This window comes from Mus caroli, unplaced genomic scaffold (genome assembly GCF_978045245.1).
Source record: "Mus caroli unplaced genomic scaffold, Mus_caroli_1 scaffold_15, whole genome shotgun sequence".
Taxonomy (NCBI): domain Eukaryota; kingdom Metazoa; phylum Chordata; class Mammalia; order Rodentia; family Muridae; genus Mus; species Mus caroli.
Genome location: NW_028227270.1, coordinates 1730580 through 1797184, shown reverse-complemented (window position 1 = coordinate 1797184; position 66605 = coordinate 1730580). Strand labels below are relative to the sequence as shown.

Sequence of the window (66605 nt, the reverse complement as noted above, 5' to 3'; positions counted from 1 at the left end):
GAGAGATAGCTCAGCAGATAAAAGCACTGACTACTCTTCTCTTCCAGAGGTCCTGAGTTCAATTCCCAGCAACCACATGGTAGCTCACAACCATTTGTAATGGAATCCGAAGCTCTCTTCTGGTGTGTCTGAAGACTGCAACGGTGTAACCATATACATAAAATAAATAAATCTTAAAAAAGAGGTGGGGTGGGGGGACACATAGCAGTAACTAACCCAGCTCTAAGGTAGAGTGATTCAGTTGTTAAAAAAAAAAAAGTTAAGGCAAAAGTTCCTTTATTGGTGTAGGGAAATTTAAGACATTAATTAGTAATTGTCCTGGGCTCACAGGCTCCTTTGAACAAAATCTATGAGCAGGAAAAAGCACAGCCACACAATTTGCATTCAATGGTAGAGAGTCCACAGACACTCTGAAACCTATCTCTGTATGTCTGGCTAAGTGAAGATCAAGTGACACTAGTGGCCATCAGATTTGCAAAACGGAGCTCAGGAGAGACAGGAGTAATGTTAACCATAATTCTGAAAGACACTTTAGCTTAGCCTGTGCAAAAGACATCTAGCTGGGGTGTGGTGAGTCACTTACAGTGCAGCACTGTGAAGAGCCTCGGCTGTGCCCTCCTGAGCTGCCTCCTCACCACGCTGCCCTTGACCAGGGCCTATTTTACCAGAGCTAAATAAATAAATGGGGTGTGCTTTGTTCCGTCTGTACCCCAGGGTTCTTTACAGTGCCTGGCACTCATCTGATAAGTTTGCTGAAGAAGAAATCAACTAAACACCAAGTTATCCAATGTTAGACTTTGGTATGACTAAGCAGAGGTAAATAACTTTTTCATTTATGCACTAATAACACTAGCCCAACATTCGCTTTTAATTGGGCTATGCTCTACCACCTGTTAGGACTCTTGACCCCACTCTCTGGTGTAGATCTTAGCTGCAATTCCATCACTCAGTCGGGAAGTGTTGCAGGACTCCTGACAAAGGAGTCTCCTTTGTTCGTTCCAAGAGCTCCACTCTACCCAAGCCCTCGGGACTCCAGGCCCTTGCTCCCCTTGGCTCCTACACAGTTGCTGGCCACACCATTGCTCATTCTCTGCTTTCCTGGTTCCCCAAGGCTCTCAAATTGAGCTCCACTCAGGCCCTAAAATTACAACAGTGTTTTAACGTCACTAACCTAATTAACTTTTGGTGCCTCCTAGGAACAGCATTCCACATGGAGGAGAGGTCAGATATGATTGCTGATGGAAGTCAAGATGTATAGTGGTTTACAAGTTGTATACCCTCAAGTTAGATTTCTTGTGATGTGGTCTTAAATAAATTCTCTTAACAGCCAGGGAAACAGTTGCTCTTCTGTTTAAATTAGATAAAGAAGCTTTTACAATTTTACAAGAGTGAGGTTTGTATTGAAGGTGAATTGAAACTTGTTGATAATGCTAATAATCCAATTGAGGGAAATGAACCTTTTGCTATTTCAAAATAAATCACGTAACTAAATATAAAAAAAAAGCATAAAACACAGGGTGCATACCTCAATGGTTAGGTTGAAGGTTGCAGAGCCAAAATCATGGGAACTACTTGAGTGAGAAAGAGGGCAAGAACCAAACCTTTGTTTCTGCAAAACTAGGCTGGAATGTCCTCAGCCCTCCTACCTCCTGAGTTCAGGAAGAACCCTGGGCGCAGAGAACAGTAGGTAAAGGTGGTTTATGCAATCCTGTTCCTTCATCTTCCTGCACTTGCAGTTTCTGGAAAGGAGGGGACCAACCATTTACACCTCCAGGCAGGGGATTTTCTTTGGTTGAACTAGCTCAGGAGAGAAGAACCTCCCAAAACCTACATTTGGAGATTGTGCAATGTGCAAGAAGCTCTCTGACTGTCTACTGCACAATTCTTGAATGCCAGTCCCACAGAAAGAGAGAGAGAGAGAGAGAGAGAGAGAGAGAGAGAGAGAGAGAGAGAGAGAGTTATGAGTGAGGAGAAACTCCACACACTCACACTCTACATGAATGAAAATCTGAATTAAAGAATGAATAGGAATGGTAAATCTGCGTAGCTGTATATGTTCACGGGTGAATACATATTCATTTTGCAAAGTTCTGTTTCCTTCCACCCCCCACTCCTATCCCCACCCCTGTCACCACCAACTGGAGACTTACATTGGGTCTCTGTCAATAGAAATCCCACTTACAGTTTAAAGAACTGCTACCAACAGTAATATCCTAACTGCTTTTTACTAGTCTCCCCAGACATCAAGCTAGATCATGTTGAAAATTAGACAGAATAATGGACTTAAGACATGATTAATTTCGGGCAAAGTCTCCCATTTTTCAGATGCAGGTAGTTTCCGCTGTTGTTCTTGCCCTTTGCCCCTTTGATTTTGGCCAGTTTTTATGGACGCTAATAAGAGCTTAGAAACTCAACCAGACAAATATATGGAGTCAGTCATCGTACATCAAAGTATCCGAGGAGGAGGCAGAATGCCACTTAATTATTAGCTTGCTGCTGCCGCACAGTGATGCGTTAAATAAGATGAAAGAAACCAGAACTTCCTTGGTAATTTATTTTCTTGACTTGCAACACGCTGTGAAGATAATATCAAAGGAAGCCATCTTGCCTTTGTTCTCTTTGTCTCCATTTCAAAACTTCTGGGCAAAGCTTTCAGACAATTCCTTTGTTGGCTGGCAGGGCCAGGCTTGCTTAGGAGAAAAGCTGGGTGATTTATTTATTTATTTATTTATTTATTTATTTATTTATTTATATGTGTGGCAAGGAGATTGGGTGATAATCAGACTGTGGTTGTAAGCCTTCTCAGACATGTCACACCCTCACAGAGATCGTTAACAAATACAGTCTATTTGGAAGTTTATTTTAGCATTTAGAAATCATTTGAACCATATTACTTTTGGCCTTAGCTCCTATTTCCCAACATATATGCACTGAGATTCCCCATAGGGGAGCAGTGAGGAGGTTCTGAAGCAGATACAAAAGCAGTGTAAACTGTTTCTGTGAGGGCAGCGCTACTACACTGTAACACTTGATAGCACAGGATGCTTCCACCCACACTCACAACCCATGGCCAGCCTGCTTACTCTGCTGGGCCTACATCAGCTCTCTTCAGTATTGAGTTCTACCACAGTGGAGAGTCCCGTGACTATCAAGATCACAGACTGAAATGTCTGTGAGGGTGGCGCAGGAAGGACTTCTATACGGATGACCCTTCTAGGTACTCATGCCCAGCATGCCAAGGCAGCCCTTGCTTCCCTCCAGTTGGGAAGCTATGCTCAAATGCTAATGTATGTTTGCCAAGTTTTGTAATTCCCCAAAGAAACTGGCAATTGAGAGATTGTTTTTGTTTTTAAATAAACTCTCTAAGTCTTTAAATGGTGGATTAAATATTTTTAAAACATGAGTAGACAAAATTGAAAATTTGGACCAGAGGTGTGTGTGTGTGTGTGTGTGTGTGTGTGTGTGTGTGTATGCATGTGGAGGTCATTCAACAGGGCATTGTCTGGTGTAAAATGTCTAGCACTTTTTAGTCAACAGTTATTCTATTCTTTGACAGAGCAAACTTTAGTGACTACTTAAAAATCATACTGTGTTGAGATGGGGGAGATGAGTCACTGGGTAAAGTGCTTCGTATTCAAGCACGAGGACATGAATTTGGACTACCAGCCTCTGTGCAAAAGATGGATGCCGTCGTGAGTATCTATGCCCCTAGCACTGCGGATGCAGAGAAAGAGAGACCCTAGGGGCCCACTGGCCAGCCAGCTAACTAAAACAGGGAGCTCCAAGTTTAGTGAGAGACACTGTCTTGGAAAAACACGAGAGAGCTGGAGGAAGTCCCCTCACCTCAGCTTCTAATCCCTCACCTCAGCCTCTCACCCCTCATCTCAGCCTCTGACATATCCCCCAGGAATGGAAACCCTGACAACACTGTAAAGTGAGCACTCTTCAGTCCCCTTCCATGGATTAAATAAATAAAATCTAAAGGCAACTAAAGTTAACAAAATCGCCTTTGAGTTTCCAACTGTTGGCTTCCTGGGGGGTGAGAAATGAGTGTCTAGGTCACCTCTCAACCATGCATTTCAAACAGAATGGAAAAGGCCAAGATCCAAAAGAAGTATTTCAGGCTCCTGGGTGCTGAATATGCGTTTTAATTCCATTTCCAAACATAAGCCCTCCTAGCACCTTTTTGAGACAGTGCTTGCCTTCAGACAAGCGGGGGTGGGGTGGGGTGGGGTGGGGGGTGACATGGAGACGTGTCATGAACCTGAACCTGCCATGCACTGAACCACAAACAGGTAGCCCTGAGCAGAAAAAATAAACACATTCTCTGTGTCCCCAGAAAAGGCTAATTTAGGAAGCAGTATGGGAACACTTGTACTTATTTGCAACTCACAGTTTATTTTTAGGGGATTAAAATGTTTGCACATCAAAGCCCAAACTGCTCTCTTTTACTGTTCTGTAACTTCACTTGGCCCTAGTGGAATATATTCTGGAAGACAGGGAGAGTAACAGGGGTAACGGGATTAGGTAATTTAGTTCTATTTGAACCAAACTAAGGCAAGTCTATTGTTCACAAATAGTAGGGTTACTGCTCTGGGTGAGGAAAGACTACTGCAGAGCAAACACTTCTATTATCAGAAAGTCCAGGTGCACTTGAAACTTGGATGAGTCTCCCCATCTGTCATTGACTCCTGCACACAGAACAGGCACCGCACTTGAGGTCAGTGCTGGAGATCAAATCCAGGGCCTCGTGCAGGCTAGGAAAGTTGTTCCTCCAGTCTTTGTTTTTCAGGGTTTCTTAGTGATTCAATGTACAGCCAGTTTTGAAAACCACTGTCTTGGAACAGAGACACTTTGGGTGGGCACGCTTCTATACGGCTGAAGGCTGCTCTTTCCAATTTCCGCTGTAGCTGGGTTTGGCTGTGTGTCTGAGTTTTAGTCTGGACTCTGAACAGATGTAATAAATGCAGTTGTTAGGCTACTGCCTTAAAGAGAGCAAGGCACACCCCATCCTCTCACATTTTTCTATCTTCAGGTTGGCTGGAATGTGGACACAAACAGTGTAATAGAAATGACCATTTAGACCAAGATGGAAGCCAAACCCTGAGACTGACAGAGCTACAGAGAGAAATTCAAACACCATCATGATGTACTGTGAGGTGCCACAGGCCCAAACCAACATGGGCAAGCGATCGTCAATTGAAACTCCCGAAACTGTGAACCAAAATAATGTTTTCTCTATTAATTTACTTACCACAAGTATTTTATCACAGCAAGGGAAAGCAGAGAGGTGGGGCTTGGTGGTGCATGCCTACAATTCTGGCACCCAAGAGGTTGAGGCAGAGGCATTGAAAGTTTGTCAGCTGTAACAAGTTTGTCTGGTATACATAACAAGCTGCTATCTCAAAAAACATGCACATATCCCTGCTCCCAAAAGGCGGGAGGGGAGCAGGAAGCTGTCTGGCTCCGACTCTGTATTCTTTAAGCAACCTGAGGGTTACAACAAGGGGATGTCTTGATTTATTTTTTTAACTTCAGATTCCATATTGTATGATCATTTTACAACACGCATAACTACTTCTATAATTGAAAATTTGTATCTGTCTACATGTATGTATCTGTTTATACAGAGATAGATACAGAGACTGGATAAAGACAGACAATAAAGGATAGGCCAAGGACTTCAGAATTCAATTACCTGGGCCTGCAGAATAATTCAAATATGTATTCCTTTGTGTAATCAAACCCCACAAATCTTAACTATATCTAATTCTGTGGAAGAAAGAATGGTGATCCAAAAAAAAAAAAAAAAAGAATGCCATTATAAGCTAGTCTCAGCAAAACAGTATCATCAATTTATTTATTTATTTAAATGTTTTTGTTACAATTTTATTTATCACAGAATATGTATGTGTGGACATGTGTGGATTCAGATCTCTCCTACATGAGTTATGGGGGGTTGAATTCAGGTCACAGAGAGTGTTGTTACCCACTGAGCCATCTTGCCAAGCTAGTCATCTTATTTTTCCTATAAGACTCTAAGTTTTATAACAGTGTAAACCTCATTGGCTTTAAATTTTGCCCGTATTTGGTCAGTGTGTCTTTGCTTTATAGTATACAAGCTTTAGGGAAAAGGAATTTAAAGCTTTCCATTTTCTCTCTCTCTTTTCAGTATCTTTAGTGCAAAATTACTGTTTCTACTCACTTATAAAAAATACTGTAGTTTTTTTGTTGTTGTTGTTTTGTTTTTTTTTATACAGTTTCTCTGTATAGCCCTGGCTGTCCTGGAACTCACTTTGTAGACCAGGCTGGCCTCGAACTCAGAAATCTGCCTGCCACTGCCTCCCTAAGTGCTGGGATTAAAGGCATGTGCCAACCACACCCAGCTTAATACTGTAGATCTTAAAGAGAGAATTGTAAATGTGTCCTTTGATTCAACGTTGTCAGCAGATGACACAAGCCGAGGAACTCTACTTTGAAGGCAGTTCTTTCAAGTCAAACCATCGGAGAGGAACATGTGATGTTGGTTTGGGTCAGAATCAGGGTAGGCCTCAGCCTCTGTTCCCAACCAGGTCTTTTCTCTCTCTGGGTTTTTACTGGCGAGTGAGAAGACTGGACTCATGACCTCTCTGGCTCAGTCAGCTCCAGACCTTCTGGGATTCTGGATTTAGTAATGCTAGAATCCAAACCATCAGTGAAACATAAAAGGCCCAAAGTCCTAATGTCACATTGCCCCCTTCTGGACCTTTGAAGCATCCGCATGGATCGTTAGTAAAAGCAGAGACTACTATATAGCCCAGTCCTCTTATTTTCTGCCATAAACAATCAGAAGGCAGGCTTGAAAGCATTCTGATCGAGGTGTTAGAAGGCGATCCAGGGAAGGCTCTCAAGCTGTGGGAGACAGGACTTCTCACTTCATAATGAGAGTGTGAAGACTTCAGAGTATGGACAGTAAAACCTTTGCTGTCTAACCTTGCAAAATCCAGTGTCAGCCTAGAGAAAAAAGGCAAGCAAGGGAACACAACGTAGCTCTCCCGCCGATTTGGTACACAGCATTAGTTTTTACACTCCCAGTGGCATTTCTGCCCTCTGAATTCCTCACTGGCTGGGTTCTTCTGTCCTGTCTTCTAAGTTCCCATCCTATTGATTCAGGATTTGAAGTCTTTCCTAATGTGTATCCTGGGATTTGAGATTCCTTCCTTTCCTGGTTCATGGGTCACATAGCAGATTGCCTGTAACTTTTCAGCCCTAGGCTGACCTGAGAGGGTCTAGATATGTTGAGAGCTAGGGAAAGACAGGGGCCCAGAGCCTCCTGCCTAACTGTGATTGTCTAATGTGCTCTAAAGGCACCTCGCACTACAAATAAACCACAATGGCTTATTTCTTACGCATGGAGCTGGAGAGGGCTTATGTTGGGCTGGCGAGGTGGCTCTACCAATAACGGCACTTGCCCCCAAACCTGATGACCCAAGTGTCATCCCTAAGACCCACTTGGTAGAAGGAGAGAACCAACTTCCACCATTTCTCCTCTAACCTCCACACCTGCGCCACGGCATGCAAGTACTTGCTCCAACACACAATCAGTCAATAAAAGTGTAATTAAAACAATTTTACAGAAGTAGGTATTAACAGAGAAGGCGAAGCCAGGCTATGGAGAGTTTACCATTTTCCCTCCATGTGTTTTACCAAAATAAGTAAGGTTATTGGCCGGCTTTTAGCTAATACGTGGCACGTGCTAGGAACGCTAACTACACCTGACACACACACACACACACACACACACACACACACACACCACACACCCGCTTCCTGGCACAGTCTCTCCTCTCTTACTTCTTCCTTTGTCTTTCCTCTTTTTTTTTTTTTAAAGATTTATTTATTTATTATATGTAAGTACACTGTAGCTGTCTTCAGACGCACCAGAAGAGGGAGTCAGATCTCATTACAGATGGTTGTGAGCCACCATGTGGTTGCTGGGATTTGAACTCTGGACCTTCGGAAGAGCAGTCAGGTGCTCTTACCCACTGAGCCATCTCACCAGCCCTGTCTTTCCTTTTTACATCATCTCAGCACGTCTTCTGCCAGATGTGGAAGACCTGCGACCTCAGTGGCTCATTCTGCCCTCCCTGAGTCTCCCTGCTGCGGTGTGACGGCTCATTTTCTCCACTCCAGCCCATCCTCACAGTTCCCTCTGCTACTACTTGATGGCACCTGAGATCTGTGTGCCAACATCTACTCTTTGCCTCTATATTTTTCCAGTCGTTCGAATGGGTCAAGCCCCCTCCCAAGTTGTCCTTGAAAGCAGACCTATGCATTCACTGGGTGACAGCCCATCCATCCCCACAGTGCTTTTGGCACCATCGTGAGAACATCTTACTGACAACTGGGATAACATGTCCACCTTAATTCACACCATACACTAGGTCTTCCTTAGGAGAGCTTGCCTGGACATCAGGGAGTAAGATCTATATTTGGGTTAGAGTAGGGGAATGAAACTTCTGGGTGTTTGTTTGTTTGTTTGTTTCTTCAGGCTTGTTCTTCTCCTGGCTCTCCCCATTTGGTGAATGGCAGCACAGAGCCATTAGACACCAACTTTCCTGTTTCCTCACATTTCATATCTAGTCTGCTGGCTGACCCTGTTGGCCTTCTGTCAGAGAACATCCAGAAAACAAGCTACTTGCCACCAAGGCCAAGCTACCACCAGCCTCTGGTTGATTCTTTTACTCACTGGTGAGATGACTCAGTGGCTAAAGACACTTGTCACCAAACTTGACAGCTCCCACACACATAACACACACACACACACCCATAAAACAAATAAATTTAAATGTAGAAATTGTACAGAAACATAGGTCTCTTTCTGTCCCAGCATGTTCATGACCCTCTAGAAATGTCAAAGTATCCAGAAAGATCCTTCTAGAAGACATCAAATCAGGTCGCTTCTTTAAATGCTTCCGTAGCTTTCCTTCTTTTTCACGGTAAAAGCTTAAAATGTCCTCCAGGACGCTTCCCCATGTGTCCCCTCTGAGGTCACCTCCTCTAATACCCCTTCACTCACCTGCACCCGAACCATGCTTTCCACGCTCTTAAACACACTGAGCACGCTGTCACGCACCTCCGCCAGCATCCGCCCGCTCTGTGGGTCTGATTTCCGGGTTACCGCATGCTTTCGGGAGTTTTCCCACTCCTCACAAACCAAAAGTTCTCACCTGACTCCGGGAGTATGGTTTCCTTCACGGCTTGGAAAGTTATGACTCACCACGTCAGGCTGTCTCTCCAATCAGACCGCACACTTCTTAAGAGTTGCGACCATGTTTCCCTTATTTAGACTTCCGGCCCAAGAACTACTGTAATTTCAATAGTGTGTCTTAGTTGGGTTTTAATTGCTGTAATAAAACATCAGGACCAAAAGGAACTTAGGGAGGAGAGGGCTTATTTGATCTTATAGCTTAGAGTCCATTATCCTGGGGAAGTCAGAGCAGGAAGTCAAGGGAGGGTCCTGGAGGCAGGAACTGTAGCAGAGGCAATGGCAGAGTGGCACTTCCTGGTCTGCTCCTTCAGCCTGCTTTTTTTTTTTTTTAATGCCACCCAGGGGTAACATCTCCCCTTGTAGGATGGACCCACCCACATCAATCAATAATCCAAAAAAAAAAAAAAAATACCCATAGGCCGATCTGGTGGAGGCGTTTTAAAAGTTGAGGTTCCCGTTTCTCTAATGCCTCTAGCCTGTCCTGGTGACTTAAGAACTAACCAGCACACAGTTTTAAGGACAGACAAGTGGATAAATAGATTAATATAGAAGGCAGAAATTGACTCACACATTGTCTTTTCTACCAAGGTTCCAAAACAATTTGATGACGAAAGATAAGCCTTTAAATATTCTTTATGAGCTGGGTAGTGGTGGTGCAGGCCTTTAATTTTCAGCATGCAGGAGGTGGAGGTGGGTGGATCACTGTGAGTTCAAGGCTAGCTTGGCCTATAGAGTGAGTTCAGGAAAAGCCAGAGCTATACAGTGAAACCATGTCTCAGAAAAAAAAACAAAACAACCAAACCAACCAAACAAACAATAAAACTATGAAGCAGAGTTGGGGTTTTTTTGCTTGTTTTTGTTTTGTGATTTTTTGTTGTTGTTGTTTGGTGTGGTAGATAGCTCTCTCTCTCTCTCTCTCTCTCTCTCTCTCTCTCTATCTCTATCTCTCTCTCTCTCTCTTTGAGGCAGGGTTTCTCTGAATAGCCCTGGCTGTCCTAGAACTCACTCTGTAGACCAGGCTGGCCTCAAACTCAGAAATTTGCCTGCCTCTGCCTCCCAAGTGCTGGGATTAAAGGCGTGTGCCTTTAACCACGCCCGGCAGCTCTTTATTTTTTAACTATTAATTTTTAGGATTTTTAAAAATGTTGCTCAGGAGTTTAAAACTTAACTTACCAGCAGTTGCTTTAAATTTCTGTTAACTCTGGTGATACCTATAAATTCTCCCTTCTTTGTTGCTCCATTTTCTCCATCTATTTGTTTCTGTTATTATATGTGTTATGTTTAGGTTCAAATATAATAACTCATTGTTTCAGTTATTTTTTTCTAAGTTTGTGACTTGGTTATTAATACACGGGGTCTCATGTATCCATGCAGGCCTTGCCAAGTGGCTGAGAACAACCTTAAAACTCTGATCCTTTCACCTGTACCTCAGAGTGCTGATGGAACAGGGGAGCGCTGCCTTGCTCGGTCTGTGGTGCTGGGTACTGTGCCAGGGCCTCTCATATGTGAGGGTGATAGTCTACCAGCTGAGCTACATCCCCGGCAATTTTGTGTCTTTTAAAGAGGCTGAAATTAGGTTTATTTGTACAGGCCTATATCCCCAGCAACTCAGGGGGCTGACACAGGATGGACAGAAGCTCAGGGCCTGACTAGGCAACTTCGTAAGGCTTTATCAAAAGGAAAGAGAAGAAGGGAGGGGAGGGGAGGGGAGGGGAGGGGAGGGGAGGGGAGGGGAGGGGAGGGGAGGGGAGGGGAGGGGAGGGGAGGGGAGGGGAGGGGAGATAATAAAAGTCCTGTGGTTGGTACAGATCTTGGAAGATGAAGCAAGAGATTTTCAGTCTTATAAATCCCTGGGCCCCCCACACAGAGTCTCCTTCTGCCTGTTCTTGGTGTGCATAGCTCAGTTCCCTCTTAGAAAAGGCCATGAACAGGAAGGGAGCCCTCTCCCATTTCCATACAGGACATTCTCTCAATTCATCTCACAGAAAAATATTCCTGATGTCTGCAGAAAAACAAAACAAACAAAAACCCAAACCAAACCAAATCAACCAACCAACCAAACAACAACAACAACAAAAACCCCAAAGCTGTTTTGCTTCTATAAACCAAAGAATCTATAGTTTTAAAACGCTGCTCCATGGTGGAAATGAAAAAAGAATATTCACTTTTCATCATTCACCTTATACCTGTGAGTGTTCCGAAAAACCAAGGATACACGACCCAGAAGTCACAAAGGTATAGGTAGTCACGCTGAACACAAAGAGGAAGTACATCAAACCCAAACTGCCCTTACAACTTCAAGAAGGCAGTAAATGATGCAAAGCCATTGAAGAACACAAATCGTGGCATCCAGGAGCATATGTGATCCTCCTACCTATACCTCCCAAGTGCTACCGTGCCTAACTGATGTGTCAGTGCCGGGGATTGAACCCCGGGTTTCATGCAATGTTAGGCAGACACTCTACCTACTGAGCTACATCCCTAGCCCAGACAGACTTCACTGGCAAAGAGCAAAAGAAACTGCTCTTTGAAAGGATTCTGAAGGGGCTAGAGAGAGGGTTCAGTGGTTAAGAGTCCTTTGCTACTCTTGCAGAGGGCTGGAGTTCAGATCCTAGGACCCCGTGTCAGGTAGTTCAGGACCATCTGTAACTCCAGAGGATCTGATATCATCAGATGGCTTCCTAGGGCACACACAGACACACACAGATACACACAGACACAGGGGGAGGGGAGAGAGAGAGAGAGAGGAGGGAAGAGAGAAGGGGAGGAGAGGAGGACAGGGAGGGGACGAGGGGGAGAGGGGGAGGAGGGAGAAAGAAGGACATGGAGAGGGGGAGGGGGAGGGAGAGAAGGAAGGGGAGGAAAGGAAGAGGGAGAGGGGGAAGAAGGAGAGGGGGAGAGGGAAGAAGGGCCGGGGGAAGGAGAAGGAGAGTGGGGAGGAGAGAGGAGAGAAGGGGAGGTAAAGGAGGGAGGGAGAGAGAGATTTAAAAAAATAAAATAAATCATTTAAAAGGGAATAGACCTAGCCCTTGAAGGCTGAGGCACAAAGTTCCAGGCCATCCTGAGCTACAAAGTCAGACCTCGTCTCAAAAAACAAACCAAGCCACATCAAATAAATAAAAAACCAAAAAACGACAATAACAAAAAACTTGAGGGGAAAGAGCTGTGTGTGTGTGTGTGTGTGTGTGTGTGTGTGTCTGTCTGTCTGTCTGTCTGTCTATGCCATTATTTCTCCAACTTCTGGGCATAGGCAGCCGTGCTGAGGTTTCTGTGACGGTAAAGAGAAGGCAAATGTAATTAGTGATGCTTTGCTCTCTAGTGAGGTCCCTAACCCGGGGCTGACGGAAGTAGTGATTGCACGCTGTTGGAGAGATAGTTTAGGAGCCTCCTGCCAGGGAGCCAGCAGGTTTTCCTGGCAACTCTTAGAATTGCACTGTTCCGTGGAGCTTGCTAATTGACCTGTATTTCTGACTGAAAAAATTTCCCCAAGGAGGCAAATGAAAGTAGATAATGAGGATCTCTCATCTCACAGGGCAGCGCAGGAGCAGAGCGCAGAGCCCTGGAGACTGATCCTTATTTAAAGGCAAAAGCATTTTCCGGAAGGTTGCAGCCCAGGGGCAAGCACGGGTTTCTGATAGGAATCTCCGTCCACCCAAGTTGCTTCAGCTGGCCTTTTTGGAATTAGAATTGTAAAGCTAAAGAATGCTCTGGGAGAACCGGGCTGTTATTCATTTGCATGCAGATCTGTGCATACTCAAGAAAAGGTCGAGTGTCTGTGGTGTGCAGAAAAACTTCAGCCTGTGTGAGGAGAGAGGTGAGTACTTAACTGTTCCCAGGGAAAGGAGATGGGTTAGCGTCCCGTTGTTTCGTTTCTTTTCTTTTCCTTTTTTTCTTTCTTTTTTACCATGTGGACATCTTCTATAATTGTTTTTGTTTTTATTATAATTAGCCCTTGACCTAGGGGCAAAACAAAACAAAACAACTCTATTGTTATCTGAGAACGTTTCCTGTCTCTGAAGACCACATATGTAAAAGTAACTTAGCTCTAATACAATAACTTGCCCCACCTGCCTGGAATGATGGAATCCAACACTCAAAAAAGGGAAAGTTTGGAACCTAGAAATAGATGGGCAAGAAAGGCATAGCAGGCACAATGTAGGTCACTTGGCATAACTACCAGTTGACTTTAGAGTCTTCAAATATTGGTGGTAAAAGAAAGAAAGAAATGAAGCCGGGCATAATGGAGCACACTGTAGTCCCAGCAGTTGAGAAGCAGAGGAAGGCAGATCTCTGCGATATCAAGGCCAGCCTGGTCTGCAAAGTGAGTTCTAGGACAGCTAGGGCTACATGGTGAAACAAATCCTGTCTCAGTAAATAGATAAATATATAGACGGCAGGCAGGCAGACTGATAGAGCAGTGCTTTGAATATGCTTAGCCCAGGGAGTGGCAGTATTTGGAGGTGTGGCTTTGTTAGAGGAAGTGTGTCGCTGTGGGGGCAGGCAAAGAGACCCTCCTCCTAACCACATGGACCCAGTCTTCTCCTAGACATCTTCAGATGAAGATGTGGAACTCTCAGCTCCTCCTACATGCCATGTTTGCCTGGATGCTGCCCATGCTTCCCACCTTGATGATAATGGACTGAACCTCCGAACCTGTAAGACAGACCCAATTAAATGTTGTCCTTTATAAGAGTTGCCTTGGTCATAGTGTCTGCTCACAGCAGTAAAACCCTAAGACAGACAGACAGATGGCATTTGTGGGCTCCTGTGCTCTCCTCTGAGCCCACAGGAGCAACAAGGGAGAATCATAACTATAATTAGGAATACATCTGGTAGGCTTTCTAAATTCGTTTTCTCTTGAAAGGACACAAGTACAGCGAACACTAGACTCATAATCTACACAGTACGCTACACAAGGAGTTCTTGGGGCTCCCGAATATTCAGGAGCAGACTCAGAACCATGCTTAGCCTCTGCATGGAGACTGCTCCCAGATGTTAGACTGAGGGGTAACAAGCAGCTCGATTACATTTATCAGTGGAGCAAAGCTGTGTCTCAACCAGGCTGTGGCCTTTCCTTTTGGTCTCTGACTCATTATCCCAGGATAAGGTGGCCATGTTACTTTTGTATAGGGGAATCACTAAAAAGAGGAAGAGAAGCGGGGTGGGGGACCCTGCTGACTAGTCTATTCTGAATTGGGTTTGAGTTGAAGAGCCTCTGGGTGGAGCTGTGTTACTGTTGTGTCTCTGATGAGTGTGAGGTTTTTAAATGCTGTGGAGGATTTACTCTGGGCTCCAGAGAGAAGGGTGTTGGGTGGGGAGTTTTTGCGGTGTGGTCAGAGATTGGCAGAGGGTCTGCCTAGGAGGGGCTCCTGCCACAGGTCAGGAGTGATGAGGAGGGGGGAGGAGATACCCAGATGCTGCACAGTCTTGTCTTTCCCCTCACCCAGTCCTGCAGATACCAAAGCTTCATCAACCCTTAACCTGTTACATACCCACGCCCCATCCGCCCTTCATGGGGCAGAACTGGATTCCACAACAGGTGGAGAGTCACTCCCACGAACGTAGCAGTATCTTAAGATATTCTGCCACTTGGTGGATATTTTCAATGCTTCTAAACAATCACAGACATATCGAGACCGGGGTTTATTAGACTTATTTTATGGTCGGTGATACAGTTTGTGGTGGGTTCCAAGGAGGATTGCAAAATGTCAGTCCTTTTCTCTTCCCCTGGTCAATAGTTAAGTAGTTTTGTCTCACTATGCCCGTCTCGCTGTGATGCGCTACCCACCACGGGCCCCAAATCATTGGCACCAAGACACCGTGACTATCGGAACTCTCCAAAACTGTGTGTCACAGTGAGCCTTTCATGTCACGGCTCTTTGTTATAGTAACAGAAAGCAGCACAGCACATTTAGCTTGACTTGAATTTTCGATTGCATGTGCAGTATGACACGGACAGATGGCACCTATGGGCTGTTTTCTTTTTGTGAGGTACCAGGGACTGAGGGGTGCCACAGCTTTAGGCACAATGAACATACATTCTTCCACTGAGCTATTTCCCTAGAGTTGAACACGTAAGCCTCTCAGGCTCAAACCTACCTGTGTCTACTTGGTCAAAACAGCTTGCTAACAGGCCTCCCTCCTTCCCATCTTTCTCGATTTAAGGTCACTCCCCAGATCTACCTATGTGATCATCCCAAAATGCAGATTTAAAAAAAAAAAGAATCTTTACGTATTCACTGTGTATGTGTGGAGGATGCACACATATCAAGTGTTCATGTGGAAGTCAGAAGATAACATGTAGGTCTCAGGGAGTGAACTCCCATGGGTCTTCAGGGTTGGTGGTTTAAGCGTACACCAAAGCACTTCACCAGACCCAAAATGCAGACTTTGATTTTATTTACTTCTTAGATTCAGTCTTACTCTTTCAGGCTTCTTCTGAGCACCCAGGATCCTGGCAGGGTCCCTGGATGCTGGGTGGATTGACTTGAATCGCACGGATATTTTTAAAGGTGGCATGACTCCTCAGAAGGTAGGAAAATAGATATTTCTCTCAAAAGAATATTTTTAGTATCTGAAAAGTTGAATACTATAAATAACCATTTTACGACAAAAACTTTTTTTTTTAAATAAAAGGTAAAACGTGTTTTAAAAATGCTTTTTGCTAGAAGTGCCCCTGGGCAGCTCATGTCTGGTGGGAATTTTCTGAGACACTGTGGGTTTGTTGAAATATGTCCCTCTGCCTTCCTAAGATAGGCTACCATTCCCTGAGAAGCACATCACAGATGGGTAGACATTCCTAAGGGACCATTTGCGTTGGGGGCATCAGAATGTCTGCAAACCAGCATTTGTGCCAGCCCCTAAACCACCCAAACAACCCAAGAGAGTATGAGAGGCTTCCAAGGCTAATGGTTCACACCAAGTGTAGAAAAGCCTTATTTCTTCTCAGGCTTTTATTTTTAGGATATGCTATGTTAGTTGCTTCCAGCAGATGTAACTTTATTTTTAAAGCACAGAGAATAATCTCTGCTCTGTCTTTAAGACCTTCTCTGTATGTCTTAGCTTCTCCAAACAGCTCTTTAAATATACACACCCGTAGCCTTCCCTGGGCCCTCCTCCCTGCTCCTCCAAGTTTTATATCTCTCCAGTGGAGCCAAAAGCAACACAAAGTAGCAGTAAGTAAAATCAGACTTCTAAGGCTCAAGCAACTCAGGGTCTGCCCAGGATCCCAAGGAATCCCCTCTCTTTCCGCCAAGGACCATAGACTTACAGTTGAATGTCTAGTCTGAAAGAATGGTCTGAGATCTGCCTCAACTGTGGAACTTATTCCTCAAGGTCTCATGCCAGGTCCCTTTACAATCCAGTTTCCCCAAATGGAACACACTTGCTTTTGCTTTTTCTCCCTTAGTCCGTAAGATCTCGAGTTCTCTTAAATAGCTAGTGAGTCCAATTTGTGTTGAATATTCCTGGGGATGAGGTCTGCTCTGGAGTGTGGCTGACCTAGTAGGGGTTATTCTTAAAGGAAATCAGATGATTCTCCCGGCAGCTATCAAATGCCAATTGCTCTTCAGGGACTGGTGGGACTCTATGACCACCTCCCCACCTCCTTGCTGGGATTAAGTCTGGTTTGAGCTCGCACAGGTCTTATGCACGATGTCACAATCACCAAGTGTTCAGCCACTGTCTTGCCATGTCTAGGAAACACTGTTCCATCACCCCTGGCTCTTACCATTTTTTGTCACCTCTTTCATGAAGCTCCCTGAACCCCAGGGGGAGGGATGTAATCTAGACATCCATTTAGAAGTGAACATTCTGGGCTGTAGAGATGGCTCAGCGGTTAAGAGCACTGACTGCCCTTCTGAAGGTCCTGAGTTCAAATCCCAGCACCCACATGGTGGCTCACAACTATCTGTAATGAGATCTGATGCCCTCTTATGGGGGTGTCTGAAGACAGCTACAGTGTACTTACATATAATAAATAAATAAATCTTATTTTCGGCATGTGACCCGTATACTAATAATCACCATCTACTGCAAGAAAAAACTTCTTTGATGAGGGTTGAGATATAGTAATTATTAGGACTAATTATTTAGTCCTATATTCTTTTTTTTTAAGATTCATTTATTTATTTTTATATGACTGCACTGTAGCTATCTTCAGACACATCAGAAGAAGGCATTGGATCCTATTACAGATGGCTGTGAGCCACCATGTGGTTGCTGGGAATTGAACTCAGGACCTCTGGAAGAGCAGTCAAGTGCTTTTAACTGCTGAGCTACCTCCTCTCCAGCCTATAGTCCTATATTCATTTAACAGAATAATATCGGGTTTTCCCTTAGGACCTATGAGGTAACCACAGATTCTTGATCCTGATGACAGTGTGGGTCACCATCTCATGGTGTGGGTCAGTTACTCCCAGTTCTTGTCACTCTTGCTCCAATGAGCATCCCTTGCCAGGACAGTTGTTACTGTGGCTCTGATGTTTGCAGTCAGATTAGACTGATGGTTACTTTCTTCCTCTCCTAGTCTGCAAAGCATCTTCCGGCACTGTGAAAGCTTGCCAGTATAAGGATGAAGCTCCTGGGTCAGTGCCCACTTGGTTCTTCACGTTTTATGACTCAAGCATGTGGTACCTTCAGCCAATAGAGTTTTACCTACGAGTTTTAGAGAGTTACTGAACACAGAAGCGAACTGCTTATAATATTTGAGGATCTGTGGAGATCCCACTGGCCAACAGAAAGATATCTCAGAAAGAGATAACCCGTTCCTAGTGTTGGAGTTTTTTTTCCTGGTTATTGTGAATCAAACAGCAATACGCACACATGAGCGAGTTTCTCTGTCATAGGATGTGGAGTCCAAGAACTATGCAGTTGAGCCTTGTGGCAGATCGATTTCTAGTTCTTCAAGGAACCTCCACACTGATGGCCACAGGGGCTACACTAGCTTGTGCTTCCATCAGCGTGAATAAATATTCCCATTTTCCCACATCCATGCCAGCATTTGTTTTATGGCTACTACTTCTGACCCTGGCGGTGGAGGGGGGTGGGTGAAACTCAAAGTGGTTTTAATTTCCATTTCTCTGTTGACTAAGGATATTAGCAATGTTTCTCTGCTATTTCCTACTTTATCTTTTCAGAACTCTTTTTATTTCCATGCCCTATTTTGTAACTGTTTAATTCATGTTTAGGGTTTTTTTTTAAACTTTTAAAATATATTTTAGATACTAGCCCTCTGTCATATTTTCTTCCCATTCTGTAGGCTATCTCTTCACCAGAATGAGGTGTCCTTTTGCTCTTCAGAAGCATTTTAGTATCATGTGGTCCTGTTTGTCAATTGTTGGTCTTAATGCCTGTGCTATTGGGTTCAATATATAAATTCAAGAATATTCCCTACTTTCTCCTCTGTCAGATTCAGGGTATCAGCTCTTATGTCGAGGTTCTTGACTCATAACAAGCAATGAAATAGAAGCAGTAATTAAATATCCCTAACTAAAAAATAAAAAAAATCCCAGGACTAGATGAATATAGCACAGAGTTCTACCAGGCCTAAAAAACAAACAAACAAACAAACAAACAAACAAACAAACAAATAAACAAACAAACCTTAGCAACTAATACTCCTTAAATATACCTTAAAATAGAAAAGGAAGGAAAATTTCCAAACTATTTTTATGAAGTCAGAATCCAGTATTTTTTTTTTTTTCCAGAGCTGAGGACCGAACCCAGGGCCTTGCGCTTGCTAGGCAAGCGCTCTACCACTGAGCTAAATCCCCAACCCCCAGAATCCAGTATTACTCTGATATAAAAGCCAGACAAAGCTCCAACAAAGTTATAATCTAACCTCTCTAATAAACATATATGCCAAAATGGTCAATAAAATACTTGCAAACAAAATTTAAAAGTGTACCAAGAAGATTTCCTACCACGACCTAAATCAGCTTCATCCCAGAGTTGTAGCTCAACATAAATGTAATCCACCAGATAAAGAAACCACATAGCCATCTTGTTAGATGCAGAAAATAAGCCTTTTACGCAATTCAAAAAGCCATCTATCTCTTCATGACAAAAGTCTTGTGGAGGCTAGGGATATGGAGACATCTCAGAATAATCAAGATAATTTACAAGAATAAGTATCCCTGCTAAGTCTAGAGAAACTAAAAGCATTTCCACTAAAATTAGGAAAATTATTCAAAATGCCCAGGGGAAGTACTATCTTATTATTTTGTCCTCTTTACCACCTGATGTTAATTGCTAAGTTATCTATTCTGTGCTGGACACAGTCATATATGAACGATGTTCAACCTGTCTAAAACTAGCCTTTTGTTTCATATCTTCAGTGTATCCTAGCATTTAATGGAAGCAAGGATATAGCAGGTTCCAAATGAATACTAGTAAAACGTTAACAGAAAAATAATTGAAGCATACTTCATGAGGTTTTATGAAGGAATATGCATTACTAAGTATGCATGTTCACACAGATATTTTGAGGTAGTTACTATTTTAGCTGGGCTTAAGCCTATATGATAGATTTTTATTATAATGGTGAGGAATATTGAAAGCTACTTTTATTAATCACTTACCATATACCAAGCACTGTGCCAAATATTCTTATATCATTGATTCAGTCATTGTAACAATTTCTGTAAGATAGTGACTAAGTTACTCTCCTATTGCTGCAATGAGATACCATGATCCAGGTGACTTATAAGAGAAAGTATCTAGTTGGGGGCTTGCTGGCAGTTTCAAAGGTTGAGTCCAAGAGCGTCCTGGCAGGGAGCACGGCAGCAGGCAGGCAGCATGATGCTGATGCAGTAGCTGAGAGCTCACATCTTATCCACAAGTTGGAGGGGAGAGAGGGGAGGGGACTGGGTGTGAAGTAGACTTTTTTTTTTTTTTTTCTGAGACAGGGTTTCTCTGTATAGCCCTGGCTGTCCTGGAACTCACTTTGTAGACCAGGCTGGCCTCGAACTCAGAAATCTGCCTGCCTCTGCCTCCCATGAAAGGTGTGTGTCACCACGCCAGGCTTTTTGTTTTTTTGGTTTTTTTTTGAAGTGAACTTTTGAAACCTCAAAGCCTATCCCCAATGACACACTTTCTCCAACGAGGACACACCTCCTAATCCTTCCTAAAACAGTTCCACCAACCAGGGACCAAGCATTCAAACATTCGAGCCGACAGGGACCACTCTCATTCAGACCCCCACAGAGAACACACCGCCCATTCTGCTGATGGAATAAGCAGCTTAAAAATGTTGAGAACTCTGTCCAACCACAGAGAACGAGTAAGTGAGCACCAGTCCCCTTGAATGCCTTGACTATGCCCTTCCGGTAAGCAGCGAATCAGGAAGAGGAAGGGGGAAAGGAATGAATTAATTATATATGTGTGTGTGTATACATACATGTGGGACTGTGATAGGCAGCCTATTTTGGTTGAATGGGGTTTGCTCCGTCGACCCAGTAGAGGACTCTACAAGGGACAGAAAAGCGAGCTATGTTCCCAGAGTCAGGTGCCTGGCACCACAGAGCCCCCAACTCCATAATTCTGTGACTGTAAGTCACACAGACAATGTTCCAAGCTTCTGGCCTTCTGGCTAGACTCCACCCCCACAGTTACCTGACTATAGCCAGGTGTATGCTCCTCCCCACAGTTAGTTACCTGGCAACAGCAAGATAGCCCAGGCCACTATAAAAGGGACTGCTTGACCCCTCCTCGCTCTCTTTAAGCTTCCACCTTTCTTACTCTCATCTCTAGCCCTCCTTCTCTCTCTCCCTTCCTCCCTCTCTCCAAGTGGCCATGGCCGGCCTCTCTCTACCTTCTCTCTTTCTCTCTGCCTTTCTACAATAAAGTTCTAAAACCATAGACAGTCTCTGCTCATCAAGGCCCGCTGTGCTTGAAGGATGGGATAGGCTTTCCCCTAGAGAGTGGTGTCTAACCTCCTGCCAGAAGGCCTTCCTGAGCTCCAGCCACAGACTCGGACCAAGGACTTTTGCCTGCGTGAGAACCATCAAGCGCCATCTCCCCCTGCCTTCCTCTCCCTTCGGCCCTGGAACTGATGAGCCGCCCCCAGGGCCCTCATTCTGTTCTCAGCTCTTCTGTGGTGTCCATCATTGTATGGGATGCCCAAAGCTGGGAACCTGGTGCCTAGGACTGCCCCTTGTCCACCACCTGCAGAGCTGGGGTCAGTGGCTTCACACTGCCAGACACCCACCTGGGGCAATGTGGAAAGTGTGTGGTAGTCCTTCTGCATAGCCTGCCCATGGATGCAGGTTTCCCCCACCCCCTTTATTCCCCCCCCCCTCCGTGCCCATTCCCCCCCCCCCCCATTTTTAAAGTTTTAAAAAAATCCTTAAAATTCTTAGGATAGAACAGTCATAAACAGTAAAGAGACTCTCAGAAAACAAGTGAACTAACTTTGGTTCTCTGAAGAAGACACAACCAGTCCTTGGCTCTCTGGACATTGTAGCTCTGATCTTCTGATCTTTAGGTCAGTTATGCCACGGTGTCATTGAACACTGCAAAAGAGCTTGGAATCTGCATCGTGTCATTTTTAATTCTACCTAGGCTGACTTTTTTTTTTTTTTTTTTTTGATTTTTTGAGACAGGGTTTCTCTGTGTAGCCTTGGCTGTCCTGGAACTCACTTGGTAGACCAGGCTGGCCTTGAACTCAGAAATCCGCCTGCCTCTGCCTCCTGAGTGCTGGGATTAAAGGCGTGCACTACCATGTCCGGCTCTAGGCTGACTTTGAACTGCTGAGTCCAAGATCTCTGGTACATTAGCCTCCTGAGTAGCTAGGGCCACAGACACCTGCCACTGCAGCAACTAAAAACAAGCCTGGTTTCCTTCCTTTCAGCCTCTCTTCCCGCCAGCCTCCCATGCAGAGTGCACTTTGTGTTTTGGTTTTATTTTGGGTGGTGGTGGTGGTGGTGGTGGTGGTGTGTGTGTGTGTGTGTGTGTGTCTGTCTGTCTAAGGAACAAATCTAAAGTCTCATAGACACCGGGCAGACACTTTCCACCACTGAGGGCATCCCTAGGCCTTGTTCTTCACAGTGGCCTTCCTTACTACCGAGGAAATGTCTCCCTTTTGCAGAAAGCACATGGCGATCTACTCAACTGGATCTAAGGCCAATTTAAAATTGATCTGAGTGAGGGCTCAAGCGGACTAACTGAATAACAGTTTCTTATAACCTGAGCCTATGCAGAAGAACTTTTAGAAGTTGAAAGAGAGTAATTTAACTTGTTCTTTTTTTGTTTTTGAGTAGAGAGATCTGTAAGAAAAATAAATCCCGACAAAGACGAAAAGGAAGAGGAGGAAGAGGAGCTGCCACCAACAGAGGGACTGGAGAGATGGATCAGAATTAAGAACACTGTCTGCTCTTGCTGAGGTCCTGGGTTTGATTCCCAGCACCCACATAGTGACTCTGAACATCTGTAACCCCATTTCCAGGAGATCTGATGACCTCTTCTGACCTCCATAGACATCAGGCATGAACATGGTGTAGACAGACATTCAGGAAAACACTTCTACACGTTATTTTTTTTTCTCTTTTCTTTTCCTTCCTTTTCTTTTCTTTTCCTTCCTTTTCTTTTCCTTCCTTTTCTTTTCTTTTCCTTCCTTTTCTTTTCTTTTCCTTCCTTTTCTTTTCTTTTCCTTCCTTTTCTTTTCTTTTCGTCTCTTCTCTTCTCTTCTCTTCTCTTCTCTTCTCTTCTCTTCTCTTCTCTTCTCTTCTCTTTTCTTTCATTATATATATCCCAGACTGGGTTTCTCTGTATAGCCCTGGCTGTCCTGGAACTCACTCTGTAAAACAGACTGGCCTCAAACTCTGAGATCTCACTGCCTCTGCTTCCCGAGTGCTGGGATTAAAGGCATGTGCCACCATCCAGCTTAAGACAAATAACTTTAAGCTAGTAGAACAAGTGCTTCATTAAAGGGGGCAGTAAAGAAAGAATGGGGAAAAGTGAGAGGACAGGGGATCAGAACACTCATGTACATCAGAAATGTACGTAATTAGCTGGGATTGGAGAACTGCCTGGCTTAGAGGACACCAGGAAAGGACTGTCTCTTGCCAGATGTTCTTGAATGTGAGAACATTCCAAGAAGAGATGTTTTCACAGCCATTAGAATATCTAGCAAGAAAGAGCAATGGGTTCCTAAAAACTAAAGTAACAAAAACATGTTTTCTCTAAAGATCATATAAAATAAAGAGAGGAGAGGCTGAAAGAAATACAGAGTTCACAACGTGGATAGGCTGTGGACAGTTACTGTACAGTCTTGTTTTTTTTTTTTTTTTTAGTTTTTTGTTTGTTTGTTTGTTTTTTTCGAGACAGGGTTTCTCTGTAGAGCCCTGGCTGTCCTGGAACTCACTCTATAGACCAGGCTGGCCTCGAACTCAGAAATTCACCTGCCTCTGCCTCCCTAGTGCTGGGATGAAAGGTGTGCACTACCATGCCCGGCTATTGTACAGTCTTTTTTTTTTTTAATTAAAATCTTTTTAAATTAAATTAAATTTTTTTTATTTATATGAGTACACTGTAGCTGTTTTCACCAGAAGAGGGCATCAGATCCCATTACAGATGGTTGTGAGCCACCATGTGGTTGTTGGGAATTGAACTCAGGACCTCTGGAAGAGCAGTCTGTGCTCTTAACCACTGAGCCATCTCTCCAGCCCTATTGTACAGTCTTAACAATGTATTGTGATATAATTTATAAGAGATGTTGAAGGGCAGAATCTTCCACTGTGGTCCAGGCAAGAGCTTTGCTCCCTGCAGCTGTTCCTAGTCACTGTCCTTAGAACATAACTTTAGCCCCTAACTCTTTCTCTTCACCACCACCCCTGCTTAAAATCTAGGTCACCCAACAATGGCAGGAGAGCTTTGAGAACAATTTGTAGTTTCTAAAAGTCATCCTCGCACTATATCTGAAGACTACAGAGGTGCTTCAGCTACTTTAGCTAATGTCCTATAAAATATTTAGCTATCTTACATAAGACTAGAGGCTTTTAAGCTGAGGGAGGGGAGGAAGAGAGGGGGCAGAGAAGGGGGGTGCGGGGAGATGGAGGGAAAGAGAGAGGGAGAGAGAGAGAAACGAAGACAGAGACAGAGACCATGCTATAGGTCCATGCTATAGGAGTGGTTCTCTTGCTGCCACTCCCCCTCCCCAATTCTTGTTTGACAGAGTTTCTTGTTTTGCCATTGTACTGTGTATTGCAAACTAGCTGCTGACCCTAGAGTTTTGTGGAAATTCTTCAATCGCTGTCTTCGACATCATTAGGATTGCTGGAGTTACAAACATGAGCACCACCAATTCTGGCTTGTATACAGGTTCTGGGGATCGGAACTGAAGACCCCAGGCTAACATGTCAGGTGTTTTTACCCACTGAGCCCTCTCCAAGGCTTTTATGAAGATGTAGGTGGGTTTCATGTACACACTATATCGGGGGAAAAATGGAGAAACCAAGTTGGAAGGAGTGGATTAAGAGAGTTAAATCCATACGTAGGAGAAGAGTAACTCTGTAGGCGATGTCCAAAACTGATAAATCCAAACACTGTAAACTTAGAACAATTATTTGGATATAGGAAGGTAAGTGATTCAACTGAAGAACTAAAAGCTGACAGTGACTGTATTTGGGGACTGTAAGTGTTGTTATTATCACAGTCTTGCTGCGTGGCGGTGGCACACACCTTCAGTCCCAGCACTCAGGAGGCAGAGGCAGGTGGATCTCTTGAGTTCAAGGGTCAGCCTGGTCTTCAGAGCTGGAGTTCCAGAACAGCCAGGGCTACACAGAGTAAGCTTCGTCTTGGGAAACAAACAAACAAACAAACAAAGCAACAACAACAAAAAACCCCCAGGAAAACAAACACTACTGGAGACAAATATAAATTTTCAAGACCAGCCTGGTCTATAGAGGGAGTAGAAGTCTTTTTAGATTCTGGTTATGCAACTTGGCTTTCCTTCTCAGTAACCCCCTTTATCCTCAATGTTCTCTTCCGTTCACTTTGTCTTAATCTGCTTTCTCCTCCCGGCCTCACAACTTTATTCCTCCCCTGTCCTAAACTCTTCCACTGCCATCTCCCCCACCTTCACCCCCGCTTTCTCTCTTTTCTCACCCTGTTTCTCTAAGTCTTGACTGATACCCATCTTCCTAAGCTTTCCAAGTGACTTAGATTTTTGTTTTAATTTTCCAGGTGCTTAGCTGAAATCATTTGACTTTGGACTGCACCTTACCCACCTGTGCAACTGGTCAAAAATATCCTCCATTACAGTGGCTGAGCTGACCTTGAAGCAATTCAGTTATTTAGAAGCTATAACAGAGTTCATTCCAGCTGTGCACTATTAGCATTATAAGTGACTTGGATGTTTTCTTCTGAGATTTAGAGCAAATTCTAGAAAATCAGCCAATGAGCGAAGGCTCTTTAATTGTAGAGAAATACAGATTGAAGTTGAAGCCTATTTTAGTTTTTAAGATTCCCCCAAATGAAGCCCTGTAGGTGGCTGAAAACATAACTTTACTCAGACAAAATCGTTGTGTTTCCCCCTTTGATACAGTAAGCCTAGAAGCTTCTGAAATTTCCATTCATATGTCATCAATGTGTGGGATTGATGTCTAGAAATAAGAGAAATGGTGGTTGTTGAAGAATTATATTTTTAAAGGCACCAGTAATACTTGTTGAGAAAAATGTTTAGAGTGTGGAACCACGGCTTGTCCCAAATTAAGCTTTCTAAATGAAAACCCTAGAGACAAGTGAGAGCATAGCGTTCTACAACTTATTTGTAGTCCTGGCTGGGAAATCTGGACTCTTACAGACCTGTCTTTATTTGAAATGCAGCTTAAATAAGGAAAAGCACACACTTCAACCCCAAATTCCAGCCACATTGCTCCCTAACAGAAAAAGGTCTTTCTTGAAGGTTTTTCCAGGTTTTCCACCTAATAGCGGTCAGTCCAAAAATAAGTGCTTGAGAGCTGTCCTAAGCACATTCAACAGCCCAGCAAACATCAATCTGGGGAGAGCTGGGCTCAGCTTTCCCTCCAGTAGCCTCTGCCAGGCCCCCCACCTACATCCTCCAGCTCCTAATTAGAAAGCTAATTAGAATTCCAAATTTAACCGCTAAATAGAGAGGGCAGTCTAGTCCCAGGCCAGAATTCCTTGAACATCAAACAGCTCCTCTGTCCTCTGTTGGTTCAGTGAGTGTGGGAAGAGAGCTGAGCCCTCAGGACTGGTGGCCATTTGACTTGCTGAAGGGCGCTATGTTTACTCTCATTTGTCTGAGAGGAAAGGTCTGAAGAACAGACTGAAAATTTGGGGGAAAAAACTTAAACAAAACACCAAAACATGGCTTAGAGTTTAACTACTTTAAGGAAAAGAAACATATCTTTTTATGAATTCTGATATTGCTGTGGCGATGGGAGGGGACATGAGGAGTTCCTTTCAGGAACAGTTCTCGGTTCCATCCAGGCAGCCTCTTTAAGTGCAGGGCGCCTTCTTTAGTTACCATGGCAACCAAAATTAGAAGGGCTTTTGCAACACTAACAAAAACCATCTCCTGAAGTGCTTCTGTGAATCACACTGAATGCTGATGATGCAAACTGTGTATACAGATCTTCAAACATTTTTTTTTTAAATCCCAATTTCGATAAACAAATAGCCGTTTTACATTCCCGTTTGAAATCGTAACTTGGAACAAATTTTTGTTCCTCTGGGTTTGCTTGTTTCCCTTCTGGATACCCCAGGCCCCAGTGTGCAAATGTGATTTGTTTAGTTTCCAAACTTGTCTGAATTTCACAGCGAGCAGCAGTTAGAATGTGATTCATTTGTCCTTATTTTGAAATGGAATGTGTGTGTGTGTGTGTGTGTGTGTGTGTGTATGTGTGTGTGTGTGTGTGTGTGTGTGTGTGTTGGCAGGGGGTGGGGGGAGTGTTTAACATAGAGCACTCTTGTCTACTACACTCCGGAAGGGGGAACTGAAAAAGGAAGGGAGAGAAAGGGTGAGGTAGAGTGAAGAGAAGAGGAAGAGAGGGAAAGGGGAGAGTCGATCTCCTGGCCTCTCCTTCGGAACCAATGGGTTCTGCTTGCAGAGTTTTAAAGACCCTGTGGAAGTCTCTTCCTGGTTGTATCTCCAGGTCCTCTACTCCCATTATAATAATCCTAGAGGTGCCTGGGAAGAGAAATGAGGCTCCTCCTTACTTTGTTGGGTCTTCCCAAAGAAGCACCTTTCTCTAGGGGAGGATTCTGGTGTATGGTGTCCTTGAGGGTTCATGCCACCACCACCCCTCCCCCGGGCCACAGCTGTGAGAAGTTACGTCCGCTCCTAATCCAGGTCACACAGGTGCCCAGCCCTAGTTACAAACTAACGGATTTGGGCTGGCGCCTGGCTCTTGTGGTCTAGAGAACCGGTGTGGGCACGCGAGACGCTAGGCTGCCCTCTGGCTCACGTGTAGGAGCACAGATAGACACGGGTGACAGCACGGTGCACACAGAGGGGTGCGCACACGCGCCCAGACCAGGGCATCTCATACAGGGGCGGGAGCCTGCGCCCTGGTGTCAATGTCCCCTTCTGCAGAGTGCTGATGGACTCGGTGGACGTCCCCAGGAGCACTTAACCTTCTCCTAACCCCACTTCAATCGCCACCGGGGCCAGAATTTGTGTCTCCCTTTCTCCCTTGAGATCCCGGAGAAGTGCTTCTTTCTAGCTCAGAGATGGCGAGGCTAGCGTGACCCAGGCGCTGGCGACGAGCCCCGCTTACCTCGGTCCGGAGGCCGCCTGGGGAGCTCGATGCGCGGTCAGGCTAAGAACAGAGTGGCAGACGCTGGCACAAGCTCATGAGTGTCCCGGGGCGCAGACGTCTGGGTCGCTCCTACGGCGCTGCGAACTGTGACAGGCAGCAGATCTGACCCACAGGGCCGTGGCAAACCCCGTTGCCTGTCTGCGCCTGACTCCGCCACCAGAGCCGAGTGCTTTGCAGCGTCCTGAACAGGACCAATCCTGAGCGGGGGGTTGGCTCTGGGGAGCAGGGAAAGGAGACTGGATGGTCACTGCGACGGGAAGCCGGCCTGGACCTGGCAGGCTGGTTTCTATGGCAGCCAGGAGGGAGGAGCGGAAGAGAGGGGAGTGTGTAGTTGTGTGGCAAGGGGACACCCACTGCAGACTTTCCGGGAGGGGGTTTGGGCCTAGAGTGACGATGGGAAGCAGAGACACAGCAGAAAGCGACTCAACTTAACACCTTGCCGGAACAGACCCTGCGCGCTCTACCATTCCTTCCCTCTAAGTGACCGCGACACTATCCTGCAATCCTTCCAACAGAGCAGAGACTTCCAGCAAAGCACCGCAACAGCTCCTCCGGGTGAGTAGCAGGGCTTTTAAGCTCTGCAGAAAGAAGTGCTTCTGTCGCCCTCTGCCCCATCCCTTGTACACATCAGGCCTAATTCTCAGGGTGCCACCTAGTCGAGGCCCTCTTATTGCTTGTCTACTCCCTACTGTGATATCCTGGCTGGTGGTAGGTGCCAAACGATCTTTTTCTAGTTTACGATCTAGGAAGCTAAGTCGTTGAATTGAATGTAGAGCAGGGAATTTGATACAGATGCCACAGAACATAGAATATAATCCCTGGAGTTAACTTTATTTAATAGAGGAGGAAAGCCAGTTCCTGTCACAGACGGCTTAATGGCTGAGCCAGTCCTAGGAGTCTAAGTTCAGCTCTGTGAGCAATCTGCCCACTTTCTCTTACCGTCCACCGCGTGTATCCCTGGATGCCAGGGCAAAACTACAAGAATCAACATCTAAAATTTTTATGAGGCAGAAGTTGGGGGTCTAGAAGAGTCTGTTTGTTTGTTTGTTTATTTTTCTCTATTTGCCAGACAGTATATTAAATAATTTTACAAAGACTAACTCTTCACGGCAATGTGAGAAGTTCTGGTATTACCGTCCCTGCTTTAGCAGATAAGTAAACTGAAGCAAAGACAGACATAGACTTCAGTTAAGGTCCCCAACCTGTGGAACGCTGGGGCTGGGACTGGTACCCAAGCACTGGGACTCAAGACAAACTCAGACCTTTCTTTGCTGCTGTCTCCTGCCTGTTCCTTAAAGGGGTCAGGAACAGTAAAGGGCAAGACCGAAAACCTTGGACAGCTCCATGTACGGACTCACGCGCAAGGGAAGCCCAGGGACTGAAAGGACTGCTTCCCCAACCCAGTCAGTTGATAAGGAAGGATTCTCCATCTTAAAATTCATAAATAAACAAACAATCTTGAAGTAGTGCATACCACCAGCCTATTTTCTTTCTATAACAATAAAACGAAAAAGATTAGAAAGGCCCTTTGAGTCTTGAAAAATGACAGTACATAGGATAAAATTGTATAGGAAAATTATATAGAAATCTAGACCCTCAAATCCCAGGCCAGACATACAGCTACAGACATACAGCTCACATTCGATGCCCCAACAGAGCAAGGGAAACATAGGTCAGCAATTGCTTCGCAAGTGTGCTTCCCGGGCCCCATCCCGCCAGCCTCCTGCATTTTCACTTTTAAGTTGTCACACGCTAGAGCATCAGACTTTCAACCTACCTAATGCTGCAACCCTTTAATGCAGTTCCTCAGGCTGTGGTGACCCCCCTCCCCCAAACATAAAACTATTTCATTGGTACTTCCTAACTGTAATTTTGCTACTTCTATGATTCATGATGTAAATCTCTTTGTGTTCCAATGGTCTCAAGCTACCTGAGTTGGGAACCACTGGGATAGATTCTCCTCCTTCCAAATCAGGCCCTTGGCACTCTGGGACTCCTAAGTCATTGAAGAGTGTAATACATTTGATTTCCTCCACTTGAAACAATTTTCTTTTTTATTCCCACAAAAGTCCATTCAATAGTAGGTTACAGTACAACATTCTATGCAGAGCTCTGACTTAAAAAAAAAAAAGTCTTGATGTGTAACATTACACATTACAGGCTGGACTTGAACTCAAGATTATCCTCCAGCCTCAGTCTCCCCCATATTTGGGATTATAGGCATGTGGTAGCACACCCACCCTAGTCTTTAAGAAACCTCAGGAGTATAAGGAAACATCCTGAGCACACTGAGTGAGCAAAAGTTGGGAAGAAAAACTACAAATCTGTGCTGCACGTCTGGAAATACACCTCACTGCGGGTGCCGGTGACCTCGAAGCTCTTCTTTTTCTTTTTTCGAGACAGGGTTTCTCTGTATAGCCCTGGCTGTCCTGGAACTCACTTTGTAGACCAGGCTGCCAGGCTGGCCTTTAATCCCTCCAAGGATTCTTCTTTTTCTACAAGGGCATACATATACTTCATAAAAAATATTTTCTATAAAATTATTTTTCAAAAGAGCACATGAATCGAAGGCCATCATCAGTGTAGGCAGGCCCATGGTTCCTGAAAAGCTCAATGAAATACGGTTTCTAACCCTTCATGTCTCTGTCAGCTTGAACATGATGTTAATGAATGAGGCACTGGGGCCTTTCTTTAAGAAATACCACTAATAGCTAAAAGGCCATCTTAGCTCTAAGTCTTTACTAACTTGTGACACCTGTGACATCAAACATTTCTTTTTCTTTTTTTTTAACAATCTGGAAGTAAATATTTTTTTTCTTTTTTAAGATTTCTTTATTATTTTATGTATGTGAGTGCACTGTTGTGATCCTTCGTGTGGTTGTTGGCAATTGAATTTTTAGGACCTCTGCTCCTTCCAGTCAAACCCATTCCCTCTGGTCAACTTCGGTTGCTCTGGCCCAAAGATTTATTTATTATTATACATGAGTACACTGTAGCTGACTTCAGACGCACCAGAAGAGGGCATCAGATCTCATTACAGGTGGTTGTGAGTCACCATGTGGTTGTGGAATTTGAACTCAGGACCTTCTGAAGAGCAGTCAGTGCTTGAGTTGTGGGGAGAACTAATGAGATGTTTCTAGCTACAATGTGTCAACCTGGCCAGAAGGCCTGGGAAGTTGGGGCATGGGAGTCAATGGCCAAGTGGGCTTCTTTCACCAGTGTCTAAAGAGTTTGGGATTCAGGTATATTCAGAATTCCCTCTACTTGTTTGTACACTTGCCATTCAAGGGCAAATGAGGCCATTCTACTCTCATTTTCTAGTTATTATGTTACCCAGGATGCAGCCATACTGCATGTGAACCTGGCCATTCAACTGGACATTTCTACCCCTAGTCTTCCTTCCTTGTTCACTCTTTGGTGATAGTAACTCTACAGTCAGAAGTCTGAGCTTAAGGGTGTCAACATGGTTAAGTTCTGGAAATGGCGATTTAACAGGCTGCGGACTACCAACTTCCCATTGAACACGGCAGAGGGAGGACCAGAGTGTTCTGGAGTGTCTCATATGGCTTTACTCTCACAAACGAGATTAGTTCTACTCTAATGACCTAATTATTTCCCAGAGGCCCTCCTAATACCAGCAAACTAGGAACTGTGATTTCAATATATGAACTGGGGGGTGGGGGCACATGAACATTTAGTCCCTCAGATGACATCCCAGGTTTCCTCTCCCCGCCCCTAGTATGTCCTAGAGGGGATAATATGTATCAGATCTTTTCCTGTCCTCTGTAGATTTTTGTCTCTGTGTGACATCCTCGTTTAAACGTTTCACATGGACTTTCCTCTGATTATCACTTGAGTCACAGCTAATCTAACCCAATGTCCGACCCTACAGCCTCTCTTACTTTGAGAATGGCAACATAACCAAGCCTGGGGATGAAGTGCCCAGATGTCTACTTCTCCACTTTCTCAGAAGGGAGAGCTCTGAGGTTTAAAACGGAACCACTTTTTCGCAACAATTAGTGTTTAGCAATGTCATTTGTTCTTTAACTTTACAAGAACCTTTTAAGAATAGTGGGGCCAGGCATGGTGGTGTACAACTTTAATCCCAGCATTCAGAAGGCAGGGCAGGCAGATCTCAAGTCTTGAGAGCTTGGTCTATATAGCAAGTTCCAGGCCAGCCAGGACTACATAGAGAGGCCCTTATCTCAAAACACACACACAAAACCCTAGTATTTCTGTAGTAATGAAGCATTTATCTGAAGCTTATCATAATTTTGTTCTAACTTTATAACTTTAAAGGTTGTTTATTTTACTTAGTTGGGGAGCAAGTGTTATGCATAAGGAAGTCAAAGGGTAGCTTGCAGAAGTCAGTTCTCTTCATTGACTAGGTAGTTCCTAAGGACTGCACTCAGGTGAACTGGCTGAGCCATCTTGCTAGCCCATTTTTGCTTTTATCACAGCCAAAGCCAAGCCAAAATTAAACTGAAAGAATGAAAATAGCTGCAGCAATCCTGTTTTCAGAAAGTTCTCCCTTGTCTCTCTCTTTTGACTCTCCCTTCTCCTTTCTCCCTCTCCCAGAGATACCTGGAATGCTTCTTACCTAATGTTATTTCTGACTGATGAGTTGGGGTGCTTTTAATTTTTTCTCATTCTGAATCACATGATTTTTACTTTAGCAAGTGTAATTCAACAACAGCAAAAAAAAAAAAAAAAAAAAAAAAAAAAGATGTCAGTGGCTAAGGAGGGACTGCTAGCCCCTGCTTAATCCTGATATTCTAGGCATTCTTTTATTTCCAAAGTGATTTGTGAGGGGTGATGTACACACATGTGCCTATGAGGTGTAGATCAATGCTGGATGTTCTCAATCCTTCTTCACCTTATTGACACAGGGTTCTCACTGATTCTGGAGCTCTGGTCATTCCACTACAATGGCTGGCTAGGTACGTTCCTAGACTCCTCCTGTCTATCTCCCAATGAGGATAGGAATGGGCCACCAGGACTGGCTTTTTATACAGGTGGGACTCTACACTTGGGTCTTAGAGCAACAAACACTTCACCTGTTCGTAATCTCCAGGCCCCAGGTGTTTACTTGAGCGGTCCTGACATTCAACTTTAAGAAATATTTAACAATAAAATTTCTTACCAAATTACGTCTCCATTTCAGGGCTGGGGGACTGAACTCAGGACCGTTCAGCATAGCAGGCAAGCACCCCACCACAGGCTGGTTGTATTCCCAGCCTCTCAAGCTTTTCTTCAATAAGAAGCCAAATATATCAGTGTTGCAGGGAAATCAAGCTTCCTTTTTGAGTTCTTAGCAGCAAGCTGAAATTCTAGGCAGCTGCTAGAAGAGAGATGGAAAAGAGAAAGAGAAGCCGTGTCTCTGGAGTTTAGTCTGGGAAATCTGGCATGGTTAGCAATGGAGGCTGGCAAGCAGCTTCTTAGTAGAGAGCTGGGCTCCAATAAAGGAGAGTAAGCTCAGAATGTCAGGAAGAACACACTTAGGCTTCTGGGCAGTGCCCAAAAGGAGAGCAGCTGCACCAAGGGAGAGTCTGCTGCGAAGGAAAATACATTGTATCACTAAGGGGGAAACAGGATAATTATTCCTCCCACATCTTCAGAGATTTTGGGTGAGTCACCTCTCCTTGGGTTGGACCTCTGGACATGTGACTGTCAGGTCCACCCTGATTAACACAGAAGAGAGGAAAAAAAACAATCCTTTAGAGAAAGGTCATGTTTTCTAACAGGTCCAGAGGTACTCCATTTTCCAGGAAGCCTAAGAAGGGGTAATTATGTTTTCCTTCCTAACTTTTGCAGAGAGGGCTGTGGGGGAGGTTTATCCTAAATGGCCTCTAGCTACCTGACGTTCTGTCAAAAGCGGAGACCTTAAAATCCTTTAAGGGACAGGCAGAAACTGAGAAACAGTATAATCAATTTTCAGCATGAAATCCAGAGATCCAGTTCCAAAGCTGTTCCCCAGAAGGGCTTTTAGTCTGGACGCTCAAGTATGGCTTCCAGGAGGAGCTCATTTAAAAAGGGGAGATAACAAGAAACGAGCTCCTCTGTATTCCCGCCTTTGGTCAGGACAGAATCAGCACTTTTCTATATTCTGGCCAACAAGAATTAGAACTGTTAGCTTTTCCCTAAACCTGCCCAACCCATTTCTTATCACTCATGTGATACTTTCTTATAAACGACGTTGACTATTATTTACTCCTGAATAATGAAGAGCAGAAAAGAGGCTCTAGATTAGATTCAATGAAGCTTAGCAAAAGTACCTATTATGTAGTTAATTTTGTTTGGTTTCATTCTCAATAAGCACTGCTTCATTTGAATTATTGGCTCTCAATTTATTTATTATTTTTTTTTTTTACATTTTAAGTTTTTTTTTTTGTTTTTGTTTTTTAAGATTTATGTATTATATGTAAGTACACTGTAGCTATCTTCAGACACTCCAGAAGAGGGAGTCAGATCTCGTTACGGATGGCTGTGAGCCACCATGCGGTTGCTGGGATTTGAACTCTGGACCTCTGGAAGAGCAGTCGGGTGCTCTTACCCACTGAGCCATCTCACCAGCCCCCGGCTCTCAATTTATTACTCCATCCATAGGATTCCTTAATTACAGCTTCACACAAGTTACTTGTCTAATACAGATAGTCACCAGGCACACACACCAGAGTTAACGATCAGCTATACTTTTTTTTTTTTTTTTTGAGACAGGGTTTCTCTGTGCAGTCCTGGAACTCACTCTAGACCAGGCTAGCCTCGAACTCAGAAATCCACCTGCCTCTGCCTCCCAAGTGCTGGGTTTAAAGGCGTGCACCACCACTGCCTTTAATCAGCTATACTTTTAAGAAAATCCATACACTGACATTTAGTTCTTAACAGGTCTGAGTTAACATTGTATCTACTGCATGCATGTGAATTAACTAGTGTTATTTTTTTTTTTTTTTTGAGTTTTTAATGTTGCTCTCTAACATTTCCCATCTTTGTGGCATTTGCCACATAGAAACAGCTGAGACAACATATAATGTTCTTGCTTGATCTGAATGTTTGTGACTGTCTTGGTCTCGTCACTACAATCAAAAGCTACCATGAACATTCTGTAATAGCAGATGGAAGTTCTATAAAGAGCCTCTCTGTCAGTCCTGGGCTGAAGATACAGCTCAGTTAGTAAAACATTTCTGTAGCATAGTCAAGGCATTGGGTTTGGTCCCTGGTATTGAAAAAAATCATCCCCAACACACACAAACTTGGCTAACCAAGTGTTTCCTATATATAAGTCCTCTGTCACTTATGTCAATTGTACACCAAATGACCCCAGACCCAACAGCCAGTGATATCCACTATCGGGGAACTCTGTTTAGTAATTCCAACTCCCAGGCACTAACCCAGACCAATAGAATATTCAAGTCTGGATGTGGGGCCTAGCAAGGTGCTTGTAACAAGATTCTGGTAACTGCTAGGCTACTTCCTGCATGTTACTGAACTCACCTGCCTTCTCACCAAAGGCCAGTGCTCCAGGGATCAATGTTGCACCCTGACAAGATGGGAGGAGCTCTCTTCCCCATCAAGCACCACTTTAGGAGCCTGAGGTACACGTATAGAGGAAGTGCAGCAGGGCCACTGGCAGGCATGCTACACTTTTGAGTGGTCTGCCATCCCAGGTGGGTTTCCCTTTCTTCCTTGTCAGTAACAAACAAGTTGAACTTCTTGATGTAGTTCCCATAAACTTGTTTAGACAGATGACTTACTTTTCTCCAATAAAGGCATCATCTTATACATCTGAAATAATCTAACAACTACCAGATATCCTGGGTTATGTAAATTAAAAAAATCTTTGGGAGTGACATGTGATTAGACCGCAGTTTTCTTACAAATTGGAATGCCAGTAAAAGGGAGATTCACAAATGGGAGTACACACATAGTGCACAGCCTCAGGGCAAGGATGTGAGGTTGCTGGATAGCTTAACAGATCTCTTATCTCCTCTACTCCTGTGAGACCCCGACTTAGAGCGTTTCTCCCTGGAAGGTAAAGCTCCTGGATGTTCCCCAAGCTTGTTTTCCCTGACCTCTAAAAATGCAGCCAGATAAAAGCTCTTTGTTCTCTATAGCCAGCAAAAAGCCTTTTTGTTTCTACACTTTACAACCAGAGATGCCTGCCTTCCTGTGCTGAGGACATGGAGATAGAAATTCAGAAAGAACTCACTCCCCACTCCTGCCTTGTAAATTTCACCAAGGACACCTGGAAGAGAAGAACTCTCCTCCCAATTCCTCAGCTAGCTGTTAAAAGCCCCCTACTCTGGTCGAACTCCCCTGCGGAGGGACTTGTTCTCAGCTAGCTGATAATAAAACCTCTTGCAGTTTGCATCAGGTGTGGTTTTCTCTCGGGTCACTGGGGTGCTGGCCAGCTCAGCCCGGGACTTGAGCAGAGGCCCAGCTTCGGGGGTCTTACACTCCCAGCCCCATGAAAAGCTGGAGTGGACACCAGATAGAAAATGAGTATTTCTCTATGCTTTGTACAATCTGAAGTAGAGGTAACTACTTAATGACATACATAACTAGCTCCAGCCATTCTCTCACCCGGTTGCTGAGACTTTAAGTGTGTGGATGTATATACATAGGTGATTTATAACTGACAGCTATCATTACAATCAACTTTCCATTCTCAGGTCACATTTTTGTAGAATTACCAAGGTAGAGGTTATTTCAGCTAAATCACATCTCACTACCATCAAGAAGAAATATGCTGCCTTTGTACTTACCGTGGAGGAGTAACTGTCTACAGCACACAGAGGTTAGATGTCCTCTATGCTCTGACTAGCTGATTAGAGCAACACACACTTCTAGGCTTTTAATCTGGCGCTGATTCTCATTTGAATCCTTTATGACAAGTTTTGTTAAAGAGTTACAGCACACTTCAGCACATTGCACATGAAATACATTTTGCTTGGGTCTCCTTCTCCAAATGTAATCAACACAGGGCCTTCAAAAGCTCTCCTCCCTCCCTCCCTCCTATTTTTTCACATCAGTTGTAAGACTACTTTCAAGTGAGCTCCTCAATGCCCACCTTTTTACTGAAGACAACACATGCTAAACAGAAATTAAAACCCACTTTTATAAGTGAGGACTTCACATTTACGTCTAATTTGTTGTTGGCTTACTCAACATATAAAATGTGGTCTAGTGATAAACATTTTGTAGGCCTGATCTTAATATTAACAAACTGAGTGATATAAAACTATGTGATGTTACCATTTAATACCAACAATTACCAAAAGTATTACTTGAGCTGATCTCTTTAAAAACAATTGGAAAAACATGTTTAAAATAAATAGGCGCTTCTAAAAAAATACCACTTCCAATTTTTTGCCAATAAAATTTACAAAATACAAGTAACTTGTGTCTAGGCCTTTTTAGCTAGCTCTTGGGTTAGGAAGTATGTATTAACAATCTTATATCTTAATTAATTAAGCCCTGTTTACCACAGTCACAAAAGTGCATGAAGTATCTCCAAATTGATAATTAAAAAAACATAAGAGGGCTGGAGATGGCTTAGAGCACTCTGCTCTTTCTGGGGACCTAGGTCTGATTTTCAGCATCCATATGGCAGCTCACAACCAATTCTACCCATCTTCTTGGTTTTGGGAGGGGGCATCAGGCACGCACATGGTGCACAGACATGCATACAAACAAAACACCCATACACATAAAACAACATTAAAAAGAGTCATGAACACATAATTTTAAAGTTTACTTTAAAACGTAAATTATCTCCCAGTATTTAACAGGTAAAGAAAATAGCAATATTGATTTTACGTGGTTGTTATTTTTATTTTCCAAGTAATACTGATTAAAAATATTTACACAACTACTTTTAAGTCCACAGTTTAGCACTCTTATTTGTATGGCTTTAAAAGTTATAGCACAAAATCTTTACATCAAGGATTGGGGGAAAAAGATTCCACTCAAAACAAAAGCCTGATATATTATATACATGTACATATCCTCTGTACTTTATTTTAAATACATTAATTTTAAAATGATGCTCACCTAATATTTTTTCCATCTGGTGGTAAAATACTAGTGCAACTTCTCATCAAAATAAAGTTTACCACAGATGGAAGTGAACTTTTCCAATTGAAAATGGCCCTTCAGCTGCCGTTAAATGAAAAATTTTCAATGTAACTTAAAGGAAAAAGAATTGGTAGTTGTCATTTTAGCAAAAAATACCAAGTACCAGAGCACTTTAAAACACAAACTTTGAAAGAACCAGAGATGTTTTTCTGAAGTTTTGTTGGTTTTGAAAAGGCACAGGGTGGTTGTTTTTTTGTTTTTGTTTTTTAACATTCTAGAAATTCTGCCACCACCGTTTCTGTTGTGGGGACATTTGTAGCCACTGGATAGACAAGAATGTTGTTCATAATAAAGCCAGCCCCCAACTAGTAACTGCATGTAACAATGCACTTCCCTCATGCAGCCTTGTGTTGCCTACATACTCAACTTTTTAACATGCATTAGAATACAAATGTATGTATTCTAATGGTTTTAAGTATGATTTTATAATATGCAAAGAATTTAAGGAAAGACATGACCTGGGAAAGAGGATACGGAGACCCTTACCACAATGAAAATAGATGCATTCGTACCCAACTATATAATAAGAATATAATTCATTTAAGTTAACAGAAATATACTTCTCAAAGCTCCCACTCATTATGAGGAATATTCCCATTCTGTGGCATTAACTGGAAGGACATCAGCCTGTTTCCATAGAAACAGTTCAGCACAACAGAAATAGTTTAACTTTGGTCCACTTATTTGATAGCTTAAGGTCACACTGCCCATCAGTTTACCACAAATGTAAATTTAAAAATATAACGGTTATTTCATTCTAAAACCGGCAGAGATGTCCTGTCATTCTCTGTTTTTCTAGCTTGGGAATACTCGCTTGGTTTGGTCTCTAACCCCTCAGCATCTTCATGTTCTTCCATGGCAGCATCTGCATGGTTAGGCTCGCTCTCCTCTTGGCTCATGATTTCAGGGGTCATGTGATCCAAGTCAGCTTCTAGAAGCTCAGTCTGTACTTCAACTGGCATCTGATTTACCCGTTCAACGTGAAGCTCTTCAACATGTACTTCAGTGCCTTCTTCAGTCTGAATCCGGCCCACTTCCAGATAACTCACTTGGACTTGCTCTGGAAGCCCGGTCATTTGTGAATCATGTACTTGGCTGTCCTGGAGCAGATCTGGATGAACTTGTTCCACAGTTACTTGTGCGGAATCCACTTGGACCTGAAGCAGTGGCAACACATGCACTTTCCCAACTTGTTCTATAATAGTCATTGATGTCACTGGCTCGGTTTGTAAATGTGTTTCTACTGAAAGGACTTCTTCAGTTACTATACGCTCTGAAATATTGTGAGCATCACTAAGATGCCTCCGTAATTCATTTCCTTGCATAAACCACAAGTCACACAGAGTACAATGGTTGGGTTTATCTCCAGTGTGTATTACCAAGTGATCTTTGAACTGGTCCCAGCTGTTAAATACACTGTTACAGACCTGAAATCACCAAATACAGTATGTCAATAATAACTATAATCATACCGAAGTAAATGTGAACACACTTATTCCCCATAAAATATACAGACTGGTTGAAGTTAGCTCAGTAGTATCTGCCTAGCAATCACAAGGCCCTGTACTGGTTCTAATCCTAAGTGTCAACAAATAGGACAACAAAATAAAACCAAAACCACCAATGAAGAAATCCCCACAAAGAATACACTAATACGGATTGAAAGTATAACTTAGTGGTAAGACTATCTGCCTAGCATATGGGGGTGGGGGTCCTGTGTTTAATCCCCAATACCAGAAAACAAAACCAACCAACCAACCAAGCACAGAACACTACCATCCACGATTGGTAGTTATCACATAACCATTTTAACTATAGTTTCCAGGGCACCTAGTGCAAAGCTATTTCGCACACTTGGTTTCATTTGATCTTTCCGCCCATACCCTAACAACTGACTAAATTCTGGGGACATTCCAGCACTGCTCCTGTTAAGTATCAAATATAAAGTAACAATACCATAGCTTGTCCCAGTTTCAAGATTTAGACCCCATTACACTATTTGGGACAAAAAATATACTAATCATGGAAAACCCAGTTATATCTTTTCTGCCTTCTCTGCCCCTCTCCCAGAAACCAATGATTGTTCCTATGGCTAAAAATAATTAATTGTAGGCAGGTGAGATGGCTTAACAGGTAAAGGCAGCATTTGCCAAGTCCGGGCACAATCTCGGAGATCAATCTCGAAAACCCACATAGTGAAAAAAGAACAAACTCCTACAAAGTATCCTCTGATGCATACACGCACAGCCATTAGTAAATAAATACAAACAAACACCCAAACCTATTATTCCCCCACACCAGTTGTGGTGGTGCACGCCTCAGCATTTGGGAGATAGAGACAGGACAAAATCATAATTCAAGGTCATCTTCAGCTAAAAAGTCAGTTCAAGGGCCAGCCTGGGATATGACAGACTGCCTACAAGAAAAAGAAAAGAACAGAACAGAAAAGAGAAAAAAAAGAAAGGAAAAAAGGAAAACCACCTAACAAACCTGCACTTCTGTTTAAGTTTAAGACAGTTTTATCAATATTGATCACCTTGGGCTGCTGATAACCCATATAAAACATTTATTTTCAAGTCTTTCTAAGGCTCTAGCTTGAGATGCTGATACACCACTGCCATGTTGTGTCCAAAGGGCATTTACCGCACCTAACCTATCCACACTACAGGAACGGAAGGCATGTCCAAACCTTTGACATTGCAACAGGACACTGTAATCTCCAAAGCTCACATTCAAGAGCTGTACAAGTTAAAATATAAATAAATAAATAAATAAACCCCTCAATGCCTCAATGTTTAAGGAATTCACAATTTTGTTTTGGCCCATATTCCTGGCTGTTCTGAGGCACCGTAATGCGAGTATTGGTTTTGTTTAGTATTGAGGGCATGGTTATCTAGGAGCTGAGGCTTGCTACTGCCCAGTGTCATGAGAAGATTCTACTGGGTTTCACTAACTCGGGAAAAGATCAGATTTCAAAATTCCAGAAGTGGTTTCTACCGAACACATACTGCTTTTTACATTAATGTCTTGTCAAAAACTTCTCAATCAACCCCATTTTATTTACTCTGCACTTCTAATGACTGTGGTTCCGTTCCTCTTGTGAAGACACAATCTACCCACACATACCTGGCATTCATAAAGCTTCTTCCTGCCCTTTTTTGCTCCTACTCCAGTTTGGCATGCAGTGAGGTGACATTTGAGAGTGCTATTTCTAGCAAACCGCTCGTGACAATTTGAACATTCAAAAGGTTTTTCACCTATTGTAAGAAAAAAAAATACATTGACAAATTAAGAAAATTAGCAAAAGCAAATGAGCTCACCTTTTTTTTCAATTTTTTTCTTTTGCAGTGTTGGGGATTGAACCACAGCCTTTGTGTATGCCGGAAGACGACTTACCACTGAGGCATACTAGACAACTTTAACACCATTTTTCTTTTTTAGACAGAGTCTCTCTTATGTAGTTCTGGCTGTCCTGTAACTTGGTATGTAGAGCAAGTTGGCTTCCAATCCAGAGATCCTTCTGCTTCTAAGTACTAGGATTAAAGGTTAATGTACCTCACACCCACCTCACATTCACTTTTTCTGAGTTGAGTGTGTGTGTCTGTAGGACAGGGCAGGACTTGTCATATGGTCATTCTTCTGAATGTGCCTTTGCCTCTCCAGTGCGGAGATTGTGGGCATGTGCCACAACATAAGGCTTTCCTGTTTCTTTTTTTAAAAATACAGTCTCACTATGTTCCCCAGGCTTGGCCTCCCAAGTGCTACAACTACAGGCATGAGCCACATGCCTGACTTAATTCACACATCCTTAAGAAGGGGAACACTCAACCTAAGTCAGATCTGCGAGTCATGTGGAAATATAGAACTAGCCTTTCCCTAAGCTTTTTTTCCCCCTTTACCACATAAATGTATCAGACCACATTTTAAGTTATGCAGTAGAAAGACAAAGACACGGAGGGAGCCACACATCCATAATCTCAGCATTAGGAGAAGCTGAGTTTGAGACAAATTTGGGCAACACAGCAAGATGCTCTCACAAAGCAAAATGCATGGGGGCACAGTGGTGAGTGCCTTTAAATCCAATACCAGAGAGGCTGAGATGGTAAGTTCAGGCCAATCAGTGCCACACTGTGAGACAGTCTCTAACAAAACCAAAGTAAAATACAAAACAGCAAATAACCGGTTTTGAACGTTTTCATGAAAGTAAGTGCAAAAGCCCTGGGAACCCGCTGAAAGTGAGCCAGCGCCACGGGACAACTGTGCAGCAGTGCACTCCAGAGCACAGGAGAGCACCACACAGGAACGAGGAAGGACAAGTGGCTGACTATGACTCCCAGATCTCTGGCTTTGCATGCCACCTTGTATCAAGAGCCTGGGAGCTCAAATGAAGTCTGGAGTGGGCATGCTGGGAAAGACTATGAATTTAGGGTTTTTGGGTTTTGTTTGCAAAGTAACACAAAGCCCTGGGTTTAACCCTTAGCACCACATAAGTTCGGTGTGGTGGTGTACAACCATAACTCAGTACTTGAGAAGTGGAGGCATGTCAAGGTCACTGTGGACAACATATTTATTAAATTCAAGGCCACCTGGGCCACAAGAAACTGCCTCAAAAAAAAAAAAAAAAAAAAAAAAAAAAAAAAAAAAGAGGCTAGAGAGATGGCTCAGCAGCTGCTCTTCCGGAAGACCCAGGTTTGATTTCTAGCACACATGTGGCAGCTCACAACAACCTATTTTAGCTCAGGGGACCTGCTGCCCTCTAGCCTCTGTGTGAACACATGCAGGCAAAAACACCTGCACATATTCAATTATGAAATCAAAGAAACAAACAAAAATCCAAGAGGTTAAGAGAGAAATTTAAAAGAAACTCAAAGTGGAGCAGAGATGCCCAAGAGATAATTGTATGGACAATTCTGGACCCAAATACAATGGATTGATATATAGATAAAGGGGTTGTTTTTGGTGGCAATGAATACTTCCAAGATGGAACAAAATTCTCAGTGTGTTATATAATTACAAAACCCTGAGAACACAATAGTGAGGAAACAACAAGTAGATGTTAACAGTAGAAACAGAAATGGGACTAACAAACAATACCAAGGAAAATGAGAGCAGTCAGAGGCACAATGGGATTAGGAGCCAGCATCACCCAGAATGGAGAGGTTAACAAGTAGCACAACAGTGCGAACAGCAGAGAATTCTCTCAGTGAAGCCTGGGAGTGGGGTTGAGGATGAGGCTCAACGGCAGAATGCTTCTCTGGCATGCACAAGACCCCCAGGCTCAGTTCTCAGAAACACAGATACATGTATTCACTTTTTTCTAATTTTTACAATGTTTATTTTTATTTCATATGTACTGTGTTTTGCCTGCACATATGCCCTGGAACAGGCAGGTGTGAGCTGCCACGTAAGACATGCTGGAGACTGAACCAGGATCTCAGTAAGAGACCAGTACTTTTAACCACTGAGTCACCTCTCTAGCCCACAAACTCTTTATTTTATTTTTTTAAAAAATGTGTGTGTGTGTGTGTGTGTGTGCTGGGCAAGATCCCTGATCAACAAGGAATCACCATTTGTTGGCTTCCTATGGCAGAAGGTGGCAGGGAAGGACAGGATGAGTTAACAAAGGTGGACATGATTCTGGTAGACGTGAAGTTAGAAGATTCAGGACTGGTCTTTGAAGAAAAGCAAGCTGCTGGAGACGTCAACATGAGTGACACTAATGCTAATGCGGAAGTGGGGTGTAAGGGTCTTGACTGTGACAGCGAATATCTGAAGAAGCAATTAGAAAGAGATATGTCAGACAAGAAGCATACTCAATTAAGATTTGAGACCATTTTCTCCAGCACAGTTCCCTCCCTAGGAGTAAAGAGATGCAATGATTCCAAGATGGAGGCTGTTCTTAAATACAAGTTGGATCCCTGTATGCAAGAACAAGGTTAAGATGGGAATCAGAACTATGATAATGCACGGAAAGGGATGAAGGAGCTGAACGCCTTGGAGGTAGAGGGACGAGAACTGTCGAGGGCTGGGGATTTAGGCAGCATAGTGTTTGCAGAACAGGACCAAGACTTCAGGTGTCACTGCTCTGGTGAGGAAGAGGTTCTGGACAATGCCAAAATACTCAGTAAGTGGACACAAGTTACCAAGTTACATGCTTTTCTCCCAATGAAGCACAGCTGTGTAGAGATGCCACATGAGGGAAAAATTAGCTAGCACCTACATCTAGAATTGATGTTGATATGGGAACTTTTTAATTCAAGAAACTTTGAGAAATATGCTCAACAAAATGGTTATGTTTTATTTGTGTGTGATTTTCATTACCAATGAAATTGATAAGCACAAACTGTTAGAGCCTTTTGGAAAGGCAATGTGGAGGGCTTGGGAACATGACTCAGTACAGTGACAGCTGTGTAAGCATGAAGACCTGAGTCGGATCCACCTAAGAACCCAGTGTGGTAGCACAGCAGCAGCTCCAGCTGAGGTAATGTGGTGGTAGGGTGAACACAGGTAGCTCCCTGGAGCCAGCCAGTAGGTGAGCTTCAGGGTCAATGAGAGACTCTTGTCTCAAAAATAAGGTGAAGGGGACTGGAGAGATGGCTCAGCGGTTAAGAGCACTGACTGCTCTTTCCAAAAGTCCTGAGTTCAAATCCCAGCAACCACATGGTGGCTTACAACCATCTGTAATGTGATCTGACGCCCTCTTCTGGTGTGTCTGAAGACAGCTGCAGTATACTTACATATAATAAATCTTTAAATAAATCTTTAAATAAATCTTTAAATAAATAAATAAATAAATAAGGTGAAGAAAGACACCTGAAGTTGACCTCAGGTTTGGGCACACAAATACAAAGGAGGAAGAAGGAGGGAATAAAAACCAACCTGGTATTTGCCATGATTTCTTTAACTTGGCAATTATTTTTGTAAAAACTAAACGTCATAGGCCAGAAGATGGCTCAGGACTGGCTGCTAAGACTGATGGACTTGATTTCAACTCCTGGAACCCAGACAGTGGACAGAACCAACTCCTGCAAGTTGTTCTCTAGCTTGCATACTCGTGGTGATGGCAAGTGCGCACACACACACATATAAAATGAGCTTTTAAAAATGTATCACAGGAGCATGTGTAAAAAGATGCTTACAAGGCCACACTTGGCAATCTCTAGCAAAAACTTAGAGCTACAACCACATACAACCACATACACCTGCTAATAGGAGTTTACTGTCACAGTTAAGTAGCTACAGTAGAAGAAAACAAAATCTCTGTAAGTGGTTCATTTAAAAGATTGTACGAAGAGTATCACTGAACATGCCTGTAATTCCAGCACTTGGGAGGCTGAAGCAAAAGGATCAGTTGGGCTACTTAATGAAAATTTGCCTCAAAAAACAAAAACAAATATAGGCAGGCACGGTAGCACATGTCTTTAATCACAGCACTCAGGAAGCAGAGACGAAAGGATCTCTGAGTTTGAGGCCAGCCTAATCTATAGAGTGGATTCCAAAACAACCAAGGGCTACACAGAGAAACCCCATCTCTGAAAACCAACCAACCAAAGAGAGTCTAAAATTAAATGATATACCATTTGCTCATGCTTGCTCACGTTTTCCTAGAGCTGTGTGTGTGCTATGATGGATCACTTGATAATGCATGGAAGACACCTGAAGGCTGGAGGCAAACACTCTACCCCTGATCTGCTGGCCTTGCCAACTCTGGTGCTCTGCATGCCAGAGCAATGTTCTCCCCTCAGTTATCTCCTTAGTCAGCGGCTGCTTTTAAGAGATCTTTTGAAGTAGGAAAAGCTCACTTTCCACTGCATGCCACATGAACTATGTCTATGAAACAATTAGCATAGTAAGCTTGGTGAAATCTAGAAATAACCAGGTGACTTTCTTTTTAAAAGAAAGTGTGGACTGTTGTTGGTTGTTAAAGAGTGGTTTCACTCTTCTTTTTGTCTCATGTGCAGGACAGCTGCCATTATCCTTAAAGCAACAAAAGGGGCCTCAATATAAAGTGACCCAACATGTTTGTCAAACTGGCATTTGTCAGGAAGGGAGCCAACAGTCAATGGTGACTTTTATTTTCGGCACCGTTTTGGAAAATAGGGAGCAACTACTTAAAAACATGTTAAATTTACCTTAAGACTTCTTTTCAAATACAGATGTCAAGTGGACATGGCATTCTCTTTACCCTTTGCTGGCTTTCACTTGATGTTTTCTTAATAAACCCCAGTCAGAGTCACTCCAACACAAAGTTAGAGATCACCATCTTTCACCTTCAAGACTCAGCAGGAATCCTGTGGACCCTGCCCCACTCCACCCGCTCACTACTGCTGCCATTACCTCTTCTCCCGTTCTTTAGATTACTGTGAGAGATTTCCTCATCAGAGCCAGCAGCTTTTATTCCACATCCATCTATTTTGCCAGTCATCTCTCTAAAACAGAAATCTGGTCATTTTGCTTCTACATTAAGCCTACAAGGTGAAGTTCAGTTTGCTTTGGTACTTAATGGACCATACACTGAGCATATGGCTCGATAATCGATATAAGTAGCAAATCTAAGTTACTTCAGTTATCTCACATCATCTTGAGAGACATACAACATAAAGTGCACCAGCCCCGTGTTTGCTCTGCTAAATGAAGAAAAAGCACAGGATGGAAAAGCTCTCCTCTCTTGCTGCTCCCACCCATTGCCCACGAACCACTTGCAGACCCTGTGTGCTGCCCAGGTGGCCTGCTGTAGCAATCTCTTGGTATTCCTCTACTTTGACCCAACTCTGAAGTCATCCATCCTTCCACTAACAATGAAAATAACTTGCTTTCACACTTTTCTGTGTGTCTTATTTCTTGCTTGAAAACCTGTTTTCAGGTTAACTTCTTTTTCTGTGAGTCATCATAATTGGAGCTGGATCTTGAGGAATAACACATTTTCTGAATCTATCTGATTCTTCAAGTTCAATCAGTATATAAACAACTCAGGGCAGTGAGAGAGCTATTTAAAAAAACAAGAAACAATCAACACTAGTAGCTGTCCAAATTCCAGCATCAAAAAAACAGACCCTGCATGGTGTATATACCTATGTTCTATTTCCAGTATCAACACTCCAAATAGCCTTAATCACTGTATGTAACAAACCTCAAGCACAATTGTTCAGAAATCTAACACTTAGCAGCTCATGGCAATAGCTTTCTCCATCCTATTACAGAGGGTTTAGAGCCTAGCAAAAAATTAAGTTATTGGTAGTAGGTCCTTCCTGTGTGTGACTGAGGAAGCCTAGCAAGAAATGCTAGGGGAATTAAAGCAAGGAAAAGGGTATGTTGGGGAGGGGGAGATGACACATTTTGTTTGTTGACACAGAACAAAGAAAGGCTTCCTGGGACCTCTTCAAGAGTGAGATAACTCTTAGAAGAAGAGTGAGTATTCCTCACCTCCCTTGGCTGTCCACTAGTCCTGACACATTTGCCTTTAAGAGATGTGGAGAGAGACAGACATAGATGACTGGGTCAAAAATATATTACTACTACTGGAAGTGTCTGCTGCACAAACAGGATATGAGATTTAATCCCTAGGAGGCACTGTGGTATGTAACTTCGGCATCTGGTAAGGGTGGGGAGTGGAGGCATAACCCTGAAGCTCCCTGATCGGACACTTTGTTGAATTGATTAACTTCAGGTTCAGTGAGATTCTGCTTCCAAAAATGAAGATGAAAAGAAATTCTGGGGAAAGGCCCATCACCTTTGGCTTACACTTACACACTTACACACACACATGCACATGCACCAAGAGTATAAACATCTCACATGAAAATTCAACATCCACAGAATACAGTACATACTCCTAAAAAGAGGATTATAAATGTATGCCCCTTCAAAAAGAAAAAAAAATATAAAATTGTTAGATTGCTTATAAATGTTTACCTATGTAACATGTTAACATGGAAAGCAAAATAATAATTTCACATAACTAAAATTTAATAATACATGGTACTTAGCAAATAAACTATAATCTATTTTACATATTTCTTTAAAGAATATAAAAAAGGGCAAGACATAAAAACAACAATCATTTTTAAGGTTGACACCGATTTCCATTTAAAGCATCAAGAAATCAGTATGTACCATGCTCATCAGAAAATACAGAGGGAAAAACAGGATTTAGATTTCAATTGAATGTAGAAAAAAATAGTATTTGAAACAAAGTATTTGCTAATTACCTGTATGTTTTCGAAGGTGTTCTTTAAAGTGTCCAAAGTGGTCAAACTGTTTGTCACAGTACTGGCATATGTGAATTTTTTTCCCAGTTCTTTGCTTCTTACTTACTCCACCTTCTTCAAGGTGGTAACAGTTTAGGTGCTGTTTCCACGCACTCTCTCGAAGATACCTTTTATTGCATATTTCACACTTGAAACTCTCAGTGGAGTGTGATTTCATGTGTTCCTTAAAATGGTAAAACAATTTAAACGAACGGTTACATTTCTCACAATGGAACAAGTCCTTCACATGTGACAGCTGAAGTTCCACAATTTCAATACCTTCTACCTGTTTGCTTATGGGGTCAGATGCACAGTCATCTTCGCTAATCTGTTCTTTGCTTTCACCTTGACGGTACTTGCTGGTGATATCTGCCAACAACGCCAGAGCGGAATCATCGGAGGAGCCTGTGCTCTGTATGTACTTTATAGACTGCTTGGCAGAAGCCATTTCCTCCAAAGCTTCGATGCCTTCATCTTCTACTTCAATTGTGCCCTCAGCAATCTCCACCTCAATCTCCACAGGCTCTGACTCTGCAGATGGTAACGATTCAGTGATAACATTTGAAGTTTCTGCAATCTTTCTTTTTTTTGCCTCATTTTTTCCTGTAGTGTTTTCCTCTAATGGAGCTGAGTTTTCTTTGTTCCTGAAACATATAAAATATAGGTTTAAAAAAAATCTATAAAATCAGACTTTGAAAAAAAAAAAATCAATAAACTAAATTTATATATGGAAGGCAGAAACAAAATAAGGCAGCCTGAACTGATCAATTTTAACATTTCCATAAAAGCTGTAACATTCAAGACAGTGACATTCATCCAAGTGTAGCTATATGAAGGTTAATGGAACAGTCAACAACAGACCAGTACTTACAAAATAAACTTAAGTTGTGAAAAAACATCTTGCATTTTCTTTATGGAGAAAAGACACTTAAAAGTAGTGGTGCTGGAATATCTGTTAAGTATATTAGAAAATAAGCTTCTATCTTTAAATTCATACCATTTATAAATAATAATTCTAAATGGATCACAGACTAAAATGTGAGAACTAAAATTCATAAATTTCTAGAAAGCAGAGGCCTGCTAACCTCTGCCTCCCCACTGTCACCTTCTGTTAACATTACATAAAAGCCTAAGGTACAGTATTATGACAAGGACATCAAATATACAGGGCGTGCTCTGCAAATCTAAGTCAAGCCAAAGGGCGGACTCTCTGCCACCCTCATCTAGAAGACATGGAGAGAGATGCTAAGTCAGGAAGGACCACAAGCTGAAACAGACCATTTCTGAAGCTTTCACCCTGCTGCTGACTGAGGTGTTTGGATGGGCAAGAAACACGCAGCTTCTGCTTGAAATGGAAAGAAAATGTGCCTTGTTTCCTGGCAGTGTGTCTGTCACCTTCCACATCTCTCTCTACCTCCTCTCTTCCCCTCTATCTTGACTTCAGCTGCTTTAGGGAAAAACAAAATTCATGGTGGAGCAAAAATTTCCTTACACACACACACACACACACACACACACACTTCCAATAATGTTGGAAGATACTTGGGCAAAGGGAGGCAGTCTCTACTCCAAGGTTTTGGGTTTTAGACTTGACCTTAGTCATGGCTACAAGGTACAACTCCTCAGAAAACAATTAGCATGCTGCTGGTCACATACTGAAATTGATACCCGACCTGTGGAAAGCTGGTCTTCCAGTCTGAATGTCCCATTTTGTATTTGAGTCAACCAGACTTTGTGACTAATATGGTAAGAGGTATCCAGCAAGTTATCTTTCTTTGGTTAGTCAAGAAGAAATGCTTAATTTGAAAAAGCAGTTGGCCTTCTGTTGCATGTGCTTAGCCTCAACAGCATCTGTGAAAGTCAAACTAGACACAGCAGTGATGCTCTGTAGGCATAAGTTTACACTGTCATCATTTAACATCATTGTCATCTGGCCAACACTCCTTATGATTTATCTTGCTATATTTTTACTGACACATGGGCTGTTGCCAGTGGCTTAACTATTTGGTGAGCTAACTTGAAAGACAGCTACTTCAAAAGCCCAATCATAGGGAAAAACAAATGGTTTTGGAAACTTCCTGAGTCACTCATTACATGCCCATGACAAATGGCCAGTCTCTAAGAAGACTAATTACTTGGTGGAAGCAGCCTATTAAACAAGCAAGCCTGCTTTGCCCAGACTGCCACTGTTAATGCCAAGAGCCAACATTCACCATCCCAAACTGGTCTTGAAGTGTGGACTTCATGCCTGACTTCTGATACCTCCTAAAAGGTTGCCTGTCTTGCAGTGAACCAGCAGCATCTCACAGGATGCTGTTACTTACAAACTGACACTGATCTGGAACCTTTGTGTGGTGCTAGCTTCACCCTGATGATCTTTCCAGGTAGGTTATTCTTGTGCTATTCCAGTCTGTACAGCTAGCTGCTTCAGGCCTCAGGACTATGGTCCATGGCAAGTCATGTTTGGCTTCCTAGATCACCTAGTCTGAAAATGGTGCATCTTTATCACGAAAGCACTAGAGTAACTGGATAACAGGAAGGTGTTAGTTTCTTATGCTTCCTACCTCCAACAGATACTGCTATTTGAATTCTTACAATATCCTCCTCAAACACTGACTCAAAATGATTTCGCACTCCACTTCCCTACCTCCTCCTTGTCCAAAAATCTGAGTAAGGCAGGTTGGTCATCAAGTTCAGCTGTCCCCACAAAGGGATCATCTCTTCTCAGCTGCTTCCTGAGTAATGATGAAGACAAAAAGGAGGGGAGGCTTATATAAACCTAATTAGGAAATTAGGATTCTGCCCTGAATATTCTTTGGCATTATTTTTTCCCCACTAGTAACTATGGGACAATAAAGCTGACGTCTTCTTCAGATACAGGCTTACAGGATTCAACCTAATTCTACGTTAGTCATCTGGATTCTCTTATTAGAATCTTATAGAAATAAAATCCACTGGACCAAGCAGCATATTTATAATGGCACACATGAGGCCAAGTGGGAAACATAACGGGTTTCTAAATTATTTAAAAGTGCGCTAATATTTTCTATGCAAGTATGCAAGTTCTAGGCAGGAGTGGATGACTAGAAAGGAGTAAGTTACAGTTGCTAAACTAGGACCTTAACTCTGTGAGGTGGAGGGAAAGCAGCAACTGCAGGAGGTATGTGGGAGAGAGAAATCCAGGACTGTAACATGGACAACTGTCACAGAACTGAGAGTCAGGTGTCTGTGGTAAATAAAACCTGAACTACCTTTAGACAGCACTCCAAAAACTACAATTAGAGCCAAGCATTCTCTCTGAACTGCTGGCAATGTCAACCCATTTCCCTCCATAAAATAGGCCTTAAATTTGTAGGTACAAGGTAGGCAGATGATATTTACTCAAATTCTGTTAATAGTAGTCTGAAATAAGCTTAATATGAAAAAAATGGAATGGATTAGGTCACAGTTCCTACTGGTAGATTTACCACTGACTAATGAAGGCAATTATGAGAAAAATCCCCAGAAGCCAAAACAGTTCTGCTGGGAATATTGCTGGGAAAGTCTTCACAGATCTCTCATGCTGTTGTAGGATTTATAACAAATTCACAGACAACTCTTTACTTTGGATCTGTTTTCAGAGTTGTTTATATACACAACAGCTTAAAAACAAAGTCTGCCTGTTTCAGAGTGGAGAAAAGATAACATCCACAAATGTATCAATAAATTTCAAAACAATGATGAAATTAGGTTAAGAATACCCACTATATGTGTGTGTGTGTATATATATGTAAAATTCTAGAAAATGCAACTTATGTTTAACAGTATAGTATATGCATAATAATTAAGACTGAAAAGGGGGGGCTGAATTGCCATTAAGATGATAGAGATAATAGTTTTATGGTTATGTTAAAACTGCATCTTTTTAAATCTTTTTTTTTTTTAATCTTTATTTATATGAGTACATTGTAGTTGTCTTCGGACACACCAGAAGAAGGTATCAGATCCTACTATAGATGGTTGTGAGCCACCATGTGGTTGCTGGAAATTGAACTCAGGACCTTTGGAAGGAGTCAGTGCTCTTAACTGCTGAGCCATCTCTCTAAGCCCCATCTTTTAAAATCTTAAACATTTAATTATGAGATGTAATCATTTTATGTATTTTGCCTACCATGTATGGTCACCACATGGGTGGGTAGTGTCTGCAGATGTCAGAAAGGGGAATGGATCTCCTGGAACTTAAGTAAGAGATGGTTGTGAGCCACCATGTGGGTGCTGGGAATTGAACTCAGATCCTCTGCAAGAATAAGTGCTCTTAACCACTGAGCCACGTCTCTAGCCCCATAGTCTGTACTTTTATATTTTATGTGTTGCCTACCATTTTTATTTATGCACCACATGCCTGCCTTGTGCCTACAAAAGCCAGAAGAGGCCATCAGATCTTCTGGAACTAGATTTAAAAATGAGTGTGAGTCACTATGTGGGTGGCCAGGAATCAGCTCTGGGTCCTCTGGAAAAGCAGTCAATGCTCTTGACCACTTAGCCACCTCTCAACCCCCCAAACCACATACTTTAAATAAGGCTTAATAAGTATAAAAGCAGCACATTTACCATGCTAAGGCTTAATAAAACAGGGTTATTGAGATGGCTCAACCGAGTTTGATTCCCCAGGACCTGCACAATGCACATAGCCAACTACTCGAATTTGTCCTCTGACTGCTTGAGATTGCATGCATGCACACACGCATGCATGTGCGCATGCAACACAACAAACACACACTAAATTTCAAGACACAATGACTCACTCACATACATCCAGAGGTGGTAACAAGCTATATGGCTTACATTTGATTTTGCCTCCACTAGTGAATAAAGACTTTAAAATGTTTGTAAGGTTTGAAAAAATAACCCGTAGTGTACTGGTGAGGATACAATAAAACTGCAGTTCCAGGGCTGGAGAGATGGCTCAGCAGGTAAGAGCACTGACTGCTCTTCCAAAGGTCCTGAGTTCAACTCCTGGCAACCACATGGTGGCTCACAACCATGTGTAACGGGCTCTGATGCCCTCTTCTGGTGCGTCTGAAGTCAAGTACAGTGTACTTATGTATAATAATAATGTTTAAAACAAAACAAAACACTCAAAAACCTGTAGTCCCTGTGTACCAGCAAAGCCACTGTTTCCAAAGGCATACACACTGAACTTTAAATGTTTACTAAACGTTATCATGCCCTCTAACTTGTATACAGCAGCATTGCTCTAACAGTGAAACACAGGGAAAATAACCCAAATGTCATACTGCCATTTACTCTATGAACTACTACTAGGCAATAAAAATGAATGCAGTAACAAGCACATTATAGATGAACCTCTGAAATGCAATACTAAGTGAAAAATAGCAAACACTTCAGAAGGTACTCAAAAAATTAAACCACAGACTGAAAACTGTGCCATCTATACATAAGCCCAAGCACGCATCTTTATTTTGCTAATCAATTTCAGGTGTCTCCCAGAGACGACTAGGCTGGTTTGGACTGGCATACATCCACAAACGCCAATGTACAATGTACCAGGTGTTAGGGATCGGAATGGATACACACCAAATTCTTTCCAAATAAGTGTAATTGTGAACTGTCAAATCAGCTAAAAGAAATGTTACTGGGGTCTGGAAATATGGCTAAGAAGAGCACTAGTTGCTCTTCCAGAGGACCTGGGTTCAATTCCCAGCACCCCCATGGAAGCTTACAGTAAATTTTAATTCCAGTTAAAATTCTTCTGGTCTCCAGGAACACCTCATATATAAGGCATAGAGACAAACACGAAGGCAAAACACCCATACACATAAAATAAAGATGAAAAAATGTTATTTATGGACAATTCATCTCCTAGATTTATTCCCAATTTCATCTCTTGACTAAACCATACTAGTTAGTTGGATTAAACCACTTTGTTTCCTAAGGGAAATGACCTACAAAACTGTCCTTGTTGGCACTTCTAAAGACCTATAATAAATCATTAAAAAAGAGGAGGAGGAGGAATGGGAAAAACAAATTAACAACGAAATAATAATTCATATATTTGGAATATAATTTGATAGACTCCGTTATATGCATTTTTACAGGCATTAATTTAACCTCATTAACAATCCTATGTAGAAAGTCAAATTATTATACCATGTGACAGGAGCTGAGCAACTTTACTAAGTCCACAGTGATAGAGCTGAGGTAACCCAGAGCAATGCCCAAGGCCTCCCTCAGCAGATTGCTCCAGTGTGTGAAGATGCTGAGTGGCCTGTTCACTGTATCCTTTAATATTTTCTGAATGCCTCCTAGAAGAAATTCTGTGGGATTTTTATTGTTTGCTTTTTCAAGACATGGCTTCTCTTCTGGTAGGCCTGACTATCCTAAACTGTCTCTGAAGACCAGGTTGGTCTCAAACTCACAGACATCTGCCTGTCTCTGCCTCCTGAGTGCTCGGACTAAAGGCATGAGTCACCAAGTAGTATCTACATAAGGATGGATATCTTCTCATGCTATCACAATACCAATGAATACTACGTTTTCCCCTTTGCAGCTGGTATGGAGATTTACACCATTTAGAGGTTATGCAGAGTACATAACAAGCATATATATATATTTAGATTGTAATAGTTATAGTAGATTAGCCACTGTGGTGGTTTGAATAGAATTGACCCCCATAGGCTCCAATTAAATAGGTCAGATAAGAGTAAGGCAATAAATGTCAAAGCTCTCTTGCTTCGAAAAGACACCTCGACCATGGCCTATTTATTTTTATTAGCATTCTTAGTATAATTCTCACTCAAATTCAGCAAAAGATTTTCAAGGACCCAGAGGTCACCCTAAAGAGTTGCCCAGACTCTCTTATTACATACCAGAGACACTACTTTAATCTTAGGAGTTCTTGAGAAACCAAATCACTATTCAGATTTTCTTAGTTTCAGGATGTCACTACTTAATGATTCGACACATACTCTATAGTCTTAACAGTGCCATTAGCATTCTTAAAGAAATAAACAATTACCTGACTTCAAGTGCTTTAATAGCTTCCAGCATTTGTAGAAACTCTGCTGCTTTCCACACATCATTGGCTTCTTCTTCCCCTTGTATCATTAGTTTTGCTGTGTATGTGAACTCAATTAAATGGCGAAAAGCCATTTTACTAACACCTGTAAAAAAGATGCACATTACCATTAGTTCACATTAATTCAAACTTCAGAGCTGGGCGTGGTGGTGCACACCTTTAATCCCAGCGCTCAGGAGGCAGAGGCAGGTGGATTTCTGAGTTTGATTGAGGCCAGCCTGGTCTACAAAGTGAGCTCCAGGACAGACAGGACTATACAGAGAAACCCTGTCTCTAAAAAAACAACAACAAAAAAACCCAACAAACAAAAAAGAAACTTCAGAATGTAAAGAAAGTACTTGGGATTTGGTCATTTCTTCTCATTTGGAAAATATCAAGAATTCTTCAGTATCCTAGTCACATTTTGGTACTACTTACCAAGCTATGATCTCATGCTCTTCTTTGTGGCCTGATAAGCCCACTCCAACTCTCACTCCCTTAAGGTTTAAGTTAATTCAAATTATGTATATAGGCCTGTGCAAGCCAGAAGTCCTGGACTTCCTGGAGCTAGAATATCAGGTGGTTGTGAGCTGCCTGGTATAGGAGATGGGATTTGAACTGGGATTCTCTGGAAAAGCAATATTCTCTTAACTGCTGAGCCACTTCTCCAACCCCCACCCCTTAACTATAAATTTGACAATTTCAGATGGTTATGTAACAGGATAGATTATCTTTAACTAGCTTACTTTAACATTTTCAAGGTTTATACACATTGTTGCATATGGCAGAATTTTTAAAGGCCAGTGTTCTATTTTGTATATGCATAAATTTCCATCATTCTTAGTCTGCTGATGAACACTTAGGTCATTTCCACATGTTGGCTACCACGAATGGTGCTGAAAAGAATGTGGATATGCAATAAAGACAGCCTTTAGTGCATTACTGAGTGCATGATACATGGACATATGTCAGTGTGCCTGTAGAGGTCAGCTGTGGGTTCCAGGAACTGAACTCAGATTGTCAGGCTCACACTAAATGCTGTTGTTCACTGAGGCATCCTGTTGGCCAAGGAGTCCAATTCTTTTACATGAATACTTAGTTGTGGAATTACTAGATTCTGTACACTATGGCTTAAAGATGAAATATCCCTCCCAAAGGCTCATGTGTCAACAACTTGGACTCCAGCAGGCGATGTTACTCAAGACTGGATCCTGAGGATGCTTGTTCAAAGATGGATGGGATATTAGAGAGCTGGGGCTTAAGTTATTCTGTCCTGCAGTCTTTGTGAAGCTTTTGTCTGTATACAGATGATACTGGATTGTTCTTCAATAAGCACCATTCTCCATAGTGTGCTTCTATGAGAATATTATAAACTCATTCATGAACAGGAAGCATTTATATACTAAAAAGGCTTAAGTTACAGAGTAAGGGCTCAATGCTCAATGTATATTGAATTGATTTTAAAGAAGGGCTAGTGAGAGGAAGGTCCTTCTTGCTTATGCCAAAGGCCTGATTCAGTACCCACCCTCTGTGCCAAGGCTCTCCATCCTACCCATAACCTCTAACTCTGAGCCAAAGCAAATCTCCCTCGGAAAGCTGTTCAATACATATGGTGTTTCTACTTTTAAGTTTTTGGAATGATTGTTTTCCAGAACACCCACACTCATTTCCAACTTCTCTTCCCACACCTGTTTTCTGCTTTCTTGATAGCCTTCTTCACAAACGTATGTGATACTTTCTAGATTTGACTTAATTAAGTGGAACATGCTTTATATACTTAATGGTCGTTTGCATTTCTTTCTTGGAGAAATTTCTATTTAAATTCTTACTCTGTTTTTAAATAAGTTGTCTGGATTCCTTTCCACGTAGATCCTTGGTTTAAGTATCTCCTCCATTCCATCTCATGTTCTCACCGCTCCCTTTACTGTGTCTATGTTCTTGTTGCCTGTGATAGTAAGCACCATACTCACGGAAGACTCTGCCTAAGTCTTACTGTGTTGAGATGTAACAGTCAACATGGTGTACCACAGAGTTCTGCACAGAAGTATCCTTGTATCACAGGAACAGTCTCACTTGGTTGTGGTAAATGATCTTTTAATTAATATGCTATTGGATTTGGTTTCCTATATATCATGTGTGTGTATGTGAGAGTATACAAGTACAGAAGACAGGAAAATGTTTATGTTGTTCTCCTTCCACCTTGTTTTGAAGCAGACATTCTTTTGTTTGTTACTGAGCTGTGAACATCAGGCTAGCCGGTGTTAATTCTCCAGCTTTCAGTCAATTCTCAGGTAAGGGAGAAATATAATCTGGTATTTTAGGATTAAAACATTCTCATCAATCCTTTATTCCTCTCTTAGTGGAGTTATTCCGGGGGTGGGGGGTTGGGAGGAAGCAATTCCTGAGAGGTTACCTAAGGAAAATGCTGAAGAGCACCTAACCTCGGTCTTCTCATGGGGGCACTATTTTGACATTCCTCTAGTCTGTATTTAAAAAAAAAAAATTCATACGCAAAACAACTTTTGGCTGGGTGTGGTAGCACATGCCTAGCAATAGGGAGGTCAGCCTGGTCTATATAGTAAGTTCAGGATAGCAGAGGCTATGTAGAGATCCTGTCTTCAAACAAAACCCCATAGTTTTTAATGTTTAACAGATCCTTTGCCTGGCTTGTCTTTGACAATTAGGGATGAAGTTTTCTGGACATGATAGAATTGCCAAAAGAGGAATTTTAGAACTGTAGTTTCAAAACCAGAAAAATAATGAATTTAGAAAATTAGTCTTCTTTTTGAATTAGGGACTAGATGTCTCCTGAAGATAATATATGGATAAAATCCACGTCACAAAGCTGAACATGTATGTAACTGGCTTCAGGAGCAACAATTTTTATTCAAAGCCAGAGGGGGTTGGGGCTGTATTTCTAGTCAAAGGTATCTTCGTCAAGAAATCACGAGTTACTGCTCACATTTTACAGATGGGATTCTAGTTCCATCTGAAACAGAGAAAGCACTAGCACACCCACCCTATCCTGTCCACTGATTAAGGCTGTAGCTCCTGGAGAGAAGACACAGCACATACACAAGGACTCCGAAGAGCTGACTGGAAAGTGAAATCAAATAGCAAAGTCCTAAGGCTTTCTATTTTTCCTCCCAAATATCCTGGCTTAGACATAAGGGAAGGCCAAATCTCACAGCTGAACAATAGGTATAAACAGGAAAAAAAATTCTACCAGAGAAATTCCTAAGAATCAAGCAAGGTAATAAAAGGTGTGGGTGGGGGTACTGGTATTATTTTTCTCCTCTTAGCATCATTCAAAATAAGCTGCAATTCTAAGTCCCTGTACTGACAGCAGTACAACAGTGTTCATGTGTTTGAGATCCTGTTGCAGCCCAGGACGGCCTCAAATTTCCCATCTTCTTGCCCATCTCTCTAGAGATGGGATTAGCACTTTGCCAGGATTATAAAGATTTTAAAACAAAATTCAAATTGGATGCACAGCTGAGAGTGTGTCTGAACCCAGACAGGTTGACTGCATGCTAAAACAGAAACAAAAGCAGTCTCTAAAGGATAAGAGCACCCACTCTTACACCAAATGTCCATGACATAATCCAAAACTACTTATAGTCTTAAAAAAGCTGTATCATTCAAGGTCTTTTTCTAAACAGTAAAACTAAGACCCAAACTCAAGTGTTCTAATACATGCCCAGAACTTTACAGCAGGTAACCTTGGGATAAAATAGCAATTTCAGAATTAAGGGTTAAATGATAATTGATAACTTTTTTTAAAACCTGAACCCCACCAAATAACAAGAAAAAGTATTTTCCATTTTATTATGCAATTTAGATATTTAGTATATAGGTACCACTCTCTATAATGGATGTAGGTCAGAGGTGCTGAGAGACAAAAGAAAAAAAATCCTTTCTCCAGTGCTGCTTTCTGCTGCTTTCTCAATTAGCAACAAGTGCCTCTAGCCTGGGCCCTGGTTCTGAATGCCAGGTGTGGGGAGGCAGCGCAGTGCCCGCCGTTCAGGTGAGCGGACTGGAGTTAAGACCCCAGAACCTATGCAAACGCTGGATAGATGAAGCAACCTGCCTGCAGTTAGAGCACTGGGAAGACAGTGGCAGGGCTAGCTCAACTAGCCAGTACTGGGAGCAACTGTGAGACCCTGCCTAAAGGAATAAGGTGGACAGCCATCAGTGAAGACAATGATGTTGGCCTTTGGCCTGGACTGTGCACAGGCTCAGGAGTACCCACCATAGCCCACCTCCCCCTCCCTTTCTTAATAACATTCACTTAGTAGAATGAACTCCTCCCCGAAATGCACAAACCTCATTGTCCTCATCACAATACACCACCCACACTAATGGGCTCTAATATCTTTTTGATTCTTCTTCTAGACTGTTGCTACATTTTCAAGCACTTCAAGGAATGCTGTGTTCATAAATTCTTCAGCTCTTGGATCAAGCACACTACATAACACAACAGGTAATCAATATGATGAATAGCTCTCACCTATTAAACTTTGGCAATACACCAAATATGCCAGGTGACAGGTTTTCTATGTGCATTATTTCAACTAATCACTATAAGCCAATTAACCTGCTTTTAGATGAAAAGACAAATACACAACTGAGATGAAGTAACTTTTTAGCTACTTAACAAGCCTCAAGCTGATTGACTTATTTGGTAGCAAAAATATTACAATCTAGGCAGCTAGAGTCTCACTAACAATCCTTATGTATGTCCAGTAAGCCTGTGCTGTCTCTCATACATAATCAAAAAGTAATTTACCTGCTGATACACTAACTGAAATATATCAAAATGAAAGTTACAACTCGTTTCTTCACTCCCCTAGGTATCATTTTTTTTCCTCCAAGATAAGTTTCTAAGCAACCCACCCAGAATAAAGAATATGTACTCAGTAAAAAAGACACAAAACAGAGAAACCCTGAAAGAAGATTCTGTTTTACACAGGCACATGTGTTTACTTCTGATTTTAGAATTTGATGGGACATGGGGGTTAGTACTGTAGTAGTAAAAGATAAAAGCATAATTAATAGTACAAACTAAAATGACTAGCTAGGCAACCTTAGTTTCATAAACTGTAGGGGCCTGATCCCCATAAGCAAAGTACCTCCACTTTTCAAAAGATTAGCATGAGCCCCAGATAAGACACAAACTACACAGCACAATGCCCGGCAATTGGCCTGCCATTTGGGATTTAAAAAAAAAAAAAAAAAGTCAATCATTTGCTTTCAAAGTAATACCTAAAAACTGATGGCCCCTTCTCTACTAATTTTTTTTTTATAAGTTCATCTTCTCCAGTCCTCCCCAATTATGGCAGCCCATTTCATTTGTATATCACTACTTCTGATAGTACGGAGGTCTCTCCTGCAATTTAAAATATCTCTACCATCTCTAACATCCTTAAAGCCTAAGGTCATTAAAAAAGATGGTAGTTTCCATTTATGCAGGCTTTGAAAATGACAGTGAGCCCTTGTTTTAGCAATGGACCAGACTTGTTAGAAACCAGCATCTATCACTTACTCCTGAAAGAATTCTCAAGTAATAAAAAGCAATGTGTCTAGTTGTCTACCAGAGACTATTGGAGTTTATTTCCCGGGAAGCCCTGCTAAACCAGCCAGTTATTTTGCTAAGTACTGTGGAAAATACTACTCACCTTCAATTTCAACCAAAGGCTCTTGAGTAAACTCCTGGAAGAATTTGTAGAAGAACTTACTGCAGGCAGCCAAAACAGCCTTGTGGGCCTTAAAATGGTGTCCTAAATAAGGGGGTAGGGTGGGGTGAAGAGATGGAGAGGAATAAAAACACACTGGCATCAAAATCAAAGTTAAAATCCTTTCTTCACAAAATACATATCTTTACTTCAAAGACTTCAACAGTTTTTATAAAAGCTAGTTTATACCAAACAACAAATTTCTTCTAGCAGTTTCTGTTCCATCCAATTAAGTAGCAAGCTACATTTAACCCCACTGAAACAGCTAAATATGGCCTGGAGAACTGGTTTGGTGGTTAAGAGCAACAGCTGTTCTCCCAGGAAAGCCGGGTTCAATTCCCAGCACCCACAAGGCAGCTCACAACTGACTGCAATTCCAGTTCCAAGGGATTTGACACACTCTTCTGACCTCCTCGAACACCAGTCAGGCATGGGGCGCACACAGGCAAAACACTCGTACACAGAAAATAAAATGCAATAAAGTGCTAAGTATGACAGTGCAAAAGTTCACGATAGCTGTAGGCACAACACACCTACAAACTTTCATTATAAGGAACATCTTGTCTAGAAAGCCAATGTTCACTAAAAGGAACCCTAATCTGGATTTGCCTATACAAGGATTGACTAGCAAAGATTTCCAACTTATTTTTTAGTCACTCACAGTGGGTATGAGTGTAGCCCCACGAGTGTAGGTGGTTTCTCATCCACTTTCCTTTCCACACCATTTTGGAAAACTAGAATGAAAACTTCCCAAATGATTCTTGGGCTGGACTCCTCAAAGCAGCTTGCTAAGAACGGGCTTATTAACAAACAAAACAAAACACTGAGACCGCCTCCTTGTCTGACCAAACATTTTGAGGTTTCTTCTGTCTCCTCGGGGCACTTATCAAACGCAATTATAAAACTTGAGCATGCTGCAAGAAGTTAAAATGTGATGATGCATATCAGACTAGGAGATTAAAATCTAGACTAGCCAACCAGCTTTCTGCAGCATGGTCTACGTGAGCAGCACTGACAGGCGCCCTCCCTGATGCAAACCCTCCATCGACTTTGGAAGAGAGCCCGGAGAGGATGGGTACAAAAAGGCGGGCAGCGAGGGAGAACTGAAGCTCCCCATTTTTCCTCCTCTGCCCACTACCCCTACCCACCGTCGACAATCAGGGTGATGTCCGTAAACCGGTCCTGCTCCCGTTGTTCATTCAATCGGTCCAAGATCATTTTATGATGTTCAGGAAACTCCTGAAGGCATTCCATCGTCTCTTCAGCCTCCATGGCCGTCGGGGTGCTCTACAAAAGAGGAGCATGATAATGTATACCCATGAGCTCGGGCTGACACAAAACCCCTACAACAAGAAAACCAAACCAAAACCCAGGTACCGGGTGGAGGGGGAGAGAAGGGGGAGGGGGAGGCCGAGAGCAAGGCTGGGGAAGAAGAAAGGCGAGCCAGCCGAGCGGCCGCCGCGCGTCGCGGGCCGGAGCCGCGGCCGCGGAACTCCGAGCCTGACCTAATTGGAGCCTGGAGACGCGAGCTGGAGCGGGGTGGGCACAGTGCCGGGAGGCTCAGGGACGCCCGGGAGCGCAAGTCCGGCCGGGGAGGACCCCGAACAGCCTCGGCGGCCTCCCAACGGCACGCCGAGCCTTCCGCCCGGCCCAGGCTGCGGCAGCCCCAGCCCCGGTCCCGCCCGCGGCCCACAACGACTCCCCGGGTCGCCTCTCCCTCCGGCGCCTCTCCCTCCTCTTCCCCCCCGCCCCGACCCGGCCGGCACTCACTTAGGGAAGGAGGAGCGGCCCGGGGCCTGCGCGTCACTTACGTCGACGTGCTGCGTCACCACGCCGGACGCGGACGCACCCGAAGCGCCAATCCCTGCGAAGCCTGGCCACGCCCCTGGGGCCAGTGAGGAGGGGAGGAGGGAGGGAGCCCCCCGGGGGGATTCGGGGCTCCCCGCGCGGCGCCCGCGTTCGAAGGCTTCCGTGGGCTCTGCTGCGGCTTCTCCCGGTAGAGCAAGGCAGCCTGAGCACCGGGAAGGCTGAAGCCCTGGCGACGCTGCGCTCCGGCAGCCAGCCCGCCCCCACCGGGCCCGTAGCTGCACTTCCGATCGCGAACTCCTGGTCGAAAACTGGCTGGGCCGCCCGGGAGGCTTATATCCCGCGGCCCCGCCCTGCCCCGCCCCCTTTCCGGAGCGGAGGTGGGCCCTTGTCCTTACCTAGCTGGCTCCCGGGCCTCGTGCCTTTCTTTCCACGCTCTCCAGTCCCGTGGCGCAGCTGCTCGGGTACCCAGGCAGCTCCTCGCTCTCCATCTTCACCTCTGCAGCAGGGACGCTCGGACGATCCGCTAGGGGTCCCGCCGACGCACTGGCGCCCTGGGCTCGGCGGCCGCGGGGACGAGCACGCTCCGGCGCCGGGGATCTCTCTATTTCTCTCTCTGTCCCCAACGTCTGCCCTGCGGTGGCAGCACGTGTCTGCAGACTCACCGACCCCGTCAGCCTGGAGAGATCCAGTTGTGTTGTGATTCCTTCATCCCTGCTCTCCGCACCCGCCCCTAAAGTGGCTGGAGACTGCCAGTCACTTGCACGTGGCCGGCTCACTCATTCATCCCAAGAAAGGCTCGTCTGAGGGCAATGCTCTGATAGTTAATGGGTACTGATCGGTAATCTCTCTCAATGAGTTGGACAATAAAGACTAATGGAAAGTCCAGTCCTGTGCGAGAGTGGATGTATTCACTTCAAAAGTTTTTGAGACAGTGCCACTGTAATTATTTTAATTGTAATTGTTTTAAGAAACGGGGGGAAAAAACCCGCGGAGTTGGGCGAGAACACGTGCCCAACATTCTACATTCAGACTTTAGTCTGAGCGGAGGTTCAGGTCTGAACCGCAGGTCGTTATTACGAACGAGGTAATCTGGAGAGTCCAACAAAGCGGTGTGTGTTCGAGCCAGACATACGTAGCACATGCAGCCTTGAAGGTCACAGTGTTCCTTTTGCTGGGACAGGCACGCGACAGCCGTAAGGGTCCAAGATATCCGATCTTTTTAACATTTTAGGAGTGGAATCCTTGAAAGTCCAGCAGGAAGAGAATGGAGATAATCATTATGAGGGGGCAACTAAGTAGACACAATGGTGTCAACGAAGTATTTAGCTATATGAACCTCTTTAGGGGAAAGCGCTAAAGCATTAAAGTGTGTGGATAATTTATAAAGAATCTTAGAGAGTGACCGATTAGCGCCTTGTAGATTGAACTGCTCTGTATGTTTTTAGTATTAGGATCGTTGTTATTACACGCATTAAATTTTTTTTCTAGATTAATGTATATAATTGTTTTGTCTGCATGTACATATGTGCACCATGCGGTTGCCTCTTGCCAGAACTGGAGATACAGATGGTTATGAATTACCACATGGATTCTGGAAATGGAAATGTAAGAGCAGCAAGTTTCTCTTTAATCGTCAGGCCATCGCTCCAGCCCCTATTCACAGTATTTCTTAGGACAAATTTACATATAAAAATAAGCTTTGGGGGAAACTCTAGTATGGAGGGCTGCTTCCCCGTATGTTTGAGTTGGTTAAGTGGAAGACATTTCTGTTTTAGAATTTGAGCTTCCCAACAACACTTTCCATGACCCTGCTCCTAATATTTATTTATTCATGTATTTAAAGGGTCTCACTATGTAGCCCTGAATGAACTGGGATTTGATATGTAGACCAGGATGACCTCAAACTCACAAATCTACCTTCCTCGGCCTCCCTAGCACTGGAATCAAAGGCCTGCACCATTGTGTCTGGCCATAACATTCATTTTTGGATATTTGCCTAGTCGGAAGTTTGAAGCTCCTGTGCTTAAAGCATCCAAGTGGAAGCAACAATGTTTATCCCTTGGAAAGTATCTGTTTATATACTTGAAAAAAAAATGTTGAAAAGGGCCAAGAAAGTGCAGCAAGAGGAAGGTGGGAAAACAGATAAGAAGGACATGAGAGAAGAGTGTTTCTAAAGCGGAAGGCTGGCTACTGGATATGTCTCAATCGCCAGAAACCCACATAAATGCCAAGAGGATGTGGCGTCCCTCCTGTAATTCCAGACTTGCAAAGCAAAAATGGGATTCCCAGAGTGGGCTGTTTAGCAAGACTAACCTTATCAGCAAGCCTTGGGCTTGATTAAGAGGTCCTGTCTCAATGAATAAGGTAGAAGAGGGGTGGAATGTGATTCCTCACATGAGCAAGGGTGCCCACACATGTGCAAAGAACAATACAGTGGGGCCAGGGCACACAAGAGCTGTTCGTCTGTGCTAAATGGCCAAAAGTACAGATACCAGCAAAGTCCAACTCAACACATGCACTCTCCAGGTGTCTCAGTTAATTGATGCCATTTTCAGGCAGCTCAGCTAGATTCTGCTTCTTTCCGGCATCTTGACTTGCTTCCTCTGAGAGGGCCTCTCAGCTTTTATTATTTACGCTGGCAGTGAGGGGCCTAGTGAAGAAGGTGATCTTTTTCAGAGATGCTCTCTTGAGCTGTTTACCTTCGTGCTCAAGGTAGAGATGTTTCTTTCTTTTTTCTTTTTCCTTCTCACTCAGACCAGGCTTGTTCTGACCCAAAGATTGATTGATTAATTGATTGATTATATATAAGTACATGTAGCTGTTTTCAGACACACCAGAAGAGGATGTCAGATCTCATTATAGATGGTTGTGAGCCACCATGTGGTTGCTGGGGTTTGAACTCAGGACCTCTGGAAGAGCATTCAGTGTGCTAAACCTTTGAGTCATCTCCCCAGCCCAGGATGAGATGTTTCAATCTTGGAGTGCAGAGGAATTTTAAGCCAGCAACATGGCTGCTTTGGCAGAAGATCTCATCCAAAGACCTAGGTCTATGTGGTCTGGCTGGAATGGCACATCGGCCATGTTGCTGGGTTAAAATACCTCTACATTGGAGGGCTCTTTTATGAAACAGTTTATAGTGACCTTCCACTAGAAGACTAGCTAACCTTTCCCGGGGTGCATATTAAACAGGCGTGAGCCTGGACGGCTTGGTAGATGGTGGCTCTCAGTCAGAGTATGCATAGCCTATCTGACCCCAGCTTTTCAGTATAGACATATATCTGTTCTCTGTTCATCCCCTTATGGCCTCAGGGATGAAGTTGAACTGATCCTCCTGCCTCCACCTCCCAAATGGCTTTGAAAGGCATACATTATCATGACCAGTTTTATAAGGCACTGGCCATTGAACTCTGGGCCTCATGCACTGTAAGCAAATGCTCTACCAACGAAGCTACATCCTAGTCCATGGCTTAAAACATCTACCTGTTTGGGTACTTTTGCTGTCTTCTGTACAACAGGAAGTCATGGGGCCATTCTAATTCCTGCACTCTCCTCCCCTCTGTGTCTTTCACGTTTGAATCTCAATATAGTAAA

The 66605-nt window shown here is 43.1% G+C and overlaps 1 protein-coding gene and 1 long non-coding RNA gene across 8 annotated transcripts; one reads left to right on the top strand and one right to left on the bottom strand.

The window, feature by feature from the left end:
* The first annotated feature begins 12870 nt into the window (after window positions 1-12870).
* LOC147000843 (uncharacterized) lies at window positions 12871-22835 on the top strand. The gene is made up of 3 exons (XR_015045356.1): window positions 12871-13064; window positions 15682-15782; window positions 22510-22835. It is a non-coding gene; the product is annotated as an uncharacterized LOC147000843 (long non-coding RNA).
* A 14833-nt stretch (window positions 22836-37668) lies between these two features.
* On the bottom strand, window positions 37669-63685 carry Zbtb35 (zinc finger and BTB domain containing 35). 7 transcript variants are annotated; one of them, XM_029468417.2, is made up of 7 exons: window positions 63410-63685; window positions 62354-62492; window positions 61149-61250; window positions 55432-55576; window positions 48375-49057; window positions 41293-41423; window positions 37671-39593 (listed from the first exon to the last, which is right to left on the bottom strand). In XM_029468417.2, exons 2-7 carry the CDS (start codon window positions 62475-62477, stop codon window positions 38919-38921), a joined length of 1860 nt encoding a protein of 619 aa, XP_029324277.1. In that variant the 5' UTR covers window positions 62478-62492; window positions 63410-63685; the 3' UTR covers window positions 37671-38918. The 7 variants fall into 7 exon arrangements, with proteins under 7 accessions (XP_085686911.1, XP_021035559.2, XP_029324277.1 ...); XM_021179894.3 differs by lacking the exon at window positions 63410-63685 and adding an exon at window positions 63017-63364; XM_021179895.3 differs by lacking the exon at window positions 63410-63685 and adding an exon at window positions 62976-63020.
* Between the last annotated feature and the right edge of the window lie 2920 nt (window positions 63686-66605).

Bases quoted from the DNA above. Each gene is read 5' to 3' on its own strand.
- Zbtb35 (XM_029468417.2), bottom strand. From the start codon at position 62,477: ATGGAGGCTGAAGAGACGATGGAATGCCTTCAGGAGTTTCCTGAACAT. The intron at 49,058-55,431 runs GTAATTGTTTAT...TATATGTTTCAG, and splicing joins ATTAAAGCACTTGAAGTCAG to GAACAAAGAAAACTCAGCTC. The intron at 39,594-41,292 runs GTATGTGTGGGT...TGGTGATTTCAG, and splicing joins AGAAGCTTTATGAATGCCAG to GTCTGTAACAGTGTATTTAA.